The sequence below is a fragment of the Lithobates pipiens genome, unplaced genomic scaffold (assembly GCF_037356315.1).
Source record: "Lithobates pipiens isolate NorthernLeopardFrog02 unplaced genomic scaffold, aLitPip1_a1.2 Scaffold_16, whole genome shotgun sequence".
NCBI lineage: Eukaryota > Metazoa > Chordata > Amphibia > Anura > Ranidae > Lithobates > Lithobates pipiens.
In genome coordinates, this window is record NW_027507748.1 from 585020322 (window position 1) to 585087811 (window position 67490).

The 67490-nt window shown below is 43.7% G+C and overlaps 1 protein-coding gene across 11 annotated transcripts; it reads right to left on the bottom strand.

Annotated features, from left to right (window-relative positions):
• Positions 1-288: 288 nt before the first annotated feature.
• On the bottom strand, positions 289-48460 carry PCBP2 (poly(rC) binding protein 2). 11 transcript variants are annotated; one of them, XM_077483843.1, is made up of 13 exons: positions 48216-48460; positions 35113-35258; positions 29376-29432; positions 28538-28654; positions 23595-23726; positions 22097-22225; positions 21426-21500; positions 14372-14473; positions 13895-13936; positions 13478-13553; positions 9530-9585; positions 7660-7829; positions 289-675 (listed from the first exon to the last, which is right to left on the bottom strand). In XM_077483843.1, the coding sequence occupies exons 2-13, from the start codon at positions 35179-35181 to the stop codon at positions 639-641; spliced, it is 1062 nt and encodes a 353-aa protein (XP_077339969.1). In that variant the 5' UTR covers positions 35182-35258; positions 48216-48460; the 3' UTR covers positions 289-638. The 11 variants fall into 11 exon arrangements, 10 of the variants coding, with proteins under 10 accessions (XP_077339969.1, XP_077339968.1, XP_077339960.1 ...); XR_013274679.1 differs by lacking the exons at positions 35113-35258; positions 48216-48460 and adding an exon at positions 3436-3573 and having other exon boundaries at positions 9530-9588; positions 29376-29519; XM_077483842.1 differs by lacking the exons at positions 35113-35258; positions 48216-48460 and having other exon boundaries at positions 9530-9588; positions 29376-29519.
• Positions 48461-67490: the final 19030 nt, after the last annotated feature.

Consider the following 67490-nt stretch of genomic DNA (forward strand, 5'->3'; position numbering starts at 1 on the left):
ACAATCACACAATAACTCACGTTTTTGAACAAAGTTTAGATATTTGGGCACAACTTATGTGTTCGCATCTGCACAGGAGTACACAGGGTTGGTGCGCTCAACTTTTTCTTATTGCTTTTTACTTTACACTGTCTACTTTTTGATCACTTATGTCCATTACTTACAGATTCTTTTTAAGCAGTTTCTCAACATAACTACATTCTGGATACTAGAACAAGTATTTTGCCTGCTTACAGCCACCTTCTAGTCGAGCAGACATCTGTGCTGATAAAAGCAAAAGAAACCACAAAATTTCAGTCCGTCTTTATTTGTTTTCTGAAAAATTCCTGACGTTACAGAACTAAATTGAAATGCCTTTAATAACCCACTCTTTACATTGTGACTTAAATAAAAAAAATTAGGTAACAGGACAAACTTTTATAAAACTAAAATCTTTATCAGCAGGTTTTAACAGCAGAAGAGGAAAACCGAAATTGAGTTAAAAATGTCATTTCAATAAAAGAAAAAAAATTCATGAGTGGATGAGGAAAAAGCACGATGAAACTGAAAACTTGCAAACTAGTTAAAACCTGAAAAAAGGCTGTTTGCAGGGCTATGCAGACTGACATGAGCTAAACAGAGGAGATGCTGGAAGTTGCTTAACTGCTTCCCATGCCACCAGCTTCTGAAGAAAGCCTAAAAGAAAAATGAAAACATTATGAAGGCTGAAATCAAAACTTCCACAGTGTGTTCTGTTACATAAAGCCTATTATAAAGAACACAATTTAAGCAGCTTGGAAACAATCACATCTAGTTATGCCTGGTGAAAAATGGGAGACGTTTGGCAATGCAGTGTCTTACCCTTTGATTAGTAACTATTGGAAATGTCCATTTTGGCTGCCATATACAGAGATATAAGCAAAATCTAGTACTTAACCGCTTACTCAAATTACCCCTTGCAGTAGGGCTCTCCCTGTACTACAGTGGTTAAACACTCACCTTTGTCTAAGGTACCATTGAAAATAAGATTTTTGTACTTACCATAAAATTCTCATGAAGTCTTTAAAGAAGACACAGGAATTCTTAAACAGTTGGCTTATACTGCCACCTACAAGAGGCTGGGACACTTGCAATCAGATGTTAAGCCAACCCCTCATAACCCCACCTCCAACCATCATGCTTGGCTTTTGTACTGCTTGCTCACAAAACACATCAGAGCCAGGACCCATGTCTTCAAATGGACTTGAAAAGGATTTCACAGAAAGTCTTATTCTGTGTATAGTCCATTGAGGAATGCAGGAATACTTAAACAGTTAGGACGTTCAAAAGCAGTCCACTGAGGAGTAGACATTAGCCACTAGGATCCAACAGATGTGGAAGATCATACTAAAATGTAAACAAGAAATCAATGCCTTAAGACCAGATGAATAAGGGCTAACCAAATATGAATATTTCCACAACCAAAGGAGGGTACTTGAGGATCAACCTGATGGCACCACACCGCCACTGATGACCACAGGGGGGAGGCTACATGAAAATTGCTATGAGTGCCAATCTAAGTGAAAGACCTAAAGGATCTTCACCCTAGAAAAAAAAAAAAAAAGTCAGCAGTTACAAATACTGTAGCTGCTGACTTAATAAAAGAACCCTTACCTGACCAAGGATCCGCGTTTTTTGCCTCTCCAGCATGTTTAGTGTGGGAAAGCAGCGGTGACTCTTTGCAGCTTCACAACTGACTTCCCGCCTGTGTGAATGGTCCCATAGCCTGCAGGGACCCGTGTGTTCCAGCAGGATGTGGGTAATGGGCGGGGGCCCTTCCAACTTCCAAAAGTGGGTACCTATGAAAACCAGGTATCTGCTGCCCCATAAAAAATAATGAGTGCCAAAAGCAGAACTTCCCTTTTGGGTGAAGCATACATATTGCAGAGTATATTACCACCTAGGGACCTACAGGGATGAACAAACTTGTCTCCCACATGCAAAAGTGGTATCATCCCTTCAAGCAAAAGGCCAAAGACATAAGTGGACTTCTGGCTTTAAGATTTGCAGCCTAAGTGGGAGGTAGACTCTGGTCACCTACAATGTACTACTGTAGTAGTAGGATGGGGGTTCTTCAATCATATCCACAAATCTCCTGCATTGAGGCAGATGCACAGTTCAACCACCATTAGTATCTGAGAGACCCCTTCCCATAAAAAAAGGGAAATCCCTGTCTGCAGATTTTATTTTTTTTAAATCGGATGACATATTTAGGTCTTAGCCTTAGACCTATCAGTGGGAACTCTAAAAAGGCTAGATCAATTTGGTGCCATGCCTAAATTGTATGACTGGAGGGTCTACGCTCTACAAACCTTTGGTATTTTATGGAGTTTACTGTATTTGAGCAGAACAAGGACCTTGGCATGTAATAGGGACTTCAGGCACATTGGGCAGCACAGGGTTGGGTAAGGGATGTCAGTTCAAATCCAAACCCCAGCACTACCTGCCTGGAGTTGGCACATTCTTCCTGTGCAGGTTTTCTCCAAGTACTCTACTCTGGTTTCCTCCCACACTCCAAAGGCAGGTTAGTTGATTAATTGGCTCCTGTCTAAACAGGCCCCCTAGTAGGTGTATGTATGAATCCAAGTTAGGGTCCTTCCATTGTAAGCTCCTGGGAGCACAGGGACTGTTGTGAATGTACAATATATACGTAAAGCGCTGTGTAAAATTGTCAGCACTGTAATAATAAAATAAAAAAAAAGTTTAGCAATAAGGCCACCAGGGTTAAAACGACTGAGCTGTGGATGGGAGTCAAGAGCATAGAACCACAAAATACCTGAAGTGGACATAAGTGGCCTTGTGGACACGGGAGAGGTCTTGGCCACACCATGGCTATAGTAGATCCTGATGAGGGACTAGGGGTTCCAGGATCTAGGTTTTGGCTGTATCTTCTGGATACCAAGAAATCACCCATAGAAGCAGCAGAGCAATATGGGCTGAGCTCACTCAGTGCCTTTAAAGGACACACAAACCCAAGCAGCTGGTGTTTGTGAGGTTTCACAGAAGCGATGGATGGGGCAAGTGAAACTGCATTTAACCCCTTGGCACCGGCTTCTGCCAGCCCATTAAGGGTTAAGAATGCCAGGAGGAAGGGCAGTGACTGCCTGTCACAGTGGTCACATAATGGGGCACTTTGCATTAGCCGCCAGTCACTGTGCCAGGAGCGTGCTCTCGGCACATCTATTGCACACAAATATGCGGCCGCTCAGCACCAAGGCTCGGTCACTGAGAGGCTGCATATTTACATAAACTCTGTGCCAACAGGTTAATGGTACCCTAGACAAAACAAGAACCCTCTCAGTTCAGGGATGCCCCCAAAGCAAGAGTAACTTTGAAATTCCTTCAGAGTTCAGTTTTTATTAATTATTCTGCAGTGGAACTGTAGGCAAACCAAATACACATTTACTGCTTTCTTACCCAAAGGATGTGCAATTCGGCCAGCAATTCCTGCGACACATCTTGACAATCAGAAGATCGCTACATCCTTTAGAATACTGCCTCCTGGGTCAGCTCATTTGACAGAGCACAATGCTCTTTCACTGTCCAAGGAACAGGCTGGAGGCAGAGAGGTAACAAAGCTGAAATGCTGAACCAGTCAGACAAATCCTTTGTAAACGTGCATTTAAACTGTTGTGTCCTTTTACCTTGCATGACATTTTAGTGGTTTAAAAAAATAAAAAAAAAACAGTTTCTATGTATAGATTCCATCTATCCCTGTGCCTGGGGGCAGTGTACCACATTACATCTGCAGGCTCTTCTACATGCTTAGCAGTGCTCCCAATTATAGTCCATCGGTCTAGTCAGACTTAAGACTCCAAGGAGCTTGACAAGAACAGCATATTTTTGGTACCCTTTCATTACCTGGCCAACAGAAAGATAGCATGGACCCAAATATTTGACACCCATCCAACACCTAGTCTCAATACTCTTCAATCAAAATTAGTTTTCACTAAAAAGACCCTTTTAACTGGCTTTATGGTAGTTTTCATCAACTCCCCCTCAGATCTTGAGTACAGCATCTTCTAACAAAAATTCTAAGCAAAAACCTTGACAGAATGGTTATTAGTTGCCATCACTATGTTCATGCCTGAAATGTTAGTTGCTAGACTTTTCATACTGAAACTTGTTTAATGCTTTGGTCTAAATACAAGCTAGCAGAATTCTGACACTTCTCTACATACATGTTGCAGGTCATCAACTCAATATTTAAGCCAGTGTCAGAACAGCCAGGCAACTAGCATTTACGGGGACCCACACAACTTGTGCTAGACTAATACGTGGCAGAATGGCCCCCCTGGGGGAAAAAAAAAAAAAAAGTTATGTTCATTCCTTTAGCAGCCACCAGAGGCCCACTGCATGTGGCCGGCAGGCGCAATCGCATGCACGAATGCCAGCATGGGGATTTGTGGGGGTGGGGAGGAGGGGGTTGCAAATTTTGTTTGGGTACAGTGCAGCACGGCCCCGCAATTGTCAGTTAAAGCAACGCAGTGCCAAATTGTAAAAAGTGCTCTGGTCAAGGGGGTAAAATCTTTCCCGGGGCTGAAGTGGATAAAATGGTGTCTATAGCTACAATTTCACCTCAAAATGTCACCCATGACTTGAGATCTGTATTATATAGATTTCAGGTAACCCAGAAGGAAAAAATCCAGGGTGAATCCAAGAAGTAGGAACCATGGGTGGTCCTAGGGCTAAAAGGTGACACTAGGTGGTACTTGAAATGTTGTATACTTTTAGTAAATCTTTCAAGTTAAAATGGATTCAAAATATGCCATCAGTTATGAACACATTCTTTATGTTATTGTGTAGACAGAATGGATACAGGCATTGGTATTCACATGTACTCAATCCAAATCAGGCTTGTTCTTTTAACAGATCAATGGCATAAGTAAAATCACAGTGAAAAATGAGTGCATGGTAAGGTCAGACTAGGCTCGTCTAAAAAGACTGGATACTGTATGTATTATTGCAAGTGGTTAAACCGGAATATTCTCATCTTAGCACTGCTGGCAAGTAGACCCACAGTCCTACAATGCTTGAATTGTGCATATACCGAAAACCCTTATGCATACGGTTTATTTGGTGATTTGCAAGTATACAAAAGGATATAGCAGTTGACCGGTCCTTAGATGTGGTGGTTGCATTAGTTTTCATTGTTGGGCCAAGAATATTCCAAATACAGAAGACACCCATTTTAATAAGGAAAATCAGTGTCCTGTACACTGGCTGTGAGCTGGACCAGAAAGCAACCTTATTTTACTCATTAACTACCAATCTGACTATTCTCTCCCACCCTCCCGATGCAGCTGAGACAAAGGCAGATAAGTCTGAAGTGCTTAGTCAGAGTGGTAACCCTGGCTCTAGTAGGCGAGTGAAGCTATCCAGAGACAGGTGTATTACACAATTACCAAATAAAAAAATGCAGCCACTACATCCAGGGACAAGCCTGCTATAATACATGTGTTTCTTTAAGGATTTTTGCACCCTTGTATCAAGACACCTTTACATCACTGTAGTTGGTGCTCTTTGCACCATGTATTGAACCTATCAAAGTGCCTGAATGAACTTAATGCAACCACTCAATTTTACTGAAAACAGACTACACCAAGATTTAATGGTTGCCAGAGATTAAACCTGAAAAACATGGCGTACAGTGTAGTTAAGGAAAACCTGTAGTTTGAGGTTATAGAGCCAATATACTGCTCAAGATATAGCTCTGCACAAAATATACCTATATGTGAAGTAACTAGCAAAACTAGTGCTCCACCTAATGTGATTTTTCGAATCAAGCTGTGAACAGAAACCTTGTGAAAATCTGTTAGGGCCTTTGTGAATGCTTATGCTATTTTTTTTCTCATAAAAGCATTACTTTGCTTAATGAAACTGGCAAATTAAGTGCAAAATGCTATTGACTGTGTAACACCACCTGTGTCAACCAGACTGCTTGCTTTGATGAGATTAGGGAAAATGGTTATGGGTTAACTGTCTTTAGCCCTTGCACTGCAAACATGCCAGTTTCTAAGCATTTCCAACATGCAAATATTTTTCCTAAGGAAAGTTGTCAAGACAAACAAAGCCAGTATGGAGGCAAGATGTAAAATTATCTTTCTATATAAAAACAAAACTAAAACATTGTCAGCAAACCAATGTTGCTTTATTGAAATACAGTGAATGCTAATAGCCAACACTACTGGCAAGGTTTACAGATTCACAAAAAAGGCAAAAAAACTACCTTTTCAATTACTTATAAGCCTCAAATATTGCAAACTAATCCACCATCTAGGTGGTACAACTTATGCGTAGCATACTGAGACTTTGATGCAGCAGAATACACAGTCAAATTCAATAAAATAAAAATGTGTAGGTGTGAACAGTTTGAACTAGTCAAACAGACTATTCAATAAGGAGAGAAACGCTGCTTTTCCGATTTCGCTTTAGTATACAGCTGGGTAGCAGAGGCAGGAACAGCAGAGGATGAGGTAGAGGAGGCGGTGGACACAACATTTAGAGCCAGGAGCGGGACGGGTTTCATGTCAAGCAGATTGGAGACACAAGGGACAGTCGAGGGATTAGGGAGGCTGGAAGGTGTTTCCGAGGAAGAGGAGTTGGAGGCGGAGGAAGGTTCACCACCCCCGGCCGTGGAGGTGTTCACCAGAGAAGGGGCAGCGTTGGAAGAGGAAGGGGTGGAGGATTGAGAGATGCTGAGAAGGTCAGGGGTCGTGACGCTCTGGGAGGAGGAAGGTTTAGCAGTTTCTAGACTGTAACAGAGGAGAAAAGAAAAGGGAACAAAAACAAAAACGGGTGGGTGGGAGGGTAGGTACAAAACGAAGGAGTACAGGAGGATAACAATGGAAGCGGAGAGCAAGCAGAACTATATATCAAGCACAAAGTCTACCACTATAGTTACAAATGCCACCCAACTAGTGTCACTTCTGTTTTACAACTACCAAAAAGTGGTCAGACATTAAAATTAGTTTCCCTTCAAATATTACTCTTACAGTGCACCCTGCAGTAAAATACCACTAGAGTTTTGAAATGGCCCCCCACAAATATGTTGCACTGCTCAGTTTTTTTCAATGGCTGGTAAAGGTTTATTGCAGACTTCAGGGCTAACTAAGCTAGAAACCTCTTCTGAATACTCAGTTTTACAAAAAGGGCACAAAATCTAATATTGCCAAGTGTGAAGAAAAAACAAATCTGGTCAACCAACCATTTCCTTATAATCCCAATAACCACAGATAATGTTTTCCCTGTGGGCTCTCCATTTTTTGGTGTTGATTTGCCTTCCAGTATTCTCTTGGCATTTAAACCTGGGGTAGCCCCTTTGGAATGTACCATACATGCAAGGATAGATAACATAATGGAAATTTTACACTAAGAAAGAGCCAAGGCTTTCATGGAAGGCAAATCTAGATACTGTAGAACATATATATATATTTGTAGACATGCAAATAGTCCAGTCACTATATGGAGCATAAAAAACACAAGTACCCAAACAATCATGGTTTCCAGATCTTTATAATACAGAATTTTGCATCTGGAAGAACCATATAACAGATCTGGAAAACATGTAGTGACTGGGGAGGACACCTTGAAATAGCTAAACTTATCAAAATACTTGTTCTGTTAAGATCAAGGTCTTACCTGACATTGATAAGGTACTGGGCCAAACTAATGCTGGCGGTGGACCCAGTAATTGTAACCTGACGATCAGTGGAACCTTCAACAGGATTAGCAATCTTAATCTGTGCTCCAGACATCTGACGAATCTCATTTATTTTAGCTCCTTGACGTCCAATGATGCAACCGATCAGCTGTAACAGAAAAACCTCATATAAACAATTTATCCTTTTTAATTACCAACATCCAAGTTACATTCTAGGACAAATAGTGTTTAGATTTCAATAAAAGCCTAAATACCCATTTTGTTTGAATTTCGGGATGTCACCCGGGAGTCACGTGACCACTGAGCTGACTGCTCAGCTCCTCACACCGTAGCCCTGGACCGAAGTATCAGAGCATCTGGGAGACATGACTGGCCTGAAGCTACTTCAAAGATATTAACAAGCTTAGTTTCTAACAATGACAGAGCAGGATGAAGGCTTGAGAGACAGGCTGGCAGTGATTTTTTTTAAACATTTAAGTATTTTATTATGACAGGCAGGGAGGGAAGGGAGGGGAGGGGCAGAGGAGACAGCAGGATGACAGACAAGTAAACTGACTACAGCGTCAGCTCAGCAGCCATGATAAATCGTGGTCAGTTTACAGTGGGGAGGGCAGAAACTGGCAAGATCAGACAGGTATTTTACAGCTTCCAGAGGGGCAGGTTACACAGCACAAGCACTGTTTAACCTGCTATAAGGGAACAGATTTTTTTTTAATTTTATTTTTTTAGCGTTACTAACAATTTAACTGCTGGTTTTTGTCTAGGGGCAAGGAGAGCAGAGATATACTTAATCTGCCATTCTCTGCTGCTCCTGCACATGGACGGTTCCTGACCTAATCACAGCCATAGATCGGCTCTGGATGGGAGGATAGCAGGAACAGCCCACCACTGGATGCAGGGGAATTCTGTTTACTGGAGAATCAAAGGATTGAGTAATAACAGGGCTGGGACAAGGGGTGGACAGGAGAGGCAGCTGCACTGGGCACTGTGGTATAATGCAAGGTTCTGTAGCACCACAAGGAGATTGGGAGGCGGTGGAGGGAATGTGTGTTGGGTGGTAGGCTAATGAATTGTTCTAGGAGGGGAGATTTGTGTTGGGGGGGGGGGGGGGGTCTGTGCTAGGATGGGTGATTTGTGCTTGGAAATAGGATAACGGTGAGGGGGGATTTGTGCCAGCAGGGATTGATTTGGGGGTGTGTGTGGTGGATTTGTGCTTGGAGGGGAAATTTGAGATGTAGAGGAATTTGTCTTGGGGAAATTTTTCCGGGGGGGAAAGTAGTACGCTAGGAGCTTGTGTTATGAGAGGATTTGAGTTAACGATCCAGATTGGTGCTTTTGTCTGGGGGAGGGGATTTTTACCGACAATGCTTCTACATCTAGCGGGGGGGGGGGTCACAATTTGGCATGTTCACCCTGGGCTCCAAGTCTCTCTGACCTAGCACTGGGTAAGTATATCCTTTTGCTGCACCCTGTGACAAAACTAGCAGTTAACTCATGCAGTGTGAAGAACTGCTTTAAGGCAAATCTTCCCAAATAGACACAGATGGCAAAAAAAAAAAACTGACGATGGTTATAATCCTCCCTTACGCTATTCAAAATTATAAAAAAGTTTGCATATAGTTCTAGTATTGAAGACCCCACCAAGGGATTCCTATATGAGTAGGTCAAACTGACTAAAACATTTGTGGCCTTTGAATGGAATCTCATTAATCTAAGGCTTTACGAATATCTACTTTGGCATTAAAGTTATTTTCCTCAAACTAAATGGCACCAGTGTTTCTTACAACATGGTAGTAGTTCATAACTATACCCTGTTGACCTCAAGCCTGCACAAGTTTATAAACTTACATCATTTGGAATGGTGAGTTCGTGGGACGTTGTCTGAGCTGAAGCATCAATACCTCCTGCAAATAAAGTAAATTTAAGTATTAAAAATCGTAGCTAAAAACAACCTGGACAAAGATGCTCCTATGCTTCAAGCTTTTAAAGCAGAGCTTAGCTATGCATAAAGGATGGGGGTTATCTGCTTACTGGAGATACAAGATTAAAGTTCTCCCTTTGAGAAGGTCAAATCATGTTCACAAATTTTATCAATACAATTTATGCTGGACAAAAGGGCAAAGTGTAGCACCAATTCCCTGCCACAGTGAGGAACAGAAGGTGGATGGAAAAAAAAATCAGTTTTCCATTCAGCCCACTGGGAAGGAGAACAGTACGCCTTTTTGAAGAGAAACAATTTTTGCTCACAGTAATAATCCGGCTGGTTCGGAAAGGCCCAGCTGAGATTTGAGTCATCTATGGGCAGCCTCGGTTGTGCTAAAGTTGATCCGTCATTCAACTTCAGTACAACCAACACGTCTCTTTACCCTTCTATCACTGCCAGCAGCTATAGCCCGGCAGCAGTGATTGTGCTCTGCTGGCAGGGAAGGCTCCCAGCTGGCAGAATAGTGCTGCAGGAGGGATTCCCCCTAAATATTGACAGTTTATGGGGGCATTGAGCAAGTTTCTGCTATAGCATATGTAGTCTTGCTCCTCTCTCTAGCACACCTGTGCAACAACCAAAATCTCTTGCATCAGCCACAGGGAGCAATGTCACCCCCTCCATTAGGTGACAGTACTCAGGTCAAGTGACTGGCCTCTACACCGAAGCTCTGGATCACGAGTACAAATTATCCCCCTCACACAAATGTCCCCAAATCAATCCCTGCCAGGGAGTGCTGATAAGGAGAGGGGCTGGGCCCAAAACAGGCAAAGTTGTTCTTTAAAGTGTTGAGGTTTATAGCGGAGTTCCAGACATTTATTAAAAGTCAGCAGCTACAAAAAGTGTAGCTGCCAACTTAAAACACACTCACCTGTCCCACAATCCAGCCGCCCGGAGCCTTGGTTCTCTCCCCCGCATCACTAGTGTGGGCACCTGGCTATGGCAACTTGCAGCTTCACAGCTGGGTGTGCACTGTGCATCCTGAATGGCCAAGCAATCTTCTGGAACCTGTCCCAGAAGATTACAGGGAGGGAGGTTTGAGAGGGAACTTCCGCTCAAGTTGCCTAGGTGGCAGAAGTGGGTATGCAAGTGGGTTAGGAGTTAAATGTGCCAAATGTGTCATGTCAGGGGGGTTAGGAGTCCTTAAAGCAGAAGTTACACTTTTGGGTGGAACTCTGGTAAGGTAAGGGCTGAATGAGACAGTAGTATGCCCAAAAGGACTTGCACCAACTGTCAAATGAAGAAATGCTCAGGGACTGTAAGTGGTCAGAAAAACAAACAAGAGCACTTTTTCCCCTTCAGAGCTTTATAATCACAGGCTTCAAAGAGAACATTACATTTTGTCGCCCCGAAAGTAATTTCTCCATGATTTAAGACTATTTTGTTGGCTGAAACTAATATGCATGAGAAAAGAGAAGATTTTCCTTCAATACACAAGTTCAGCAAATTTTTACAAAATGCCATTTAAAGCTAAAATGTTACCTAGTCTTACAGTTGTGCATCTGGTAGCTACGATTAAGATTAAGCATTGAGAATGAAATGCATCAGCCATCACATCTTGTACCCTACTGCTGTATGAATTTGTTATTTATACAATAAAAGGAGTTTATATCGGAGTGTGGCTGTCCAGATTCTCCATTACTATATGCTGAGCCTGCACCTGCCGCTTCCACCCTGAAGAGTGTAACCTCTTACAGTTGTGTATGTTTATCTGCTGTATTGAAAGAGCTCTGTTTTTTACTGTACTAGATTCTCAAGGTGCATTCGGAGCTGTAGCAAAAACACAAACAGGGATGGAAAAACAAGCTGAATCTTCAGCTTTATGTAAAAATATGAAAAAAGAAAAGCATTACAAAAAGCATGGTAGCGTGCACAAGTCCCTAAAACCACATTAGTAACCTTCACTGCAATAAAACAGACATTCTGCATGTTATCGCAGTGCCCAAGACACCACCATGTCACCGTGCGGTGTCAAATGATTTAGTGCATGTCACAAAGTTGCAAAAAAAAACCCTGATGAAATGAGCAAGGAACCATTGCAGATCAACTACTCATGAACTGGCGATTCATTGAACAAGCTGACAGCACAAGCATACCAGATTTTCAGCAAACCTCTCACTTTATAAAAGTCATTCTTTCCATCTTAAAATCACGGAGGTATCTGCAGAAAAATTCTATAAAAATGGACTAGTGACACTAAAAGGTTCACTCAAACAAGCAGCTATGCCTAGAACTGTGCTGTTAAAACAAAGTTATTGCAAAAAAGCCACACTTGTACATAAAACCACCATTTTCTCACTATTTGGGCTTTGCTGCCCGTTTTGCAGTGCTATGCAGGTGCTTTACTGCTCCCTCCGATACAAAAGTCTACAAGTTTGACAACTTGCTGAAAACCACCACACTGGGTGGGATAACCCATCTCTGCAAACCAGGATGCCCTGTCAGCTTTGTTCTAAGACATTTTATGCGATGCATACTAGCAAATTGACTATTGCCTTGGAAGAGAATTTTTATTTTTATTTTTTTTAACTGCTGCGGTCTGCAAATTTACAGTAACTCCACTTTACACGCCTACCGAGCTAATTCTGACACTTCTCTCCTACATGGAAAAATTTTTTTTTTTTGCTAGAAAATTACTCAGAGTCCCCAAACATTGTTTTCGTAGCAGAGATCCTAGGGAACAAAATGCTGTTGCAACTTATTTGGCACGGTATTTGCGCACCAAATTTTCAAATGCTTTTTTAGGGGAAAAACTTTTTTTTTTTAAAGTAGTGTTAGACCTTTTTTTGCATAATGTGAAAGATTTTGTAACGCAGCGTAAATACCCAACACGTCACGTTTTAAATTTGCACACACTCGTGGAATGGTGCAATTCGGTACTTAAAACTCCCTATAGGCAACGCTTTAATATTTTTTGAAAAACAAGATTGTGCCAAGTAAATAGACACCCAAATAAAAAATTGTGCATGTCAGTGAAAAGTGTCAAACTTCAATAATTGGTCCAATTCTGGTGTGCACACGAAGAAAAAACTATGTGTTGCAGGAAGGAAAATAAAACATTTGGATTGCCCCCAACAGTCAGTCAATATTGATGGGGAAGAGCATCCCCCTGCTGAGCCAGGGCAGAGAGGGGTGAGAAGGCAGAGGAAAGCCATCCTGGTCAGAAGTACACAGTGATCACTATAATGGCAGCTAGCAATTGTATGTAAAATGCTACAGGCTGGTTGCACCCAAGCTGACTGATCAACTTTGCTACATTCAGCCTGCCCGTACATGGTTTGAATCTCAGCCAGTCCGTAGAACCGGTGGAGATACAAGCAGTTTATGGCTGGCCTGGAAGCTGATTGGTTTCTGTGCAGAGCTGCACCAGATTTTGCACTCCCCAGTTTTAGTAAGTCAACCTCACAAGCTGAAGAGGTGTGGTAATGAAAAGACATACAATCGGAAAGCGTAAAAATTCCATAATCTGAGGACAAATTTAAAGTATGAATTTTGCTACCATTTTAAATTGTTAAAAATATGAACATGCCGTCATTCACTTAACTATTCTGTGCCAGGAAATTTCTCTTCACAATTTGGATTAAAAACAAACCATCAAACCCTTTGCAATTTTAACAGTCAAATGTGTCTACTAAAGACTGGAAGTAGGAATTCAAAAGACACATGCATGAAATACTATATGCAAAGTATAGGTTTCCCTTAGAAGATAGCACAACTATACTGATCTTTGAGTGAAGCAGCTGACAGACTGGAAAGATTGCAAAGCTAGCAGTGAGGCTCAAAAAAAAAAAAAATGAAAAGCAAAGATTCCTTACCACTGAATCCGGTGTTGCCACTATGGGACATAGGGAAGTGAGATTGCTGCATTGCCAGTTGGTGTAACTTGGTCAGCTAAGGAAGAAAAAAAATGCAGTTCTAGAGAGATGCAAGGCAACTGAATATTAACTAAAAAAAGAAGATGTGAACAGATTGCTTAGCTCAGTGTTCAGCTAGAAGACCAAATATATGAGAAATATTAGCGCTGTGATTGAGTACACACTGCATAGAATTGCAGAAAACAGTGCTAATCACTGTTCTAAGAGTGTACAGCTAAAAACATACTTGCAGGTTCATTCTATTTAGAGCAAAAGCAGATAAGACAAGGAGGTGCACAGCTTAAAATGTGAATCTGATACTGAAATACCCAGAACTACAGCCCTCAGAGCATTGCAAAGAGGCAAAAGCACACTTACATCAGGCTGAGGAATGGCATACTGTCCTTGAATGGTGTAGGCCTATAAAAAGGAGCAAAAAGTAGTCCAATTAAACCCATGTGACAGCCAGCAAGACCAACGTGTGAAGGCAAGTGCTAACCAGACAAGAAATAAAAACAGTAAGCAAAGCAGATTTAGGAAGACCAATCAGCATTAGCAGTTAAGAGTGCAGCAAGACCATATTTAAAAGTGTTTCCTACTCATGAGTTGCAAAGTGAAAGCGTGGCTACAACAAATAAAATGTAGTGTAGAGTTTCTAGGCCCATGTAGGACTGCCAAAGCATTGAGAATTGCACATGATCTGTGATAAGAAAACATTGGCATCTCAAAATTTCTCGTATTTTCATACTTCATTTTTAATAAGCCTGCAACTATTCGTTTTAGAAGCAGCTTATAAAAAAAAGATTTTGAAAATTAAAATAAAAACGTCTAGTAGAGTAAATTATCAGGACCTACCCCATGGAGATCCACAGCATCTAGGGAGACTCCCCCTGTGTGGGACCTCCGCCCCTCCCACAGGTCAGTCTCACATGCGTGCCCTCCGGCCTGGCGCGACACCTGTTGAACAAAGCGAAAACGGGATTCAGTTATCTCTGATAAAAGTCACAGCCTCAGTCCTCAGACATCATAACCCCAGCCACCACATCCATTGGAAACATTGGAAAGGATGAGTCGGGTCATGGATCCAAAATGAGGCCACAAGTTTAAGCTATTCCTTAACTTCACTCATATCTATCTCCGTGTATGCTTATACTTAAAATGCATCTTAAACAGAACAGCAACAAGAATTTCAGACTGTTGATAAAGATATCTATGCCACAAGCAAATATCAGCATTTGAGAACTAGTTAGGACTTTAACACTGATCTCTGAAAAGTAAAAAACAAGTTATTCCACCAACAGTGCACTGTCTGGCATAAAATTTAAGTCACATGACCTTTATTCTAAGTCTAATCATAAGCATCAACCTAACACTAAAGCCTTAATCCTTCAGTTATTACAGGCCTGAAAAATTAGAACATGTAAAGGATTAGCAGCAACTTAAAAAAGGTTTCATAGGTATATTAACAGAACTGAATACCAATTTACCCTGACGATGGCACAAAAGGATGTGCGTATCTAACCCTAGTACTGCCTACGAGTAGTCTCAGTATCCTTTACAAATGCTCTGCAGCAAACACGTGCTAAATAGATGTTCTGTTACAGAATTGTGGCATGAAGTAACCATTTAATGCAGCCATAACCGCACTTGAATAGAGTACCCTCTTTCTTAAACAATATGGTGAACTTATGTGTCAGTCATTTTGGATCCATGATTACAACTCTTCAGTGAAAGGAAACAAAATTTTAATAAAAGAAGACTTCATAAGGCAGTCGCTTCCATCAGAGACACTTAACACTTTGTTCAAAAAAGGTGACAGATGCAAAGAATTTTACATACAACAGCTTGTTCAGAATTAGCTCTGGGAGGAAAGTAAACCCGACTAAAAGCCAACCCTCAAAATGTAACAATAGCTGTGGCACAAACACAAGCCATCAGCTTTATTGACCTTTGAAATTAGGAAACTTTCAGCTTGTGCACTGGCAAGGAACCTAAAATGTGTGACACCTACAAAATTATGGCATGCAAAAACCTAACATTTAGACCATTTTGGTAGCTGAAAATTTAAGCATGACACTTAAAACATTGCCTCACCATTGCCCTGCTTACAGTTTATATTGCAATATTATAGTTCAGCTTATTAAACACCGTAAAATGTTTTTCTATATGGTCACGGCTGCCAATCTCCTCTGTATACAAGGAGAGCAAATAGCTGAATCAGAGTAGCAACATCACCCACAGACATCCACAGCAAAAAAGTGATGAGCTGGGAGAAAAAAGGAGTGTACAAAAAGGGAGCTTTGCTCCAAAAAACATGAAGAAAAAACAAAAAACAAAAAAAACACTGCAATTCTAAAACATATACAGAGCACTAGATCAATGGCAAGGCAACATTTATAAGTTGTGCTGTTTAGCATCTATTTCAAGTATAGTTTCCCATTTATGCAAATGTGGGGGGGGGGGGGGGGGCAAAGCAAAAAGCTGTAAAAAACTGAATTACAAGTTGCACAGGTATAGTCCAAAAATTAAAAGGCCATGCTCTAATGTGCAAAAAAAAGTGCTTATATCTATGAATGATAAACAATTACTACGTTAGTGCAGCACTCCTCACCTTACCATTACTACACCAAAAAATATACAACCTACATACATAAATCCACAGTACAAAGTGAAGAAACACAAAACACAATGCAAATGTGAATTAAACTTCTCCACTTGTGCACTCACCTAGATTATGGCCTGCTAAGTGAATTGAAGGTCAAAACTAGCATGAAACATCCAGTTAAGCACTATTGCAAGCTCAAAAATACTGCACTTACGTGATCTAATAGTTCCAACCAGAATCAAGCAGCCTGTGTACATGTCACATTGGTCTGGCTTTCTAGCAGCGGCTCAGTCAATCTGAGAAGCACAATCTCACTGGTCACACCCATCAGATGTAGTGCATCCCTATCAGACCGCTGAGGAAGAGCCACTGCTTACAAAGTAGAAAAAAAGCCATGGAAGGAAACATGCATGCAGGCTTATAGCGATTCCAGTTGGGACTATTGGATCATGTTACTTGCAATTTAAATATATCAGTGCGCAGTATGAAGTTCTTCATTGTATTTTGAGCTTGCCATTGCCTGGGATGGACGCTGGAGAAATGGTGTCTAACTGGATAACTGTTCATGCTGGTTTTGATCTAAGTGATGTCCATCTAAGGCCTCTTTCACCTGACCGATCCATTCAGGTCCGCCTGTCAGTTTTTTTTTAGGCGGACCTAAACGGATGCTCCATGGACCTCTATGGAGCGGCGGATGTCAGCATTGATATGTCCACTGACATCCAACCAGCTCCGAAAAAGTGTGACGGATGGGGAAAAAAAAAAAAAAAATACTTTTGCATCTGTCTGCAGATCAAGTGACGGACTCTGCTGTCCGTCGTCATCCGATCTCCCATAGGGGAGAGCGGCGCTCTGACAGGTCCATCCCTGTGCAGCGACAGACCTGTCATCTGCTGGCTCAGCGGGGATCGACGGAGCGATACCCGCTGAGCAAGCGGATGTCCACAGGGTGGATCATCACTGATCCGCCCCATGTGAAAGGGCCCTAAGTGAGCACACAGCTGCACAGGTGGAGGGGTGTGGACATTACAGGTGATTTCAGAAGTCTGGTTGAAATCAGAAGTTTCAGTACACTTGTTTATATTGCACAAACTGGAAATACTGTGAGCACGAGAAATATATGCACATTGTGCACCATTTTATTTTTAGGTTGGTGTTGAGTTTTCTATGTTTCTTCAATTTGATTGCAGAGCGTATTGATGTACATTTATCTGTTCTCTGCATGCACAGCGTATTGATGTACCTACATGCCTGACAAACATGTTTACTTTTATTGTATTTTTATTTTAGCGTCTATAGTAAGGTGAAGAGCGCACTGCACTTATTCAGGAAAAAACAAAAAAATAAAACATTTATGGACAGGCATTGAAAAAGCAAATGTCTTGATAAGGCTAATTGGGTACCTAAATAGAAAATATTCCCCCCCTTTATCAGACCACTGTAAAACATGGTTGACAAATACAGGTTATGAATATTGGACTTACTAGGAGGCAGATTGATATCAGGACTCCTAGAGGTCGACCGATACATCGGCCGGCATTTGGCGTTTAATCAGCATCAGCCAATTGTGCCGATTAAAAAAAAAGGCAGATTTAAACTTCAGCAGGACTGGCAAATAACTTCTGTAATCGTAGTCAATGCAAGTTGCCTGAAGACTTCCTTGTCTCCTATCTGATCAGCCTGCCAAGTCTGAGAAAAGCTAAAGAGATGCAATATTTCTACTTCTAAATGGACTAAACTCTGTTTAGGCGTTTTCAGTTTAACCATTTAAAGACTAAATCTTTTCTGACTTGCTGCTTACAAGTAAAAATCCTGCATTTTCTGCTAGAAAATCACTTAGAACCCCCAAACATTAAGTTTTTTTTTTTAGTAGAGACCCTAGGAAATAAAATAGCGGTTGTTGCAATATTTTAGGTCATACGATATTTGCGCAGCGGTCTTTAGGTATTAAGCAGCAGAAGGAACTTTGATTTGTAAATATTGGAACTGGCCAATCTCTATATCCAAAAAGTATACAACAGTGCCTTTCACTGGGTTCCTATAGCAAGGATACATTTTCCCTAGGAAAAGCCAAAACTCCTCCCCAGTCATTACTGCACAATAGAAAATGTTCAAAGATAGGAAAACCTTTAAAAAATTGCATACAGTAAAACCTTGGATTGCAAGCATTTGTTCCAGAAACATGCTTGTAATCCAAAGCACTTGTATATCAAAGCAAATTTCCCCATAATGGAAACTCAAATGATTTATTCCACAACCATTTTTTCATAAGTCCTTCGGTTTAAAGTCCATATAAAAAAAAAAGGATTATAGCAATGTGACCAGGTTGAGCAACAAAGTCCATCCACAAGGGGATTAGAAGCAAACTCCAGCAAAAGCTACAGAGTATGAGAGAGAAGAGGCGCCTCTTAGTGTAGCAATATGATTACATTTACAACATTTAGCAACTCACATGGTTGATGCTTAAAAAGGGGCACATCTTAGTATGCAGGCATCCGGGGTAAAACCGTCCACAGACCATCCCCCACACCACCGGCTCTCACCGATGTCAGTCTACAATCGTGACTGGGAGTGGCGTGATTGACCAGCTTGTGGAGCACATCGTGGAAGAGATTAGGTCAATGGCAGTGAAGAGGATGGTCTATGTAGACAGTTTTACCCCTGATGCCTGCATACTTAGATGTGCCAGTTTTAATCAACCATACGAGTTTCTAAATGTTGTACCTTCATTAATTGTAAACATGTTGCGCTTTTATACTCAGTTATGACATGAGGATACTTGTATATCAAGACATCGCTTGCATATCAAGTCAAAATTTATTAAAAAGGTTTGCTTGTCTTGCAAAAATGCTCTCAAACCAAGGTTTTACTGTATAAACAAAATATTGGATAGCGGGAAGAGTTAATTTCTACCAGAATTTCTTATTCACGCGTCATAAAATAAAAAATCCTTCACCCCGCTTTTCTGAAAGTAGAGACCCTGCAGAATAAAATGGCAGTTCCAATTTTTTGCATCACACATTGGTGAAAAATGGCTTATCAAGGACAGTTTAGTGCATATAAAAACCACCCAGTTTTTATTATAAAAACATTAGGTTGTGCAGAGTACACAAGACTGCCAACATTTCATAAAAGCCCTTACAGGTCATCAGTTTAGAATTAATCTTGAATAGTGCTCCTAGAACTATTACCCTCATTCATGCATGGCAATATGCAACATAGACTTGCCAACCTCCCCCCCATGTGCATTTACATTTGTGGCTGTGCAAGCGTAAGCTCTTTTGAAAGTGAAGATTCTTCAATGACTGGCACAGATGAGGCAGTGCTGATTTTATTTGGTACAAGATGGTGCCAGTCAGTGCCCATTTGTGGGTAAAAACTGGGCTGTCATTTGCACATGTGGATGGCCATGGGTTACATATCTGGTCATCCACGTTGCCCCACTTCCCTGGTGGTCCTGGCGGCTATCCTGGTGGCCCAAGGGTAAGCGCCGATCAGCTCTCCTCTACTCGCGTCTGTCAGACGCGAGCGAGGAAAAGCCGATCAGCGTCTTTTCCTATGTACATTGTGATCGGACACGGCTGATCACGTGGTAAAGAGCTTCCACCGGAGGCTCTTTACCGAGATTGGCGTAGTGGTGTGTCAGACTGACACCGCACTACCGATCGCCGCGATGCGCGCCCCGAGTGCGAGGCGGCATGTTATCCCAAAGGACGTCATGATGCCCAGTCAGGATAACAGATCCACTTCCCAGACGTCAATCTATTGACCGGGTGGGAAGTGGTTAAACAATATTCACCAGTGCATAGGCAATGTAAGCAGCTCTAATAGTAGAAGGGGACCATCTGACCCGCAATGCCCTGATGACCATTTTTTGGATTTCCCCTCACCTACTTTCAGTGACCGTTGTCACTGATACAGATCGCGAATCTACCTTGTGGGGACACAAAATAACTAACACCTCACCTCATCAGGGGTTCCAATTCTCCCTTCTGAAAAAAGTTTAGACAGAATGTGTCAATTCTACAGATCAGAAGAAAGGTTTCTGGTACAGCACCCTAGCATGCAATAGTGTAATCTCCTTAAGTGCCGGTTCACACTAGTGCGATGCCAGACATCGCATGTAATTCGCAGCGCCACTGCTGTTCACATTACATGCGACTTCTGTGCGGTGTGATGTCAGCCACAGATAGTATGGCCAATATCGCATTCGGCCCAAACTCGCACAGGACCTTTTTTCTATTCGGACCAGAATCAGATCGCATGTGTTCACACATATGCAATCCGATTCATGCCCGAACTGTTACTTCGCAGTGTGATATGTGAGCCGAAATGTGTGTGGTGTTAACATTTGACACTCCCCAGCAGTTCGTATATGGAAGTGAGAACTGCCCTGCACGTCGGTGGCGATGCGGGAACCCGCAGTTGATTTGCAGGGTTCTTGCATCGCACTAGTGTGAACAGGCACTTAAGGTAAAGTTCACCTTCACAGGAAAAAAAATCTGTCAGGTGAACTTACACAGGAAGTACTGCATCCACAGCAGTAGCATATGTACATAACAGCCAGGCATTTGTATACCTTTAAACAGTTGGCTTTGTTTTATACAAGGATTAAGCCTGCAAAGCCACCTAGTCAATTTTATATGTACAGTAATATGCCAAACCAAACAGTCTTAATGACCGAATTTCGCATGTTTGTATAGTGTAGGGCCAGCATTAGTTGAGAGAACCTATAATTTAAACGAGGCAGTCACAAAGAACTACCCAAAAAAAAAAAAAAAAATGATATATCCATGTTTTTATCACATGAAAACATTGGGTGTCCACACATTTACAACAGAGTAAAGGCATTCATTCTAGGGCCAACAATATTACCTCTGAACTCATGACCAGTGAAAGGTTTCTGAAGTTTGCCGACGCAACTTTGGATACTGTAGTTTTCCCATTTTACAGGCACGCACAACATTAAACTTGACATTTTGTTATCAATTTACTTGATGCAAACTCATTTTATATTTTGGGTACCTATACTGTGCTTGTTGGCACTCAATTTTTTTAACAGAAAATAGATTTGATAACTAGAACTAAACTGCAATTTTATTCTTAACAGTCTGTCTTTATAAAATATGGGTGGGGGGGGAAGTTAAAGGTTTTTAGTAATGATATATCTGAATAAGTCTATCTTGACTGCTACAACATATACATTTTTTTTTATCACAGATCATGTGTAAATCACTAAAGGGTTTGGGGGGGGGGGGGGGGGGGCGACGACAGAAAACCCATGTTGAGGTCTACAAGACTTACCTGCCCACCTGCAAAAATAACCGGAGAACTGGAGGGTTTTGGCCGATATGGTATGGTTACCCCCTTTGGAGGAGACTAGAAAGCAAGATCGAATATACAGTCAGATACGTCAATTGGATTGCTTTTTGGACATTAAAATCACATTGTTTGACCAAAAAAAAAACTAGGATTTATAACTAAAGCAAAAAAAATTATATGAAACACCCACTTACAACTGTATATTAAAGTGGTTCTAAAGCCTAAAGTTTTTACCTTAATGCATGTAAAAGAACAGAACCCCCCCTTTTATAGTTACCCAAGCCCATTCAGGATCAAGCACTGCATGAGAGCCAAGGCTCGTCCGGCTCTGTCCCTCCTCTCCGGGCAGATTGTATCTCAAAGGCATGATATACAAATACTCAATTTAGATCATGTATGCAAGCGAATACCCATTAAAATACTATATTTTATATGTTTACAAGTTTGCATATGGTCTTATTTTTCAGTTTTAAACTATACAGTTTTAAAATAAACTGTAACTAGCAGTCTTTTAAGCACAACATGGTAAACTATGTTAGGTAGCAGAGACTCAATGCAATAAGGATGGAAAGTGCCCCCCAATGTGCAAGTCATAAGACAGCCCAGTGTAACCAATACTCATACACGTTATTGAATATCGACATTAATCTTACCTCCAGCATTACTACACAGATCTGTTTGACACAGTCTATGATGGACTGAGGAATACCGGCAATAGTGATTGCACGTTCTGTGGAGTTCGGCAGCATATCCCCTGCAACCTGGACCTGTGCCCCTGTACTCTGGAAAACAAACAGGATTTTTGGGGGCAGAAAGTCAAGCACATACCAAATTGTAATGAACGTTCAGACATCTGCAGCTACACATTTATAAACTGCCAACACTATCCAGTAAACACTGCAGCGATGCTCAGCTTTATTACAAAAAATATATAAAATCTGGGTCCTGTGTAATCTACTACAGTCATGTAGCCTTGCACATGGAGTGTAGAAGGTGGTTCCAGAGGAATTTGAGTAGTGACACTTTATACATTGAGCTGTGTCTCCAGAATAAGTTTGGGAAACTGCATTACAAAGAAAGCTTACAAAAAAAAAAAAAAAACCATAAGCAAAGGCTGTGCTGCCGCTATGCATTTAATTTAAAGTGAAAAGTAAACTCCGTCTTTTTTTTCAAAGCACTTTTAGCACCTGAAGTACTGAATGTGCTGCTTCTTTATCCTTTAATCTTTGGCCCAGGTTACATTTTAAGCTGGTGCCATGATCGCTGCCCAGATATGTTTCAGGATGACTGTTCTCTTGCAGCATCCTATGGAGTTACCCTTGAACACTGGACTCGCTACACTATCACTAGAAGACAGTAACGTAGCTTAGGATGGCAAGGAACTCCCGATTTTACCTCTTCCTCCCTTCTCCAAACTAATAGGCTCATGCGAGACTGCACTATCCACTTAAAGCGGAGGTCCACCCTAAAGTGGACCTTCCGCTCATCGGAACCCTCCCCCCCCTCCGGCGGCACAATTGGCACCTTTCAGGGGGGAGGGGGGTGCAGGTACCTGTACAGTACAGGTATCTGCACCCACTTCCGGGATAGCTCTCTGCTGTCCCCCCGCTGCCTGCTGGGAAAAACACAGATCCCAGAGGCAGCGGGTCCATCCTTATTGCGCAGCGCGACTCGCGCATGCGCAGTAGGGAACCGGGAAATTAAGCCGAAAGGCTCCACTTCCTGATTCCCATACCCAAGATGGCGGCGGCAGCACCCGAGAGACGATCGAGAGATCGGGTGCTGACATCGCAGGCGCGCTGGACAGGTAAGTGTCACTATTTTAAAAGTCAGCAGCTGCAGTATTTGTAGCTGCTGGCTTTAAAAAAAAAAAAAAAAAAAAAAAAACGCGGAGTCCCGGTGGACTCCCGCTTTAATGTTCCTCAGAATACCAGAAGTTTAGGGGGAAAATGGCTGAATAGAAGCCAGTAGCATATTGGTGAAATTTGCAAACTGCAAGTGCGGGGGTACGTTTTTTTTAAAATTTTTTTTTTTTTTTACTGGGGAATCTTTATTTTATGGTGCTTAATGTGCCAAGTTAAACAAAGCCAAGCGTTTACTACTACTTTAAACATCAGGTTGTATTGTACTTAATTCAATTTACATACTCACCTCCCTGATTTCCTTAATTTTACAACCTCCTTTGCCAATCAGTGATCCACACTGGCTTGCAGGAACCACTAGACGCAGCGTAACGGGTGGTTTGCTGGAGGCAGTGCTGTTTGTCATTGAGCTGCTGATATCCTATGGAACATGCAAGAGGCATTAAAGTCAAGGCATATTCTTTACTCTGTCTTTAGCAAATCATATAACCCATTTATTAGATCTCAATATTATTGCTCTGCAGTCAAAATTCTAGATCTCTCAAAATCACTGCAATTAGCATGCTCTCAATGGAAGCTCAAGGTTAATAGTTTCAGATTTCAAGCCATACAATCCCTCCAGTAACCCGATCAGACAATATTTCAATTTACATATACAAAAAAAATCCACTGTACAAAACATCCGATACTTAGGACATATAGCATCACACACTGACAGACCTCCAGTTCAATAACCCTAAAAGCTCTTGTGGGGAGCAAATTTGTGTTAAAATAAATTTGTGATTACAGTAGATATTGCACTGTCACTCAGGTTATCCTGTGAGGAAAATACAATAGCAACAGTTAGACATTTTGTGCCTGATCTGAAAGCTGTAATGGTGGCACCATAACACTGCAGCAGTTCTAGCGCTTGGTGTCACCACAGTTATAAACTTTATGGGTTCAAGGATGTTCACGTCAAGTCATTTGATCTTAACCCTTTTACGCCCAAGCCTATTTTTGATATTTGTTGCTTACAAGTTAATATTGGCTAGAAAATTACTTAGAACTCCCAAACTTTTTTTTAAGCAGAGACCCTAGTGAATAAAACCGTGATTGTTGCAATATTTTCGGCCACACAGTCACGTAGTGGTCTTTTAAAAAAAAATGCAGACTTATGATAGAAAAAAAAATAAAAATAAAAAAGACAGTAAAATAGGATTTTTACATCATACTTGGCTGTAAAACCCTTTTGAGAACATGGGACAGTCAGGCCAATATCCATTACCTGCTGGGTTACACTCCAATAGATGGACACTTAGACCAAAAAGGTCTTCAGACAGGAAGTGATCCCCTATATAACTGCTGCCATACAGGAAGTACTTTTGTTTTGTAGCAAGCACTAAATCCTCAAAAGAGGGGAGGGATCTGTGTCCCATGATGTACTCAAAATATTTGACAGGTAAGGGACGTAAAAATCCTATTTTTTTCATACATCATGTGACACAGGCAAATATTAATTGCTGGGACTTCCCAGAGCAATAGCGTAGAGGAGGCAAACACCCTGCCAAACAATAGCCATCAGAACTTATATGGCAGCCCGCAGTACTCTGCAGACGAAAGCCGAATCCTTGGCTGTTCGAACATATACTTGATAAAATTTTGTGAACATATGCACTGAAGACCAGGTAGCAGCCTTACAAATCTGAGCCACAGATACCTGATGGCAAAAAGCCCAGGAGGTTCCTACACCCCTGGTAGAATGATCTCTCACCCTAAAAAAGGGAGGAGCTTTGTTTCAGAATGAATGCCTGAATGACCAACTGACAGATCAAATTGGCAATTGAAGCTTTGGAGGCTGCCTGCCTTGGGTCTTTTTTTTCTGATCCTTGGATCTCCGCAAATCTAGACAGAAACCTTGACTGTCCGGACAACGTCCAAAGAATGCCATCTCTCTTCCGCCAAACAAGGTTGGAAAATATTAAAAAAATAACGCAAAATATCCAGATTCTATCCAAGGTAATGGCCATCAGGAAGGCTAGCTTGCGTGACAGCAAGTCTAATGGAAGTTCCTTAATAGGTTCAAATGGTTCTTTCTGTAACACAGACAGCACCAAGTTAATGTCCCAAGGACACAGATGACCTAATTTGGGGGGGGGGGGGGTTGAGGCAAGCGAGTTGCCCTTTGCATAAAAGGTTCGGATCAGTGAATGGGAAGCTAAAGGCCTTTGGAAGAATACTGATAGGTTTGAAACCTGACCGCTTTGAAACCTGACCGCTGATTGTACTCAAAGGCAATTTGATTTCCACAGCCGAATGTAGAAAAGAATTCTCCCAATCACAGTTCCAAGAATGCCATTTTCTGGCTTCACACCAATATAAAAGTCTTCCAGACCTTACGATAAATCTTCCTAGTGACAGCTTTTCTAGCATTTACTAGAGTAGACACCACAGGTGCCGAGATGCCACGGTCCTTTAACACCGTGGCTTCAATAGCTATGCAGTCAAACTTAGAGACTGTAAATTGGGGTGGAATATAGGACCTTGAAACAGATCGGGGTGACGTGTAATCGCTCATGGCCCATCCATCATCAGTCTCAATCTTTGGGATACAGGGCCTTCTGGGCCAGGCTGGTGCCACCGGAATGACTGGAACCCCCTCTCTGAATCCTGCGCAACAAATGTGGAAGGAGAGGGAAAGCGTAAACCTGGGAGTACTGGCTACATGGAACTATCAGAGCATCTTCTCCAATTGCCAGAGGATCTCTTGTTCGAGACACAAACTGCTGTAGCTTGTTGAACCTGGACCTCTGGCAATAAATGTTGGCTAATTTCCTGAACACCTCTGGGTGTAGGGACCCTTCCCCCAGGCAGATCTTCTGGGATAATCTGCCTTCCAGTTCTCTACTCCTGGGATCTGGACTGCTAATATCATTGGAACATGTCCCTCTGCCCAGGCTAGTATGTAGTTCACCTTCAGAGCTGAACGACTCCTGGTACCGTCTTGATAGATATTCATATTCTATACATACATTATATACACACCACTGCCTTGGCATTGTCAGACTGAACCCTGATGGAGCAGTCCTGAAGCTCCGTCCAGGACTGCATGGGCCAAACGTACTGCCCGTAATTCTAGGGCGTTGATGGGCAGGCTCTGCCCCTGACCATTTCCCCTGAGCTGTGAGCCCGTCTAGGGTCACTTCCCAGCCGGAGACTGGCATCTAGTCAGAACTCTCCAAGTTACAGGTAGAAAGTATTTTCCCTTTTGCAGATTCTGATCCTGCAACCACCAGTTTAGGCTTAAGCATGCCTGAGGAGATAAGCACATTGGATAATCCAGGGCTTTTCTTCCTCTGTTCCAAGCCGACAAGATGTCTTGTAAAGGCATGAAATGGAACAGGGCACTGCTGCGAAGGATACCATCCTCCCTAGAAGACTCATACAGAGCCAAAGGGAGGGTTGTCTGGTTCCCCTCATCTAACTCACCTGATCCTTCAGGGCACAGATCCTTAAGGGCGCCAAGAATATTCTTGCTTGGACCATGTTTAGGTAGAGCCACAATCGGAAAGTGATGTTCCTCTACTGCAAAACGCAAGAACCTCTGATAAGGCTGAATGATAGGTACGTGCAATTACGTGCCCTTTATATCGATGGAGGCTAAAAAGTCTCCCCTATGGAGTGAGGCTACTACTGAGTGGACAGAATCCATTCAAAAAGGACTGTATCAATAGATACTTGTTCAGGGACCTTAATTCCAAAACGGGCCTCGTGTCCCCATTTGGTTTCTGAACTGTCAAATTCAGGAAAACGCTACAATCACTCCTTGATGCACTAGCTGTAGTGCCTGAAAAACAATAAAAGTTTATTTTTGGAGGATCTGAGGGAAAGCTCCAGCTTGTAACTGAGATACTTGAAGTGACCCACTCATCCTGAATTTTGTTCCAAAAATCCGTAAAATGCAGCAGCCTTCCCCCCACCCAATGGAATAGGGGCGCTTTTACCCCCTCCTAAGCGGCCAAAGAACGGGTCAATAGTGCCCATGTTGTGGCGATGCCTTCACGTCAATGGTCAGGGCATTTTGGGAGCAAGTGTTCCTTTATCACCTCCCCGTGCCTATTGGCAGAAGTGCTGTGGGCTGGATGTGTAGTGCCCACAGCACTGATTTGTCCATTCCAGCCATTAGTGGTACTCAGCCATATCCATTCATGCCACATCAGTTATCTATGCCACTACAGTGCCTCACAAAAGTAATAGGTAGTCAAGTTAGATTTGAAACTTATGCCCCTAGAACACCTGATGTTGCTCCCTGCATGTTGGTCCTCTGTATGTGACCACGCTGTGGAAAAGTCTCACATGTGGCATCACTGTACTCAGGAGGAGTAGGAGAATCTATTTTGGGGTGTCATTTTTTCCATGTACATGCTATGTGTTAGAAACATTGTGTAATGGACAATGTCTTAAAAAAAAAAAAAAAAAAGCTCATTTACACATTTTCCAAAAACTTGTAGAAAAATACGACATGTTCAAAAGACACAGTATGCCTCAGATTATACATTGGGTTTTCTTTCCAAAATGGGGTCATTTTTGGTGTGTTTCCATTGGCCTGGTCCCTCATGGCCTTCAAAAAGAAGACACCGAAAGGACCAGCCTGACAGCACAGAGGAGATGATCAGATAAGATCTTTTCTGTCACCTAGACCAAAAAGAGCAACTAACCCTTGTGTTGATGCTGACCCACTTGCAATGAATCATTTATGTTTCCCGGAGCTGGGTTTAAGGCTAGGTTAACACGTCCTGCTGTGGTTTTGTTCACAGATTCAGGTGCAAATTTTTATTTGAAGTCGCACCTGAACTGGACCAAAACTCACACAACTCTTCAAAAATGGACTGCGGCCACCCCGGACATGTGTGAACAGCTCCACTGAAAGTAGTTCGTTCAGGTTGTGCAAATCGGATGCGATTCAAAACGCATCAGTTTGCATATATGTGAACTGAGCCTTAATGCAACATGGCCTTTATACAATACATATACACACTAATAATAAAATTATTATATATATATATACACACACACACATAAATACACGTGATGACAAACCTTGGCACCCCAGATGTTATGGAACTACATTTCCCATAATACTACACTGCAGAGTGCCAAAGCATCATGGGAAATGTTCCAAAACATCTGAGGTATCAAGGTTCGCCATCTCTGGTATATAAGCTTTTAGATACCCAGAAACTCAACGGTTACCTCTTCCAGTTTATCAATTATCATTGAAAAGGCTTTGAAGATGGCATTTGTTGGACCAGCTAAGGTGATAATTCTTTCTGGGCAATTGCCTTCTGAGATGTTAATACGAGCCCCACTCTACAGGAGAAAAAAAAAAAATTATAAAATGGAAAAAACAGTTGGCATGCATTGAAGTATTGGCACAGGAGGCAGTTGCATAACAGGAAGTCTTATTTGCATAATATACATCACTTGGTAATTGTCAAAAATCTCAAATGAAGGTGATATAAATGAACTTGATACAGTAAGCTGACAAGGTCCAAACAAACTATGGAATCCAAGCAGTGGCTCAAAAGGGCAACAGCTCATGTCCTTTGACATTCTAAGCTTCGGGTCATACATTTAGGAGAAAAAAAAAAGTTTTAGCACAGCATTATGGAGGAGGCAAAAAAAATAAAATAAGCCAAAAATTCAGCAGACTAGTGCCTTCATCCAGAATGTGGTCTTGTCCAGCTAATCACCTATCTAGGCTGCAAGAGCTGGCTAAACTGTAGCAAGCAATTACAGCTTCAGATTTAAAAACAAAACAAAAAAACTTAAACTGTTAAGTGACTGATCAGGTTTTAAAGTGTGTGTGTTAAAGGCAAGTGGAGAGAGATCCGACTTAGACAATTACTAATTGGCCAACTGCCTTACAAGTTCATAGCTAGACTACCATGTTACCTGCTCTTAATTTGCTACATTAGCAGGCCCCTGACGAGGATTAATACAACTCAGTTTCTGTCAAGATAGAGAAGCCATTACATTTACTATAATACACAAGAGTCAAAAACCATAACAAAAAGTAAAAAGTTCTTACCTCTTCACGCATCTTTTTAACAGACTCTCCTTTCTTTCCAATGATGCTACCGACTTCCTAAGAGGGGGGAAAAAAATAAAAAATAAAATATTGTCACTTTTGTTGAGAATCTTGCATCAAAACAATCTTAGTATATGACAAAAAAAAAACCCACGCCAACCTCCACCCTAAACATAATCCTGTTCATAACTCATAGTGGCCATGATGTTCACAAAGTTAACTTCAACCGTGTAATAGAGGTGCTCATCCTAACTGACAGTCTTGCACTGTAAAGGGATCCCCTTAAAAGCAACAATCCCTCCCACCACATATTCCCCTAAGAAACTTTGCATTGTTGCTTTAATGTATTTTAGGGCTGGTTCACACCACTTGCGTTACGGAAAACACGTTTCCAGTACCGCATGGAAATGTGCTGACCTCTAGTTGCACGCAGGTGCCATTAATTGCATCTCCGTGCCTCTAGCAACCCAGGGGTGTTTGCTTCTACCAAAATGCATGGTACCCCTCACTGTATCAAGTGGTTTAGAATGGGGAGAATTTTAAACATTTTGCGCATGCTTTTTTACTTGCCCCTGAAATGAATGAGCTACTAGAAAACACAAAAATGGCTCACTGAGAAGCACCTATATAGTGTGAATGAGCCCTTAAAATGCCAAGCTGGGATGGTTAGGTGCATATTATACCAATTAAGATGGACAGTACATGAAAATTAAATCCAACAGGTTGCACCCTAAACAGGTTGGGAAGACTAAGGTCCCTCTAAACTTTAATCGGATTTTGTATAATACCAAACCACTAAAGCAGAGAACATGTCACATGAGGCAGTTATGTATTCTATAAACAACCCTAAGCGGTTTCAGTTTTACACAAATTACCAGATAAGAGGTGAATTTCAGAGGGACGCATAAATACTCAGAAAATGAATTGTTACCACCTGTTAGAACAAACTTTCTGAAAACAGAACAAAAGAGCTTCAGGTAATTTTCCTGGAATTCCAGGAAATCTCCCAAAGAGCCGTGAATAAAAAAAATCAGGTCAAATTTTGCAAGATAGAGGGATCAGATGCCATGTAGAGAAATCAATCAGCCCTGATAAAGACTCCAGTCCACAATACGCATGCAAGCAAATCTGTAAGCCATTTCAAATGTGAAATCCATAAGTGCAGTTATCACAGGTGAATAGGAAAATGGAACAGCCATTTATAAAACATTTAGTTTTAAATAAGCAGATATACTGGATGTATATTAACCACTTGCCCACCAGGCCAAATTCTGACATCTCTCCTACAAGTAAAAAAAAAAAATCATAGTTTTTTGCTAGAAAAGTTATATAGAAGCCCCAAACTTTTTTTTTTTTTTAAGCAGAGACCCTCGCACGGTATTTGCTCAGCAATTTTTCAAATGCTTTTTTGGAAACACTGTCTCATGCTTAAGCCCCAGAGCATTTTGCAGCTAAATGACCAAGCCCCTTTTTGCGATTCGGCACTGCGTCACTTTAACTGACAATTACGCGGTTGTAAGACGTGGCTCCCAAACAAAATTGGCGTCCTTTTTTCCCCCACATAGAGTTTTCTTTTCGTGGTATTTGATCAACTCTGCGGTTTATTTTTTGCACTATAAACAAAAATAGAGAAACAATTTTGAAAAATTCAATATTTTTTAACTTTTTGTGGAAGAAGAAGGAGGAGGAATACGCGTTTATTGGTTTGAGCAAAAAGTTATACAATATAGGGGATAGTTTTATGGCATTTTAATTTATTTTTTACCATTAATGGCAGCAATCAGTGATTTTTATTATGACTGTGACATTATCGCAGACACGTCAGGCAATTTTGACACATTTTTGGGATCACTGGCATTAATACAGCAATCAGTGCAATTAAAAACGCAATGATTACTGTAAAAATGTCACTGACCCCCTGTAGGGGGGCGGGGCTTGGCTTGTGATATCACTGATCGTCTGTTCCCTGTTACAGGGAAAGACTATCAGTGACAGCCTCACTAGGAAGCATGAGGAGAGGTTTACACTTGCCTCTCCTCGTTCTTCAGCTCTGTGACCCGATCGAGGGACACCGGCCATGGACATCAGGACCGGGTCGCAAGTGTGCCGCCAGCGGCGCGCGACCCACAGCTGGCCACTTAAAGGGCAACGTACCTGTACATGCTTGTGAAGTTGGTCCCAATTTTTTTTTGCATAATGTGAAAGATGAAGTTGCACCGAGTAAATAGATACCAAACATGTCACTCTTCAAAATTGCACACGCTCGTGGAATGGTGCCAAACTTAGGTACTTTAAAAATTTAAGCAACGCTTAAAACATGTAACCAGTGAAAAACGTTAGTTACAGAAGAGGTCTAGGGCTAGAATTGCTCTCGCGCCAACATTTACGGGGACACCTCACGTGTAGTTTCAACAGTTTTCATATCGCCGGCTGAAAACGTCTATATCTGAATGATGCCTGTAGCTTCAGGCAGATATACCACAAAGCCCAGGACGTTCAGCCGTCAGCAAGTGGTTAAGACCTATTGTGTAACATCTATTTTTTATTATTATTTACACTTACTACTATTTATGTAACTACTATTTACACCTCTAGCTGGGAGAATGCTCTGTCTTATGAATATTTGTTCACTGAAGGAACTTGTGCAAGTAACATGTCTGTGTGAATGCCCATTAGCACAATGAATTCCACCAGGATAGAACTTCAAAGGAGTTCGTTCACTTACCAGCCATCCTAAGACACATACATTGAGATAGATTTCCCAGCTAGTCAGATATCTTTATGAAGCCAATACTAATGTATGATGTTGCTCTCTACATACTTTAATAAATGCATTTACATTTCAATTCGGATTCAGCAGTTAAAGTTTTAGCGAAACCCCAAGAGATTGGGTTTCCCCATCAGTGAACTTGCCATATTTATTAGACATACAAGCTTTTAGGAGCTTTTACAGGCATCATGCTCTTGGGCGGTCATTTCATTGGCCAGAATTTATACAGGCCATTGAAATGAATGCACAAGCATTTGACAAGTTTTACTATGAAGCATTTTTCCTGCCATAATTTGGCTCCTGGATATACTGGTGGCGTTTTATCCCCCCTGCCTCTAAAAGCCTATGACACTAAATTCTTCTAAAGGCCATAGTGTGCGTGGACACTAGAGCTGTACGATTCTGTACAAAATGAGAAATCAACTTTTGCCTAGAATAAAGATCGACATAACATCTTTCACATGCAAAAAAAAAAAATTGGGCTAACTTTATTGTTTAGTATTTTGGTTTATGAAAGTTTTTTCCCAAAAAAAATTGCATTTAAAGGACCACTGCATAAATAGTCTGACAAAATATTGCAACTACCGCCATTTTATTCTCTAGGGCAGTGATGGCGAACCTTGTTTTGAAACTACATTTCCCATGATGCTCATCTACTCTGCAGAGTGCATGAGCATCATGTGAAATGTAGTTCCAAAACATCTGGTGTGCCAAGGTACATCATTACGGCTCTAGGGTCTCTGCTAAAAAATGTATAATGTTTGGGGGTTCAAAGTAATTCTAGCAGAAAATACTGATTTTAACTTGTAAGCAACAAGTGTCGTGATGGTAAAGTATGAAAAAAAAAAAAAAAAAAAAAAAAACACGTTATACTTGCCTCATCTGTGCAGTTTTGCACAGAGCAGCCAAGATCCTCCACTTCGAGTCTCTTCACTGCTCCTGGCTCCTTCCTCCTATCAAGTGTCCCCACAGCTTGCTATGGGGGCACCCATATTCACAGCTCTGTATCCAGACAGAGCCTCGACCCAGTTACCTCTCTCCCCCTATTTACACCCGCAGGAGCCAATGGCACCGCTGTTGTGTCAGCCAATCCAGAGGACAGACCTGGATGGCCAAGACCTACGCGGATATCGCTTGACAGATTGGTCAAAGGCAAGTAATTAGGGGGTGCTGGCTGCTACACAGATTATCTTCAAGCATAGAATGCATGAAGATAAGAAACCCTTCTGCCTTTAATCTTTAAGGCTCCATGCACACTGGCTTAAAAAAACATTGCTTCAGGAGTGGTGTTCTGCTTGTAGAAGCAGCTCAATGTTATCCTATTACGTGTCCACCCACATTAGGATGTTTAAAGGCAGGAAAAAACCCTTCTGGTTTGTGTTTGATTGGAGCTCACTGGCAGAAGAAAAAAAAAAAAAAAAAAAAACCCTTCTAAAAGACTTTGTACAAAAAATGCTCTATAGAAGCGTTTTTTTAATTCCAACAGAAGAGACGTGTGTATCGAGCCCGAGTGGTTAAACTGACCTCATTTACAGAGCGAAGATCATTCCTTTGATCCAAGGCTGCATTCACACCTGAGCATTTCGTTTTCAGGCAGAAAGTCATGCAATTATGAGATTTTGCACAGGTCAAATAGGTCACCAATATAAAAAGCAGAAAAACTGCTGTAATCTGCCCAAAAAGCAGCTCATGTACTTTGACTTCAGGCTACAAAAACGCTCAGATGTGAACAGGGCCATTTAAATGAATGGGATTTTGCAAACTAAAAATGCTCAGGTGTGAATGCAGCCCAAAGTTCCCTTTCATCTCAGCAATATTGATAAACATTTGCCAGATTTTTTGTTTTGGCAGCTGTGAGTAAGCAGAGAATGGCTCTGCACTTGTTACATGAATGAATCGTGGAAAAGCCAGATTAAATCGTGACGGGGTCGAGATCGCAATTTAATGATTCGCACAGCGGACAGACAGAACATGGAGGCATTTTTAAAAAAGGGAGAAAAAAAAAAAACTGCTAAAAACAGCAGTAAAGATAACTCTCCCTGTGTGAATGAGGTCCCAAAAGTTTTTTTTTTGTTTTTTTAACAGTATACTTGCCTGCTCTGTGCAATTGTTTTGCACAAAGCAGCCTTGATTGACTTTTCCTGGACAGTGTTCATACAGAGCGTGGCTTGGCCCCGCCCCTCATGTCTGAGCCAATGAGACCTGGAGAGGAGCCACTGCTGTAATGCACTTTGTTGGATTTAGCATAGGCTCAAGTATAAGGGGAGCTGCATTCAGGTTATTTACCTTAAAGTGGTTGTAAACCCTTACAAACCACTTTGACCTACAGGTAAGCCTAGATTAAGGCTTACCTGTAGGTCCAAGCAATATCTCCTAAACCTATATGGTTTAGGAGATATTTGCCCGAAAACGGGCACCGCTGTCTACAGCGCATGCGCCGTAGACAGCGGCGCGCAGGCGCACTGAGCGTGGCATTTCCAAGAATGAAGCTGCCGCGCATGTCGACTCCCGTGCGCATGCGCGGGAGTGGCGGCTTCGCCGAATGACAGCGGCGGAGCTGCAAGACGCCACCAGCAAGATGGATGCGGCGGACTACAGGTGACAGCGGCGACTTCGCTGGCTCCTGTGTCAGGTAAGTGACACATAATGGGCTACTATGCGATGCATAGTAGTCCATTATGCTTTGCCTTTGCAGGGAATGAAAGAGGAAGTAAACCCATCAGGGTTTACTTCCTCTTTAATACATGGGAACAAAAAAAAAAAAAAAAAAACACATTATGCCTTTGGAACCACTTTACGGTTACTTCTAGGAAGCCAGGATCCTACAAATTGAAACAAACCGGAGAGGCCTAATTGTGGCTTTTAGAGCCAAAAAGTATCATAGAGAGTCTGAAAGGATGCATTTTATACATTAAAACCATAAATACTCACTTGTACCAGTAGTTTAGAAATTAGAATCATACTTGCCTTTCCATGCATCAGGAGTCTGATTGTGAGGGTAACATTCAGGCCTCCTTCAATAACACCGGTGTCCATAGTGAAACTAGTTCTGTTAGATCAGGGCAATAGTCAGAAGATGTAAAGGTAGTCTTTGGTCACAAGATAAGACAAGACTGGAAGAAAAACAAAAAAAAAAATTGACACTTGCAAGACACAGTAAGCTATGAATAACCATCATTGCACACGGTCATTACAATAACAGACAAATGGACTTGGCTCAATTTAATACAATTCAGGGCTCAAATTTCATTATAACCAATGAATCATAGGAATGCTAGATGTGCTGCATTAGCACTGAGTTTAAAGTCCAACTCTGATTTGAAGGGAATAGGTAAAAATCCTTGCTTCTGAGGGAGAGGAATGTTTTGTTTCTGTAAACCTGTGAAGGCAATTGTGCTCAGTTTACATGACAGGATGATTCCTGGCAGCACCACATGTAAGTGCTGTGGGTCTCAGATCCCACTGCTGTAGTCATGTCTCCACCTTTATTTTATTTTTTTTAATGAAGAAAATTGAATTAAAAAGACTTACGTGGCACAAAGACACAGAAAATGTACACCTAATAAACTCCTGTCCATACAAATCTGAGGGGTATACATCACTGGTCTTCAAAAGCTTAACCATGGTTATCAAAAATCTAGGCATCAACTACAGTGCAAGATTCTTCATATACACAGTCCCACCAAAGGCAAAAAGCAAATCAAGAGGGAAAGTTTGAGAATCCAGGGAGAAATGGGGAACAGGAAAAGAGGATGCCAAAGTTGTAGCTGGTACACTGTTAGGTCTGGACCAGAAACCAATGCACCAATCCACTGGTCCATCGCTGCTATAGAAGTTGATCAGAGTGTCAAACCTCTAGCTTCCACCCAGGGTGCCCATATTTTATAAAATTTTGTAGGGCAGTTTCCACCCATGTATCAGTTTGTAGATCACAGACAATGGCTTCATTTTGTGAAGCAGGAGAAGAGGGAGCAGACAAAAGAAATTTAGTGGAGTCATCTTTCGGAGAAGCTAAAAGTAGAATGTGAAGTCTCCAATCACAGTATGGAAAAAAAATAAAAACAAACACTCATTTTACAATATGTTGGAATGTTAGTTCCCTGGCTGTCATGCCAACGGCTTCAATACCATTTACCAGCAACAAGGTATTTCAGCAGTTCCACCTTCACTTCATCTTGTCAAATAGCTTGATTACCAGCATTTTAAGGTCAACAATGGCAGCCTACATATTCCTCACTAAAGATTGCCTCAATAACAATGCTGGCCATGTGCTCACATGGTTAAAAAAGTACACAAAATCATTTTCTCCCCCAACTACTTATTGCACCCATCCCCCTCTCCTAGGTCCAAGGATAGAAAAAGAATGTCATTCCATGTTGTGCTCATTCTACCTGCATTTTCCAATGCAGCTAAAGTTTTTGCCAACTGAAGCGTTGCCATATTAATGGCACTATGCCATAACACATGCCATAAGTGATTGTAAAGATATTATGTAGTCAGATCAGGATGGGTATGATAAGCCTAAAGTTACTCCAAAGCAGCTGCAGGTTCTTTTTTTTAACCTTACCTAAAACATCAATAGGCATGGCTGGTGTGTAATTGTTTTTCAAATTTAATATGACAGTTGTATTAAACAGAAGCGCATGAAAGGATTTACATAACATTTCTTAATTTGTGGATGAGGTTACCCACATACAAAGAAGTTAAACCCTTTAACCACTTGCCGACCGCCTAACGCCGATCTACGTCATCAGAATGGCACGGGCAGGCATAAGCACGTAGATGTACGTGTTTTGCCTCCCGCGGGTCGGGGGCCCGATCGGGCCCCCGCCCGGTGCCTGCGGCGGTCGGTTTTCGTTCGGGAGCGATCCCGGACGAGGGGACGGCCATTCATTCATGGCCACCCCCTCGCGATCGCTCCCGACGAATGGAAATCCCCGGTGACATCACTTCCTCTCCTGTAATGTAAACACAGGAGAGGAAGTGATGTATTCTCTCCTCCGTGTCGGTATTTTTCGTTCCGACACGGAGGAGAGCGGATCAGTGAGTTGCACCAACACATCCCACACACAGTAGAACATGCCAGGCACACTCACACCCCCCCTTTACCCCCCGATCACCCCCCCAATTACCCCTGCCCCCCAGTCACAGTGACACCAATGTCATTTTTTTTTTTTTTTTTTTTTTTTTGCATTGGTGTCATTTGTGACTGTAATAACTGTTAGGGCAGTTAGGGTTAGCCCCCTTTAGTTCTAATGTACCCCCCTAACCCCCCCAATAAAGGTTTAACCCCATGATCACCCCCCGTCGCCAGTGTCACTAAGGCTGGGTTCACATTGCAGCGGTTTATGAGAACGAATGTGATTCGCACCGCACTGCAGTGCAAATCACATCCGATCTCTGTGCGATTCGAGTTCAGCCATTCGCCGCACCCGCCGCACCCGCCACACCCGCCGCACCCGCCGCAAATTCGCACGGGACCCTTTTTTTGGCCCGCAGCAGAATCGGATCGCATGGGTGTTCACACCATGCGATCCGAGTTTGCAGATCGCACTGCGATATGCGAACTGATCTGGGGGTGTCAGTAACATTTCACTGACACTCCCAGCAGTTCGCATAGGGCAGTGTGAACTGCCGCCGGGAGGCATGCGATGCGGGAACCCGCCGCGGATTCGCGGCGTTTCCGCATCGCTCCAGTGTGAACCCAGCCTAATAAGCGATCATTTTTCTGATCGCCGTATTAGTGTCACAGGTGACGCTAGTTAGGCAGGTAGGTATTTAGGTTCGCCGCAGCTTTTTATAGCGCCAGGGACCCCCATATACTACCGCATAAAGCCCCCTGATTGCCCCCTAGTTAACCCTTTCACCAGTGATCACCATATAACTGTTACAGGTGACGCTGGTTGGTTAGTTATTTTTTTATAGTTTCAGGGCACCCGCCATTTATTACCTAGTCTCACTAGTGTACCCCTAAATTTAGGGGTGTCTACTTTCTAAAATGGGGTCATTTGGGGGGGGGGGTTTGTGCCATCTTGGCATTTTATGGCCTTCAAAACTGTAACGCCCTTAGAAAGCCTGAAGGCGGTGCTTGGTTTTTGGGGCCCCGTACGCGGCTAGGCTCCCAAAAAGTCCCACATATGTGGTATCCCCGTACTCAGGAGAAGCAGCAGAATTTATTTTGGGGTGTCATTTCACATATGCCCATGGCATGCGTGAGCAATATATCATTTAGTGACAACTTTGTGAAAAAAAAAAAAAGTTTGTAATTTTCCCGCAACTTGTGGCAAAATATAAAATATTCCATGGACTCAACATGCCTCTCAGCAAATAGCTTGGGGTGTCTACTTTCTAAAATGGGGTCATTTGTGGGGGTTTTGTGCCATCTTGGCATTTTATGGCCTTCAAAACTGTAATAGGTAGTGAGAAGTGAACTCAAAAAATTACGCCCTTAGAAAGCCTGAAGGCGGTGCTTGGTTTTCGGGGCCCCGTACGCGGCTAGGCTCCCAAAAAGTCCCACATATGTGGTATCCCCGTACTCAGGAGAAGCAGCAGAATTTATTTTGGGGTGTCATTTCACATATGCCCATGGCATGCATGAGCAATATATCATTTAGTGACAACTTTGTGAAAAAAAAAAAAAAAAAAAAAAGTTTGTAATTTTCCCGCAACTTGTGGCAAAATATAAAATATTCCATGGACTCAACATGCCTCTCAGCAAATAGCTTGGGGTGTCTACTTTCTAAAATGGGGTCATTTGTGGGGGTTTTGTGCCATCTTGGCATTTTATGGCCTTCAAAACTGTAATAGGTAGTGAGGCGTGAAATCAAAAATTTACGCCCTTAGAAAGCCTGAAGGCGGTGCTTGGTTTTCGGGGCCCTGTACGCGGCTAGGCTCCCAAAAAGTCCCACATATGTGGTATCCCCGTACTCAGGAGAAGCAGCAGAATTTATTTTGGGGTGTCATTTCACATACGCCCATAGCATGTGTGAGCAATATATCATTTAGTGACAACTTTGTGTAAAAAAAAAAAAAAAATTTTTTTTTTGTCATTATTCAATCGCTTGAGGCAAAAAAATAAAATATTCAATGGGCTCAACATGCCTCTTATCAATTTCCTTAGGGGGTCTACTTTCCAAAATGGGGTCATTTGGGGGGGTTTTGTACTGCCCTGTCATTTTAGCACCTCAAGAAATGAGATAGGCAGTCGTAAACTAAAAGCTGCGTAAATTCCAGAAAACGTACCTTAGTTTGTAGATGTGACAACTTTTGCGCAAACCAATAAATATACAATTATTGACTTTTTTTTTACCAAAGACATGTGGCTGAATACATTTTGTCCTAAATGTATGACTAAAATTGAGTTTATTGGATTTTTCTAATAACAAAAAGTAGAAAATATCATTTTTTTTCAAAATTTGCGGTCTTTTTACGTTTATATCGCAAAAAATAAAAATCGCAGAGGCAATCAAATACCATCAAAAGAAAGCTCTATTTGTGGGAAGAAAAGGACGCAAATTTTGTTTGGGTACAACATTGCATGACCGCGCAATTACCAGTTAAAGCAGCGCAGTGCCAAAGTGTAAAAAGACCTCTGGTCATTTACCAGCAAAATGGTCCGGTCTGAAAGTGGTTAAGAGCATTTGATCTCTGACTATGCAGGCACACCACATGTAGCGCACAGATTTCAGACTATCCTCTTGAAAGAAAAATCACACCACTTTTTAACGCCAGCACTGGAAGCTGCCCAGCATCTAAGCCACTACAACATTACTGAATACAGTCACTTGAGAACAGTGCCTGAGTAAAATGTCAGTCACAAGATCTGTTCAGTACAAAAAGATCAGAGGACAAGGGTTGCTAGAGGGTAAAGCCCTCAATGCCCCATCAATTAGAACTAGCACTGGATGAAATGAGCCACATCTACATGAAAGAAAACCAGTCATAGCACTAAACAAGCTATAAACCTACAATACAAATTAATGCCTACACATTAGAAGTCTAGCTAGAATCCCTGGAGGCCAAAATTTCAAGAGATCTGTGGCATTCCCATTTTAAAGTGGTTTTTGTGGTTGAAGGTTTTTTTACCTTCATGGATTCTATGCATGAAGGTAAAAAAATAAATAAAAAATTGTGCGTTTGCATTTGGGGAATAATTAAGAACAGGACACCTGCAGTAGATTGCGCACCCAGTGCAATTTGAACACAGTATTGAGAATGCACACAGGACACCACATTCTGACGTGCATGAGCCCTAAAACAAAGATGGCAAAAAAGCATTAAGGTGAGAAAGAAAATTTAACAAGTTAAAGTGTTACTAAACCCAGTAATATGAAAATATTTCATCTGGGCCCCGTCTATAAATCTTTTTACATCAACCACTTCAATACCGGGCACTTAAACACCTTCCTGCCTGGACCAATTTTCAGCTCTGTCGCACTTTGAATGACAATTGCGCGGTCATGCTACACTGTACCCAAATGAAATTTTTATCATTTTGTTCCTACCCACAAATAGAGCTTTCTTTTGGTGGTATTTGATCACCTACGGTTTTTATTTTTTGCTAAAAAAATAAAATACCAAAAATTTTGAAAAAAATATATGTTTTTTTTTTGTTTCAGTTTCAAAACTTTGTAAATAAGTAAGTTTTCTCCTTCACTGATGGGCACTGATAAGGCTACACTGATGGGCACTGATAAGGCGGCACCAATGAAGTGGCACTGATGGGCGGCACAAATTGGCATGGATGGGTATGGATAAGCGCCACAGACGGGCACTGATAGGCAGCATTGTATTATACTGTACTAATGAATGCCAGTGCCAAACAATCCATGCCAATCAGTGATGCCCATTATGGGCACTGACTGGCATCCATTGTGGTCTAGGGTGACATACCGATCACCGGTTCTTCCTATTTACACTGTGATCAGCCGTGATTGGACACGGCTGATCACGTGGTAAAGAGTCTCCGTCGGAGACTCTTTACCGAGATCATAGTTGCAGGGTGGCAGACTGACACCCCGCAACCATCGACACAATGCACACCACCGGGTTTTCATTTCCGGTCAGGATTTTGAAACCACTATGCCGCAGTGTTATCGGGCAGGCGGCAAGTGGTTAAAATACTGCCACTAGATACCTTTTAGAATAGATGATCTGTATAGCAGTGTTACATGATAAACTCCAGTTTATCCAGTGCTGAGAGATCAGGAAGGAGGAGATTTTCACTACAGGCTGTAAACATGCCCACATGTAATGTAGATATCATGTGACCTGGCTATCTGAGAACAAGCATGTTCTCTCCAGCATAAGACACAACTGAGCATGTGCAGGTCAGCTACTCTGCCTGTGTTAACTGGCCTTGCCCAGATGGACAGTGCAGGAATGGGATGATCTATACATACAGGATAAAACAGCCTTTTTACACAAAGCAGAGGATTAACCCTTTAAATTCCACAATGGGTATAATAAGCATGCTATGCAGCATATACAGACCGATTTTACTGTTGAGTTTAGTAACGTGAAAGGGATTGTAAAATCTTGTTAAAAAAAAAAAAATCAGGTTATACTTTCCCCCTCTGTGCAGTGGTTTTGCACAGAGAAGCCCAGATCCTCTTGTTCATCTCTCCTATCAAGTGCCCCCTCAGACAGCAGCTCTCTATGGGGGCGCCAAAGCTCCATGTACTCATTCATACAGAGCCAGACCTGGCACCACCCCCTCTCTGACTGCCACAGGAGCCAACGGCACTGCTGCTGTGTCTCAGCCAATCAGGAGTGTCCAGGACAGCTTAGACACTTGTGGACATTGCTGGAGAGAGAAATGGCTCAAGTAACTGGGTGCTGCAGAGTCTGCTACACAGGTTTATGTTAATGCATTAAGTACATTAAGATAAAAGGCAGAATTTTTTTTTTTTACAACTCCTTTAACCCAATTCTCAGCACAGAATGTTCACAATTACTAGAAAGTAGCAAATTGCATTCCACTACTGACAAGAGAAACAGAGCAAGCTTTGTTTGCTGCTGCATAGCAGTACAATTAGGAGGCACAAAATACAAAAATCAGATCCAATTAAAATAACTTTTTAGCAGAGTGAAAGTTTTAGGCTCCATGCACACTGGATGTTAAAATAACGTTATAAAAACACCAGCAGCTTTGCAGTGAGTCTTTCAAAGTTTTTGCAATAACGTTTCATGTTTTAGAATCAGGCAGAGAGGCCCCACGCCCTCTGTCTCCTGATTGGCTGACTGACGCAGGAGCCAATGACACCGCTTATGTGTCTCAGCCAATCAGGAGGAGCGTCTCAGATGGCTAAGGCACTCGTGGACATCGCTGGAGAACGATGGGCACAGGTATGTTTTAGGGGGTGCTGGAGGGTGGCTGCTGCACAGGTTCTCATCTTTACGCATTAAAACCTTCTGCCTTTAACACCACTTTAAGTTAACATGCTCTGGTGTGAATTGGCCCTTAAAGTAGTAATAAAAAATATTTTCTTCTATATTTGTAAACGCATCAGTATTTACAAATGTAGTACATTTAAAGTGTTAGTCAAGTCCTGGAAGAAACCTCCCCCCGCAAGTTAATGGCATAATGTGCTAGTATGCATCACATACTAGTACATTATGAAAGACTTACCTGTAAAACTGATCTCACAGTGGAACGCCGTCACCACTGATAGGTCTTCCATCTTTACCTGGTCTTCCTTTGGGGTTCGTGGGTCCTAGCCATTTGAATGGCCATGGTGCAATGACCTCACTCCTGCGCATGTGCACAGGTGCGGCACAGTGCTCGATAGCACATTCAGTATGCCCTCAACTCAGCGTGCAGTACACATTCGCTATCAACATCCCCAGCTACAACACGCGAACACCTCCCAAACGGTGCACATTTAGGGAATATTCATTCTACCTACAGGTAAGCTTTATAAATTTACCTGTAGGTAAAAGTGAAGCTTACTCCTGCTTTAATACCCCTCCAAAAACACTAAGGCTACAAGCACAGCCTCTGGGTCCATATATGCCACTTTCCTAAACTTAGTCACCTCTACATTCAAAATCCCAAGATCATGTGTCCCAAATAGACAAAGTGCCCCTGAGCAAGCTGCTTTTAATAAGGTGCAGCAAGGGCATCTTACTCTCCATCAGCTTGTGCCAATTGGTTCAAGCAGCTTATCCACATCAGCCATTATTCCCAGGGGTTTGCATGAAAGGATGACACCAGAAAGACTCCGTAGGACCCTACAAGCCAAGGAGCCCCTCCTACAATCAAAGTACAGACGAGCATTTGGGGGAAGTAAAAGGAATTCTTGCCCACAGCATCTTATATAGTAAACAAAAAAAAAAAAGAAGTTTAATACCGCTACAAAAGTACCCACCATATCTTTCACACAAATAGAACCGCCCAATATCCTGGAAACCAAAATCTGGTCACAAGTTATATGTAATACTGAATTTTCAGCCACAGCCATGATTTGACCCGAACTTAAAGAATGCGCCTCTGCCAGCATGCACTATAAAGCAGCATGATCCCGGCACTGTGCCTTGTGGCACATATGGAGGTTGAGAGTCACAAAAAAAAAAAAAACTTAAGCAAAAAAATTCTATAGGTGAAAGTATAAACGAAGGATTCAACAAAACTTATAACTGGTTATCCATTTTAACAGGCAGCATAGGGATGTAAAATTAATTACATCCTAGCAATTAGGACCAGTTTAGAAGCTGCTCTGGAAATAGCCTGTGACAACTTAAGCCTGGACACGAGCCAAAACTGCAGGCGCCACCTATTACCCTTGAACTGCAAGACCATGTGCAGACCGACATCAACATGACAATGTCAGGAGGATAATCTGTGCAAGTTTGAGGAGGCAATCACAGAAGTTGGGGGGGTCAGCTGGGCATAGCGCCAATTGCCCAAACTCAAATGAATGTTAAAGGTGAACTTTGGGAAACCAGAAAAGTCCTACCTTGCAGTGAGCTGCCCCCACACTGCAAGGGATAACTGTTTGTTTACTTGCCTGATCCAGTGGCAGACAGTACTGACCCTCGGTACCCTTACTTCTAATGCAGGGCTATGGACACTGCATCAATCTTGACAGAGGAACTTAGATCATGGAAATGCAGGGGAGAAAAAGCTGAGGGGACCAGTCTAGCAGTACAGAGGCGCCTGTGGGAGCAGAGATCAGGTAAGCAATACTGCTTTAAAGCGGTAGTAAACCCGCAAATTTTATTTATTTTTTTTAAACCTGCAAAGCAAAAGGCATAATGAGCTAGTATGCACCGCATACTAGCTCATTATGAAATACTTACCTTAGAACGAGGCCCCGACATCTGGCCCGATCCACGCCGAGGGAGCTGACACGCTCCCTCTGCTTCTCTTCTGGGTATCGCGGCTCCGTCGTTGTGAGTGGCCGGAGCCGCGATATCGTCACTCCCGCGCATGCGCGCGGGAGATTTCAGTCCGGCCGGACGAGCGCTGCCGGATTTTCACGGCGAGAACCCCCTTGTGCGCATGCGCCGCTGCAGTCAGCGGCGCATACCGAGGGGAATATCTCCTAAACCGTACAGGTTTAGGAGATATTTTTTTTACCTACAGGTAAGCCTTATTATAGGCTTTCCTGTAGGTAAAAGTTAAAAAATTGACCATACAACCACTTTAAGCTTCAGTCACAAAAACAGGTGCATTTTCTGCATTAATGCAGGTACTTGCTGACAGATCTAGCAGAAGAGTCTGTGTAAAATGTGCAAAAAGTCCTACTTTCGTAAGCAGCTAAATTCAGTGCACATTTTTGTTTGTAGACAGCTGTGAGCAGCCCCCATTGATTCCTATAGTTTCTGTTTTTAGATACATCCAAAACGATACAATGTGTTTTGGATACCCCTTGAAAGAATGTTAACCTTCAGAAACACGTTCAGGGTGAAACCCGTACTATTTTTTTATTTTTAAAAAGGTGAACTTCTCCTTTAAAGTAAAAGACAAAAAACTTTAAATCCAGGTCTAAGTCATAATGTACCCCTAGGTAATAGATACTAGCACACATTATGACACTCGTCAAATGGAGCCCTCTAGCGCTGCAGAGTCACCATTCCCAGGAACTTCCATCTTTGTCCAGTTATACTTCCAGGTACGGTCTCTTTGGCTGCTTGATTGACCTGTCTGATGTCACATCACCATGGCACACAGCCACATAAATGTGGTCTGATCTATGCGGCTCAGATCACATTACCCGCTGACAGGCAGGGGTTGGGCATTTATGACAGAAGAGAACACTAGGGTCTCTTGTTCCACAACCCTTGCCTGTCAGCATTTTTTGGAAAAAATTAGTTCAAACTAATGCACAGCCTCACTGAGAGGGGTTTTAGGTTTTCCGGCATTCAGCTTTAAATTCCCTATCGGTATTATCTTCACATTCATCAAAAGACATGTGACTGAAGTAAACAGGGGGGCTCCAACATATCTGCATACGCAGACTTGATACAGGTGTGGATACAGATCCAGGTGAATAAAAAAAATACACACAGCATGTACAGGACATACAACAGCCATGTGGACCACATTATCACACTGAAGGACATGGGTGCGACCAGAGCCAGGAGCTCTATTTTGCAGACTCCAAGATCAGTGTACAACACTCATCTGGACCCAAATTGTTGCACACCACCACCCCCCCATCACAAGGAGAATGTGACAGATGACCTTGAAGGGCCAGTTGCTGTGGACACAATTTACTGATGTTTATTCTCAGGATTGTGTTGAAAGAAAGATCCTAAGGCTCCGTTCACACTTGCGTGACCCCAGAGATGCACAATTTCCAGTGCGACTCATGTCCAGGGAGTATAAAGTTCAAACAAAGTAGGGCAAGAACTGATCTGAACGGGGTCCAACGAATAGAATAGGCTGTGACTTATGTCCAAAGTTACATGACAAATCGCATAAGTGTGATTGGAGCCTAAAATGTTCCATGAAGACCTGTGTAAACAGATAAAACTCCTTCATTGTCAGTGTTGCAGTATATGTGTGTATATATGCATAAAGATACATAAACATGTATGCACACAAAATCTTGGATTTTTGTTTCACGTTCTGTACTCCTTGCTGTATTTGGCAATGTTCACACTTGTGCAGGTCAGGAACGTGTGCATAATTGCCCGTTTATCCCACCAGCAAGCAAAACCTGCTGCTCTGTAGCAGATGTGTTGGGTGCCATTAAGGCTGTATAAAAACCAAACATTTCAGCTCATCAATTCCTAGATTTGATGCTTGCATTAATTTTTAGGCTCTCCCCCGTTATTTTCACCAGCATGTCTGTTTTTCAGAGGAAATTCATGTAAGTGTAGCAGTTAGAAGGTAATACATTTCTGTAACAGCTTAAAGAGGAGCTCTAGGCTTCTTCAGAAAAAAATAAAACTCAGTACCTACAAATACTGTAGATGCAGAGTTTTCATTTTAGGACGCTTACCTGTCTAGGCATCCTCCCCCAAGCCGATTTTTCAATTAGCACCAACATCTTGACTAAGGCAAACCCGTAGCAAAGTGATTTGACTTCAGAGCCAGTTTCCTACTGGTCCCATCCTACCATAGAGGGGACCAGCCCAGATGTGTGATCCTACCATAGACGGGACCAGCCCAGATGTGTGATCCTACCATAGACGGGACCAGCCCAGATGTGTGATCCTACCATAGACGGGACCAGCCCAGATGTGTGATCCTACCATAGACGGGACCAGCCCAGATGTGTGATCCTACCATAGACGGGACCAGCCCAGATGTGTGATCCTACCATAGACGGGACCAGCCCAGATGTGTGATCCTACCATAGACGGGACCAGCCCAGATGTGTGATCCTACCATAGACGGGACCAGCCCAGATGTGTGATCCTACCATAGACGGGACCAGCCCAGATGTGTGATCCTACCATAGACGGGACCAGCCCAGATGTGTGATCCTACCATAGACGGGACCAGCCCAGATGCGTGAGCCTACCATAGACTGGACCAGCCCAGGTGCGTGAGCCTACCTACAATGGATAGGGCCAGCCCAGGTGTGTGTGCGATCCTACCTACAATGGATAGGGCCAGCCCAGGTGTGTGTGCGATCCTACCTACAATGGATAGGGCCAGCCCAGGTGTGTGTGCGATCCTACCTACAATGGATAGGGCCAGCCCAGGTGTGTGTGCGATCCTACCTACAATGGATAGGGCCAGCCCAGGTGTGTGTGCGCGATCCTACCTACAATGGATAGGGCCAGCCCAGGTGTGTGTGCGCGATCCTACCTACAATGGATAGGGCCAGCCCAGGTGTGTGTGCGCGATCCTACCTACAATGGATAGGGCCAGCCCAGGTGTGTGTGTGCGATCCTACCTACAATGGATAGGGCCAGCCCAGGTGTGTGTGCGCGATCCTACCTACAATGGATAGGGCCAGCCCAGGTGTGTGTGCGCGATCCTACCTACAATGGATAGGGCCAGCCCAGGTGTGTGTGCGATCCTACCTACAATGGATAGGGCCAGCCCAGGTGTGTGCGATCCTACCTACAATAGACAGGACCAGCCCAGGTGCGTGAGCCTACCTACAATGGATAGGGCCAGCCCAGGTGCGTGAGCCTACCTACAATGGATAGGGCCAGCCCAGGTGTGTGATCTTACACACACAGGTCGCACAATGTGACAGCCATGTGGATCCTGTACATAACACACCCCCCAGGTGTGGCGGCCAGGTCCTCGGATAATGGGTGTGCCCAGAGCCATGTGTTGTGTGGATCTGTACACAGCACTCATCCAGGCCCCCCAAGAGGAGGCGGCGACCTTGCACTGTACTCCGGGCTGTGTGCGAGAGGAGAGGCCTTGTTTACATGCCCCCGACCCTCCCCTAGGAGCAGGCAGGTCCCGGCGTGTGACCTCCATTGGCAGGCCCGAGTCCGGTCACGTGGTGTGGCCCTGTTCTGTGAAGGGTTAAGGTGGAGCGGCCATGGAGGGGGGAGTAGTGCGGTCCCCTCACATGGCCGGCCTGAGGCCTATGAGCCCCGTCGCTGTCCTGACAACAAAGCCGGGAAGGGAGTGGATAGAGAGCGATGCTTACCTTCACGCTGGACGAGGTGGAGAGAGGGCAAGAGCGGGACGGAGACCGGGGAGGGAAGGGAGAAGGGGGGGAGGAAAAACAAGGGAGGAATGGGGAGGAAGGAACGATCCGGAGGCGAAGGGGGCCCCGGGGAGGGAGGGAAGGAGAGAGCCGGGCGGGCGAGGAATGGCGACGGCGGGAGGGGCTGGCGGGAGCTGCGGCTTCTGCTGCTGCCTCTGCTGCTCTGGGAGGGGGGAGGGAAGGAGGCGCGCGCTGCTATCAACCCGCCCTCACCGGAAGTCAGCGTTTCTCGCCGCCAGCCGCCAGGGGACGCTCCAGGGGAAGCCATTTATGAACTTGGCGTGAATATAAATATCAGACAAGAAAAAGGAAAACCGCTGAAGCTATGAGTCACAAACATAATGTTGAGCTGGCGGTTTGGTATGCTCGGGGTAGGGAAAAAACACAAACAAACACACAAACGTCTCAAAGCCCAACATCAATGCGGCGGGTCATGTGTATTGTTAATACTGCGTGCAGGGGCGCCATGTTTCTACACCCTTCTAAGGAGTCGCCTGGTGTACGGCGTGCTCCTGCGTGATATCTGCGAGTACCAAGATGGAGACCTCGGCGCGTGACGTTCTTTTTATTAGGCGCTTTCTTTCGCTAATTATTGGAAATGAGGCGACTGTCCTTCTATTATGTCAAATGTTTATGCTCACGGTGGCTGTAAAAGGCAGCAAAGACTCTTCTGTCTAGGAAACAATGACGGCGGGTTACTAAGATGGCTGGTGGGAAGAGCTTAGGCAAGCTGGGTTGTCTTGAGTGAAACAAAATGGCCGCGGGAGCACTTCCGGCGTCAGCTGATGGTCATTGTCCTACGCTGCAAGATGGTTGATAGCTCGTTGATGTTTTTAAAGTAAACTAGTAGGCTTATTTTTTTGGGGGGGGGGGGGCAGTACTAACCTTCCCTACTGAATGTAACTTTCCTGGCACTCCTCTTCACTCTTGATATACTTTGTTACTGACATAGGACAAGCATAGAGATCACAACTCTAATTATGGGTTGGTTCACCATTTACCAAAACTAAAGGGTGCCTGCATAGAAAAACTCTCCAGCTTTGACCAAAGTTAAATAACGAACGATCAATATAGCTAGCTATTAGTATGGGACATTTACATACTTCCTGAGGCCTGACTGAAAAACTCCAAGAGATTGCATCATCTTGTTTCAGGGTTGCCAAAATATGGAATATTTACTGACAGAGCACTTCCTTTTTTTTTTTTACTGACGTTAGGCCATGCCCACGGTGCTCACTGTTGTTTCTCAAGCCCACCTGAGAAACGATCCGGCAGTGCGGCCAACTGCTCCTATAGGCAATCAAAGAGTAGATACCCTTTGATCGCCTCTATGGCCTTGGAGGACCGGAGCGGTACTTCATTTCCTGTCCAGGCTGATATTAAATAATTTTTTGTGGTTTCCCTGAGTCATGGCTGAAGCCATCAGCCATAACCCCAGTATTGTTTTCTCCAGCCAGCGGCTGGCCTTCTCGTTGACGGTGCTCCACGTTGCTCATGACCCACTAGAACGCTTTCAGAAGTGCCCCTCTCGCCAGTGTTTCTCAGGCTTACCGTTTTCACCAGCGCACTCAAGAAACGATCCAATAGTGCGACTGGTGTTCTGTCAAAAGAGCCAACCCATTAAAATCTCTAATTACATAATTTCCAGTGACTCTCCAGCAGCAGCATCTGCAGATTTAGACGACTTGGCTATTTTCACAGAACACCAACAGCGTATACACTACAGTACATGACTGCTTTGACAGGACACTGGCTAAGGAGCAAAAAAGTTGTTCCTGCCATGGAGGCAGCCATGTTGGTTACTAGTGAGCGGACTAACAATGTCCATTTTATTATATCGTGTACTGTGGTGTATACATTGCCGGTGTTCTGTGAAAACAGCCAAGTCATTGAAATCTGCATTTACTGCTGCTGTAGAGTCACCGGAAATTACATGGTTGGAGATTTTGGCAAGTTGGCTGTTTTCACACAATACCGGCTGGTCACATGGGCAATAAAAGTCTAGATTGTCTTTGATTGCCTCTATGGCCTTGGAGGACCAGAGTGATGTCATGACAGTGTGGATGTAAACTTTTTTTTTTTTTTTTTTTTTAAACAAAAGATCAAAATGATTATTTATCTTTTTCTGATCCTTTGCTTTTAAAGGTAAAGACAAGATTTGGGGTCTTTTTGACCCCAGATCTCTCCATAAAGAGGACCTGTCATTCTTATTTTTATTACAAGGGATGTTTAAATTTCTTGTAATAGGAATAAAAGTCATCAAAAAACAAAAAAAAATCGAAAAGCACAGTAAAAAAAAAAGTAAAAGATTTTTTTTTTTAAAGCGCCCCCATGTATATGTAAACTGTCTTCACAGCACAAGTGAGGTATCATCATTAATGTTAGAGCGAGAGCAATAATTCTAGACCTCCTCTGTAACTCTAAACGGGTAACATGTAAAGGCGCTTAACCCGTCGCCTATGGAGATTTTGAGGTACCTTAATTTGTCACCATTTCACAAGTGTGTTTTTTAAAATTTATTGAAGTGTATTTTTTCCCCCAAAAAATGCACTTGCAAAACCATTGTGCAAATACCGTGTGTAGCGGGGTCTCTTTAAGAACTATAAAACTACTGTTCCCAGAACCCCGCTGGTTCCCAGGATGCTTTGAGTTATGCCCCAGAGACTTATGGGGGAGGAAATATAAGGAGGGGGAGAGGCCTAGTTCGCTCTCTTTGGACACCCCCCTCTCTCCTAGCAAGAGGAGGTCTGTGCTGAACTGCTGAAAGCACAAGGCCTGAAGCCTAGGCCAGGGGTGTCCAAACTTTTTTCAAAGAGGGCCAGATTTGATGAAGTGAACATGCCTGAGGGCCGACCATTTTGCCTGACATTCTTTGAACCATTGAAAATTCGGTCTAAGTGTGTCCATCCGAGCACTAATACACGGCCCAACAAGAATTCTCTTGCCTTTGTCACGCTCGTTCCCAACACACAGATGAATGCTCTGCACTTTAGGGGGTACCGTTAATTCTTAATGGTACCCCACACATTGGAAAATGTAGGGTGCTTTTGGTGCAGTGCAATTAAAAAAAAAAAAAAAGCTCGGGAACTTCTTTCCCTGTATTTGTGAGTAGGGAAGTCCATTGAAATTAATGGGCTGCCCTACACACAGTACGCAGCCACACAGATGTTGCATTTATGGGCTTAAAACAGGTGGTGAGGAGGCAACATAATGCCTCTTTACCGCCATTCAAATGCCTCTGAAAAGAGATCTGTGCATGGATTGCTTTTCAGAGGAGCAGCAGTCCTGGCTAATATCACACACAAGCCCTACAAAAGCAGTTTTGATGGTATAAGAATGGGGGGGGGGGGTCCGGATTAAACGTAACATACACACAGATACATGCACACACTTGCAGACAAATGCACGCCGCACACACATACAGACACATGCATACACATACATACAGACATACATGCACACACATACAGACATACATACACATGTGCACACACACATACGTACACACACACACACACATACAGACATACATACAGACACATGCATACACATACTTACAGACACATACAGACATACATACAGACACATGCGCACACACACACATACATACAGACATACATACAGACACATGTGCACACACAGATACAGACATACATGCACAAACCTACAGATATACAGACATACATGCACACACATACAGATATACAGACACATGTGCACACACACATACATACAGACATACACATACATGCACACACACAGACATACATACAGACACATGTGCACACACACATACATACAGACATAAATGCACACACATACAGACATACATACAGACACATGTGCACACACACATACAGACACATGTGCACACACACACATACATCCAGACACATGTGCACACACACACATACATCCAGACACATGTGCACACACACATACACATACAGACACATGTGCACACACATACAGACACATGTGCGCACACACACATACAGACACATGTGTGCACACACACAGATACAGACACATGTGCATACACACACATACAGACACATGTGCACACACACACACACATGAATAAAGCCCTTTTTAACACTAATGTAGCTTGTAGCATAGTACAGTACCTTTGCAGCTTCCTCATTCAGCCGGGTACTGCACTGTAGGGGGAAGCAGAGAGCACAGCACACTCCTCTGCACTTTACTTTCACTTTTGAAGCTCACGGAGCTTCTCACAGTGCCGGGGATCGGGCTCATCTGACAGCCCTGCTCCCGTGGCACACTAAATTGAGAAAGACCAGGCGGGCCGTTCAAAACCGAACCGCGGGCCGCAATTGGCCCGCGGGCCGGACTTTGGACATGCCTGGCCTAGGCCTTGTGCTCTTTTCCAAAGAGCTCTCTGCCAGCTTAGTTGCACCTGAGAGACATTTTCTCATCTTTGCTGCAGTACACCAGAAGGATTGAAGACTGGGAGGTCGGTGGATTCCTGTTCCTAGACGAAAAGGCAGAGAAACCGGACTTGGACTTGTCCGAGTGGTGAGAGCTGTTTAAAGACAGATGCTTTATCTTTATTATTCGTTTGGATTACAAAGTTGTTCTTCAAGTGCACCACCGAAAGATTGCTAGCGAATATTGTTTTACTGGACTTCCATTTAGATCAGTCAGGCCTGACTGCATAGGTAGATAGTGCTGTATGTTAGTTTACCCATGCGGGGAAGTAGCTGAAAAAGGGCAGCGTTAGAGTTGCATAGCAATACTTTATTATGCTGATTACTCTGTTCATCTTTATTACTGGTTACTGCAGGGACCTGCTTATGTGTTGCAATCCAAATGTTTGATTCATGTTATTCCTTTTATAAAACACACCAAGTAAAGTCAGTTATATACTTTCAAAGATTGTCTATGAGCTTGAGTTATCCACCCACGCACACACACATATTTTAAAGTATAAGTGATTTAATGTGTATTGCTAGTTACTAACTGTGCCAAAGTGGGTAGAGCAGATTGCCGGGGGGTTGGCGGAGCTGTGCTCAGGACCCAAACCAAACTTGCGGCCCTCTTAAGTGAGGGTATCGCTATACGTGCGACATAAAAAATTTGCAATAATCACCATTTTATTCCCTAGGGTCTCTGCTAAAGAAAAATGTATAATGTTTGGGGGTTCTAAGTAATTTTCCAGCAAAAAAATACTAATTTAAACTTTTTTGTCAGAAAAAGCCTGGTCGGCAAGTGGTTAAAGGCTAAAAATTCACCTTTACGGAAATATAAATGCACATATTTTTGCAGGAAAAAAAAATGTGCAGTTATTTATTCCCCAGAAGCCTGAAAAGCATTCTAAATGTGATCGGTGTATGGTGGGTGCAACGTTAGGCTGGCCATACACCATACAATTTTCTTATTCAATTTCCTTTAGATTTACCTTTAATTGTGTAGTACAAGGGCCTGCCTGATTGCACACAAATTAAAAGTGTTTAGGTTTGACCTCATATTATATGGTTTTGGTAAATCTAAAGAAAATCTATAGAAGAAAATTGTATAATGTATGGCCAGCCTTAGGCTCCTGCAGACACATCCTCCAGCTTTCTGCCTTATCTCCATATGCGCTGATCAGAGCACTCATAGTTCATTGGGTACTACAAGCCATCTGCCACAATTGAAGATGGGGTTTGTAGTTTATTCAATCACAGATCCCTGTGAATAAATGACAATTCTATGTGGGGCTTCAATTTTAAATGTGATAGCAAGGGAGAGGAACCCCCACCAGCTGTCATGGGGAAGGGGGGTGAGAGTTGGAGTGCTTAGCATTAGCAACATGTTATACCCTAAATACAGGTGTAACGTATTTCTAAATGTGAACTTAACCTTTAACCACTTGAAGACCAGGCCTTTCTTGGCACTTATTGTTTACAAGTTTAAATTCCGTATTTTTTGCAAAAAAATTACTTATAACTAGTGATGGACGAACTTCCGACGGGACGTTTCGCAAACGCGGACCGCGAACTTGGCCGATAGTTCACGGGCCCCATTGACTTCAATGGGAGGCAAACTTTGCAAACCTACAGGTCAAATTTGCAGCCACAAAATAATTACTAGCTGTGCAAACATAGTCCCACCACATGGCCAATGACATAACACATGTATGAGGTGAATCTGGGATCGACAACTACAAGCATTCTTTTTTTATATGTGAAATTGTGACAATTCAGGACTGTGGAGAGCATGAAGGCAATGGAGGAGAGGGAAGGTCAGGGTAGGCAAAGAAGAGGGTGCAGGAGATGACCACCAGCAGCGTGACATACAGCAATGACACCAGCACCGTGATAGCCCCTGTACACACGGTCGGAGATTCTGCCAACCAAATCCGTCGGATTTAGTCCGACGGATTGTGTCCGAAACTGTTGCATACACATGGTCGGACTAAGTTGTCGAAAAATCCGATCTTTCAGAACGTGATGACGTAATTTCGTTATGATGGGACTACATTCAGGCTAGTAGCCAATAGCTTTGATGTAGGAATTTGATCTGAGCATGCGTGGCACTTGGTCCAATCAAAATTCGCTACACATGATCGGAGTATGTCCGATCAAACCAGTTGGTCGGAAAATATTTCCAACATGTTGGAAAATTGGCTCGGACGGAATCAGTCCGATGCATACCACACACAGTCGGATTATCCGACGACGCGGTCCGATAGGACACATTCCGACGGATTCTCCGACCGTGTGTACAAGGGCATATAGAGCACTGACATCAGCAGCGTGACATACAGCAATGACACCTGCACCGTGATAGAGTGATCTGACACCAGCACGTGATAGAGAGCACTGACATCAGCAGCGTGACATAAAGCACTGACACCAGCACCGTGATATACAGCACTGACATCAGCAGCGTGACATACAGCAATGACACCTGCACTGTGATAGAGTGATCTGACACCAGCACCGTGATAAAGAGCACTGACATCAGCCGCCTGACATACAACAATGACACCTGCATCATGATAGAGTGATCTGACACCAGCACCGTGATAGAAAGCACTGACATCAGCAGTGTGATATACAGCACTGACACCAGCACCATGATATACAGCACTGACACCAGCACCGTGATATACAGCACTGACATCAGCAGCGTGACATACAGCAATGACACCTGCACCGTGATAGAGTGATCTGACACCAGCACCGTGATAGAGAGCACTGACATCAGCAGCGTGACATACAGCAATGACACCTGCACCGTAATAGAGTGATCTGACACCAGCACCGTGATAGAGAGCACTGACATCAGCAGCGTGACATACAGCAATGACACCTGCACCATGATAGAGTGATCTGACACCAGCACCGTGATAGCCCCTGTACACACGGTCGGAGATTCTGCCAACCAAATCCGTCGGATTTAGTCCGACGGATTGTGTCCGAAACTGTTGCATACACACGGTCGGACTAAGTTGTCGAAAAATCCGATCTTTCAGAACGTGATGACGTAATTTCGCACTGACACCAGCACCGTGATATACAGCACTGACATCAGCAGCGTGACATACAGCAATGACACCTGCACTGTGATAGTGATCTGACACCAGCACCGTGATAGAGAGCACTGACATCAGCCGCCTGACATACAGCAATGACACCTGCACCATGATAGAGTGATCTGACACCAGCACCGTGATAGAGAGCACTGACACCAGCACCGTGATAGAGAGCACTGACACCAGCACCGTGATAGAGAGCACTGACACCAGCACCGTGATATACAGCACTGACACCAGCACCGTGATATACAGCACTGACACCAGCACCGTGATATACAGCACTGACACCAGCACCGTGATATACAGCACTGACACCAGCACCGTGATATACAGCACTGACACCAGCACCGTGATATACAGCACTGACACCAGCACCGTGATATACAGCACTGACACCAGCACCGTGATATACAGCACTGACACCAGCACCGTGATATACAGCACTGACACCAGCAGCGTGATATACAGCACTGACATCAGCAGCGTGACATACAGCAATGACACCTGCACCGTGATAGAGTGATCTGACATCAGCAGCGTGACATACAGCAATGACACCTGCACCGTGATAGAGTGATCTCACACCAGCACCGTGATAGAGTGATCTCACACCAGCACCGTGATAGAGAGCACTTTCATCAGCAGCGTGACATACAGCAATGACACCTGCACCATGATAGAGTGATCTGACACCAGCACCGTGATAGAGAGCACTGACATCAGCAGTGTGACATAAAGCACTGACATCAGCAGCGTGACATACAGCAATGACACCTGCACCGTGATAGTGATCTGACACCAGCACCATGATAGAGAGCACTGACATCAGCAGCGTGACATAAAGCGCTGACACCAGCACTGTGATATACAGCACTGACACCAGCACCATGATAGAGAGCACTGACATTAGCAGCGTGACATACAGCAATGACAGCTGCACCGTGATAGAGTGATCTGACATCAGCAGCGTGACATACAGCAATGACAGCTGCACCGTGATAGAGTGATCTGGCACCAGCACCGTGATAGAGAACACTGACATCAGCAGCGTGACATAAAGCACTGACACCAGTACCGTGATATACAGCACTGACACCTGCACCGTAAGCAGCCCCATGAGGAAGTCAGCATAGCACAGGGATGGTGGGAGCCCCTCATAATGAGCATAGCACAGGGATGGTGGGAGCCCCTCATAATATGCACAGCAGAGGAACAGCCCCAGGTGGAAGTCAGCACAGGGATGGTGGGAGCCCCTCATAATGAGCATAGCACAGGGATGGTGGGAGCCCCTCATAATATGCACAGCAGAGGTACAGCCCCATAATAAGCAGCCCCAGGAGGATGTCAGCATAGCACAGGGATGGTGGGAGCCCCTAATAATAAGCAGCCCCAGGAGGAAGTCAGCACAGCACAGGGATGGTGGGAGCCCCTCATAATGAGCATAGCACAGGGATGGTAGGAGCCCCTCATAATGAGCATAGCACAGGGATGGTGGGAGCCCCTCATAATATGCACAGCAGAGGTACAGCCCCAGGAGGAAGTCAGCACAGCACAGGGATGGTGGGAGCCCCTCATAATAAGCGGCCCCAGGAGGATGTTAGCATAGCACAGGGATGGTGGGAGCCCCTCATAATAAGCAGCCCCAGGAGGAAGTCAGCACAGCACAGGGATGGTGGGAGCCCCTCATAATGAGCATAGCACAGGGATGGTGGGAGCCCCTCATAATATGCACAGCAGAGGTACAGCCCCAGGAGGAAGTCAGCACAGCACAGGGATGGTGGGAGCCCCTCATAATATGCACAGCAGAGGTACAGCCCCAGGAGGAAGTCAGCACAGCACAGGGATGGTGGGAGCCCCTCATAATAAGCAGCCCCAGGAGGAAGTCAGCACAGCACAGGGATGGTGGGAGCCCCTCATAATAAGCAGCCCCAGTAGAAATATGACACTGCTCAACCTCTTCAAACAGGAGGGTATGGGCATATAGTACGGTGTGCTTTTTTTGGACAAGGAAGTGAGCCAAATGAAGAAAGAAGGTCTGTGTGCTCGATTAAAAAAATCGTTTATAGACATATACATGGTCTACTGGTCACATGTGTTGAATTCCTCCGAGATCCATGCTTCATTCATTTCTAGAAATGTGAGGTAGTTAACACTGTCGTGAGCTAGGCGAGTACGCTTATCGGTCACGATCCCCCCTGCTGTGCTAAATGTCCTTTCGGACAGGACACTGGATGAGGGGCAAGCCAACAGTTCGATTGCAAATTGGGCAAGCTCTGGCCAGAGGTCAAGCCTGCCCACCCAGTAGTCCAGGGGTTCATCACTCCTCAGAGCGTCCACATCAGCCATTAACCCGATGTAGTCGGACACCTGATGGTCTAGGCGTTCCCTGATGCTGGATCCGGATGACACCTGTCGATGGGTCGGCTGAAAGAATGACCTCATATCCGAAGTCACCAACACATCTTCAAACCGGCCTCTTCTTGCAGGCGCTGTTGGATTGGTACCCGCAACTCCTTCTCTGGGAGTGGGAATTGCTCCTCTGCCAGCGCACGCAAAAGCAGAATGCAGCATTTCTCGAAGCAAGGCCTGGAAGTGCTCCATTCTGACAGCCCTCTGTGATGGCGGTAACATTTCCGCCATTTTGTGTTTGTACCGGGGGTCTAAGTACGTTGCCACCCAGTACTGGTCCTTGACCCTTATGCTTTTTATACGGGGGTCCCTATTAAAACACTGGAGCATGAAGGCCCCCATTTGCACTAAACTGGAAGCGGTGTGGTGGCCTGGCTCCTGCTCATCATCCAGGATAATGTCGTCCTCTTCATTCTCCTCTCCCCATCCACGCACAACAACAGGGATCCCAGAAAGGTTTAAAGCATGCTCTTCTTGCTCCTCCTCATCCGCCCCGGCACCATCCTCCTCTGACTCCTCTTCAGACTCCTGTTGTTCACTTGTCTCAGATAGAGTAGCCCCCCCTGGGAATTCATCCAGCATTGCGACTTCCTCATCTTCCCGCTCCTCCACAGCTTGATCAATGACACGACACAATGCACGCTCCATAAAGAAGGCATAAGGTACCATGTCACTGATGGCGCCATGGCTGCGACTGACCAGTTTGGTGATCTCCTCAAATGGCCGTAGAAGTCTGCATGCGTCGCGCATGAGCAGCCACTGGCGCGGTGAAAAAAAACCCAGCTCCCCAGAACCTGTTCTGCCGCAGATTTCATACAGGTAGATGTTAACTGCACGTTTCTGCTGGAGCAGCCTATCAAGCATATAGAAGGTTGAGTTCCATTGCGTCGGGCAATCACAAATAAGACGTCTGACCAGCAGATTGTGTCGCCGCTGAATGTCAGCAAGGCGAGCCATGGCCGTGTAAGATCTTCTGAAATGGGCCGAGATTTTCCTTGCCTGCCGCAAGATGTCCTGGACCCCAGGGTATTTGACAACGAATCGCTGCACGACCAAGTTTAAGACGTGTGCCATGCATGCATGGCACGTGCATAATTATGCCCTGTTTCAATGCACTAAGCAGATTGGCACCGTTGTCACACACCACTTTACCAACTGTCAAATTGAGCGGTTTTAGCCACTGATCTGCCTATGAACGCAAAGCTGAAAGGAGTGCCGGGCCAGTGTGGCTCTTGGCTTCCAGGCACAACAGACGCAGCACGGCATGGCAACGTGTCACCTGGCATGTCGAATAGGTTCTGGGGAGCTTGGGTGGCGCAGCGGAAGAGACGCTAGCAGCGGAAAAGGAGGCATCAGCCGAGGAGGAGAGGGAGGAGGATGGAGTAGGAGGAGGAGGAGAAGAAGAGCCAGGCCTGCATGCAATCCGTGGCGGTAAAACCAAATCTACATGGGTGCCACGGGTTACATGCTTGACGGCCGTCAGAAGGTTCACCCAGTGGGCAGTAAAAGTGATATACCTTCCCTGCCCGTGTTTGCTAGACCACGTGTCTGTGGTCAGATGTTTCTTGGCACTGACACTGTGTGCCAGAGATACATTCACTTGCCACTGAACATGGCCATATAGCTCTGGGATGCCCTTCTCTGAGAAATACTTCCTTCCTGGGACTTTCCATTGTGGTGTTCCAATGGCCACAAATTTGCGAAAGGCCTCCGAGTTCACCAGTTTATATGGCAGTAGTTGGCGGGCTATCAGTTCTGACAAGCCAGCTGTCAACCGTTGGGCAAGAGGGTTATCCGGCATCATTTTTTTACGCTCGAACATTAGACCCACGGAAGCCTGCCTTTTTGCAGAAAAACGTGAGCTTGGCGTGATGGAAGGTGGAGTGGAGGACAATTGTGAGTATAGAGGAGAAGTAGAAGACGAGGCTGGACGGTGAGAGTCTGAAATGTGGCTTTGTGTGTTCCGTTGCCCCCACTGGGCTCGGTGATGGCTGCTCATGTGCCTTCTTAAGGCGGTCGTCCCTAGGTGAGTGTTGGGCTTACCGCGACTAATGCGTTGACTGCAAAGATTGCAGATGGCAACACTATTGTCAGCAGCGGACACGTTAAAAAAAGCCCACACTGCGGAGCCATGTGCCGGCGTCCTGGGAGCGCCAGATGTGACCGTACATGGTCGATGACTCGCTCCTGATACATTAGCAGTCTGCTTTGTCCCTCCTGTGCAATGTAAGTTAATTCTGCTTCTCCTCCCTATCTGCTGGTCCATATCTCCCTCTGAACTCCCCTCCTCTTCCTTTCTTGTGGGCACCCACGTGACATCACTAGACACGTCATCATCAACGTCACCTTCCCCACCGCTATAAATAGAGATCTCGGAGTAGGCAGCCACACCGGGGACCAACCTCCTCCTTGGGCTGATCTGGGTACTGTCATCAGACTGCTGAGTGGCGGTTCTTGCTACCTCCTCTTCCTGATCCAATGCCAAGAGTGGCTGCGCATCAGAAATATCTTGATATGGATCGGAAAATAATTCCTGTGACTCAAGCGGAAGGTATGTGGTGGTGGTGGTGTTGTTGGTGGTAGTGTCTTTGGGGGTGCACATAGCAGAGAGTGAAGAAGAGGGTGCAGATCGAGAGGATGAGGAGGGTGCAGAAGAGTAAGGCTGAGTGAGCCACTCAACCAAGTCTGGTGCGTCCTTTAACCACTTTCAGACCGGACCAATTTGCTGGTCAAAGACCAGACCACTTTGCGATTCGGCACTGCGTCGCTTTAACTGACAATTGCGCGGTCATGCGACGTGGCTCCCAAACAAAATTGACGTCCTTTTTTTCCCACAAATAGAGCTTTCTTTTGGTGGTATTTGATCACCCCTGCGGTTTTTATTTTTTGCGCTATAAACAAAAATAGAGCGACAATTTTGAAAAAAACGCATTATTTTTTACTTTTTGTTATAATAAATATCCCCCAAAAATATATAAAAAAAACATTTTTTCCCTCAGTTTAGGCCGATACGTATTCTTCTACATATTTTTGGTAAAAAAATCGATCGCAATAAGCGATTATTGATTGGTTTGCGCAAAAGTTATAGCGCTTACAAAATAGGGATAGTTTTATAGCATTTTTATTAATAATTTTTTATTATTTTTTTTTTTTACTAGTAATGGCGGCGATCAGCGATTTTTATTGTGACTGCGACATTGTGGGGGACCCATCTGACATTTTTGACACATTTTTGGGACCATTGCCATTTATACAGTAATCACTGCTATATAAATGCAGTGATTCCTGTGTAAATGACACTGGCAGTGAAGGGGTTAACCAGTGGGTGGCAGTGTAGGGGTTAAGTGTTCCTAGGGGTGTGTTACTAACTGTGGGGGGGTTGGGCTTTCATTTAGTGAACACTGATCTCTGCTCCAATCACATGGAGCAGAGATCAGCGTCACTAGTTGCTAGGCAGAATGGAGAAATGTTGTTTACAACGGTACTTCTCCATTCGGCCGCTCCGTGAGACGATCGCGGGGATGCCCGCGGCGATCGAGTCCGCGGGTCCCGCGACCGGACTCACGGGGGTCTCGACCAGCGCGGGAGCGCGCCGCCGGCGGCGCGCTCTCGATAGCAGGGCGGCAAATTTAAAGGGACGTACATGTACGCCCATTTTCCTGCCCGTGCCATTCTGTCGACGTACATCGTCGTGCGCTGGTCGGCAAGTGGTTAAAGTAATTGAACGCACCTTCTGCAACTTCCCACTTTGGCTCAAGCCTGTTGCTCCTGCCCTACCCCTACCACCCCTGTGGAAGCGCCTGCCTCTTCCTCTGCCTATCATTTTTTAAATGACCCTGTGACAAAACTCTCAATCCCTATACTGATAAAGGACTGTTGCAGTATAGGGCAGCAGTCAGCAGTAGTGCACCTCAACCCTATATATTGGGGACCTATACCAGTCCTTAAGGAATAGCAGACTGTACCTCACTCAACCCTATGTACTGTAGTACCCTATACCTTACCAGTCCTTATAAGGACCTTTGTGGAACTAGTAGTTTGTGAATGATTAGCAGACTGTACCTCAGTCCCTATACTGATAAAGGACTGCTGCAGTATAGGGCAGCAGTCAGCAGTAGTGCACCTCAACCCTATATATTGTGGACCTATACCAGTCCTTAAGGAATAGCAGACTTTACCTCACTCAACCCTATGTACTGTAGTACCCTATACCTTACCAGTCCTTATAAGGACCTTTGTGGAACTAGTAGGTTGTGAATGATTAGCAGACTGTACCTCAGTCCCTATACTGATAAAGGACTGCTGCAGCAGAAGGGCAGTAGTGCACCTCAACCCTATATATTGTGGACCTATACCAGTCCTAAAGGAATAGCAGACTGTACCTCACTCAACCCTATGTACTGTAGTACCCTATACCTTACCAGTCCTTATAAGGACCTTTGTGGAACTAGTAGGTTGTGAATGATTAGCAGACTGTACCTCAGTCCCTATACTGATAAAGGACTGCTGCAGTATAGGGCAGCAGTCAGCAGTAGTGCACCTCAACCCTATATATTTTGGACCTATACCAGTCCTTAAGGAATAGCAGACTGTACCTTACTCAACCCTATGTACTTTAGTACCCTATACCTTACCAGTCCTTATAAGGACCTTTGTGGAACTAGTAGGTTGTGAATGATTATATTATATTATACATGTACAAGCCTATTACCATACCAGTCCTGAAAAGAACCTTTGTGGACCTAATAGTAACAGATACTGATTAAACTGACTGTCCCTCACTGCCACACACAGCTTCCTGCCTGTCCCTATTTAAACTGACAAAACACAGGCTGCTGGAACAATAACTTGAATAGCACTCAAAACTATATCCTGTACTACTTTACCATACCAGTTCTGAAAAGGACTTTTGTGGACCTAATAGTAACAGCTAATGGTTAAACTGACTGCCCCTGCTGCACACAGTGTCCTGTCCCTCTCTCTACACTGACAAAAGACAGGCTGCTGCAACAATCACTAGCACAGCAGTGCCTCAAACCTATATCCTGAACTACACCTAACACCTATACCATACCACTCCTGAAAAGAACTTTTGTGGACCTAATAGCTAGCGATTTGGGTCACTGCAGTCTCTCCCTGCTCCACACAGCAATCTCTCCCTATAGTGACATACGAAAGAATGTAAAATGGCCGCTGGATGGGGTCTATTTATAAGTTAGGGGGAATGTCCAAGTGTCCATGTGCTGTAATGTCTCAATTGGCTGTCCTTTACCCCATGATGGATGTGTCATCATAGGTTAAAGTTCTTTTACACAGTAAACACGGAAGTCCGCCGGGCGAACTGCGGCAATAGTCCGCCGATTGGGCGGACCGCGAGCAGCCGAAATTCGCCGCAAAACGACCGCTGGGCGAACCGTTCGGCCATCCCTACTTATAACCTCTAAACATTATATGTAGTAATACCTTGGTTTGCGAGTAACGCAGTATACAAGCATTTTGAAAGACTAGCAACATTTTTTAATTTTGTTTTTACTTGATCTGCAAGCAGTAGTTTGAATGTAAAAACAAAATAGTTACACTCACAATGTTAACCACTGCAATACAGGGCAATTTCCCCCTTCCTGCCCAGGCCAATTTTCAGCTTTCAGCGCTGTCGCATTTTAAACAATTGTGCGGTCATACAACACTGTACCCAAACAAAAGTTTTAACATTTTGTTCCCACAAATAGAGCTTTCTTTGGTGGTATATGATCACCACTGTGGTTTTTATTTTTTGCTAAACAAATAAAAAAAATACAGAAATTGTTGAAAAAGAAAACGTTTTTCTTTGTTTCTGTTATAACATTTTGTAAATAAGTAAGTTTACTCCTTCACTAATGGGCACTGATATGCTGCACTGATGGACACTATTGAGGTGGCACTAATATGCAGCCGTGATGGGCACTGACAGGTGGCACTGATGGGCATTGATAGGTGGCACCGATAGGTGACACGGCACTGAAAGGCCACCCTGATGGCCACTTATAGGTGGCACTGATAGATGGCATTGATAATCAATCAGCGCAGACCCCCCAGTCAGGAGAGAACCTGATCAGCTCTCCTCTACTCGCGTCTGTCAGGGAGAGTTGAGGAAAGCCGATACACGGAACTTCCTATTGACACTGTGATTGGACACGGCTGATCACATGGTAAAGAGCCTATGACAGTGATCGCGAACCATGGCACCCCAGATGTTTTTGAACTACATTTCCCATGATGCTCAACCACACTGCAGAGTGCATCACCCGGAAGTGATATCAACAGTTCCTGAGTGTCTCCAGGAAGCACTGGAAGCCACCCTCACCCCCGAACCTCTGGCCACAGCACTGTATACTGTACACCAGTGAATTTACTATACATATACACAGTGGCTTTACATGGATAAGCACCAGACTCCTTAACATTGTGAGTGTAATTCTTTTGTTTTTGCGTTAAAACTGTGATCGATCTTTTTTTGTTTTTTTTTGTTCAACACACAACACAGAGGTACAGTACAGTATTCCTACTACAGTACTGTGCAGTATTAATATGAGCTTTTGCTCATATTTTTATAATTTGTATAAAAATAATTGGTTGTAGAACGAATCATCTGAGTTTCCATTATTTCTTATGGGAAAATTAGTTTTGAGATAAGAGTGCTTTGGATTACATGCATGCTTCTGGAACGAATTATGCTCGCAAACCAAGGTATTACTATATATATGTTTTTTAGCAGACACCCTAGGCCTAGGGAATAAAATGGCAATTGTTGCAATTTTTTATGTTACATGGTATTTGCGCAGCTTTTTTTTTAAATGCAGTTTTTTTTGAAAAAAATACACTAATGAATTTAATAAAGAACCCACAGTATATACCTTAATTTTTTCTAAAATATGAAAGATGATGTTACGCAGAGTAAATAGATACCTAACATGCTTTAAAATGACGCACGCTCGTGGAATGGCAACAAATTACGGTACTTACAAATCTCCATAGGTGACGCTTTAAAAATTTTTACAAGTTACCCATTTAGAGTAACAGAGGAGGCCTTGCGCTAGAATGATTGCTCTCATTCTAATGCTTGTGGTGGTACCTCGCATGTGTGGTGTGAACACCGCTATGTTGTTTACTTCCACCCTGGTCATGACGTCACTCTGGTCCTCCAAGGCCTTAGAGGCGATCAAAGATGATCTAGACCAGTGATGGTGAACCTTGGCACCCCAGATGTTTTGGAACTACATTTCCCATGATGGTCATGCACTCTGCAGTGTAGTTGAGCATCATGGGAAATGTAGTTCCAAAACATCTGGGGTGCCAAGGTTCGCCATCACTAATATAGACTTTTATCTCCTCTGTGACCAGCTGGTCGCATCGTCGGATCGTTTCTCTAGTGCCCTGGTGGAAACGGTAAGCCAGAGAAATACCGGCAGGAGGGGGTGCTTCTGAAAGTGTTCCAGCGGATCATGAGCCACCTGGAGCACTGTCATGAGAAAGCCAGCCACCGGCTGAAGAAAAAGATACCGGAGTTATGGGTGATAGCCTAAGCTAGTGATGGCAAACCATGGCACCTGTTTTGGAACTACATTTCCCATGATGCTCAATGACTCTGCGGTGTAGTTGAGCATCATGGGAAATGTAGTTCAAAAACATCTGGGGTGCCAAGGTTCGCCATCACTGGTCTAAGCTATAGCTCTGGTAAACCACTTGCAAACTGCAATGTATATATATGTATTGCAGTCAGCAAGTGATTAAACAGTACAAACAATATGTACACATTAACAATATTAGCACCATTCATACCAACTAATCTACCTGGCTTTACAAAATAAATATTCATCTGTCCTGGAAGATTCCTGGAAATTCCATTAACAGGTACATATCTGTTTTTCCCCAACTTGAGTCCAAAGTTTTTAATCCACTTGTCCATGTATTAACATGACTTAATACTGCTAGCATACAAAATTATGTTTTCTATAGAGTGGGACAAATTTTTATATTTTTGAGCTGCCTCGTTCTTCCAACCAACATTCCGTCCTAGACCCTCCATCTGTAGAGGAAATAAGGCCTTGTTCACATACTTAAGTGTACGCCCATGTGAGGGCTGTCTTTGCCCACACGGGATGTGCAGGGGATTTGTACATACCCGTGCAGGTTGGCCCATTCATGTCTATTGCGGCGCAGTGGCCAAACAGACACAGATGATGCTCTTAATTTGACATCCGTGTGGATGCGTCTCCTCAAGCTCACACTGCGTTAATAAAGTCATTCTAATTAAACGTGTTGGGGCGGAGGATAGTAAGGTGCACAGGATGCGGCGCCAATGATCTATGCAGGGAAGTCTGCAGAGATCTCTGAAATGGGGAGAGTGTGTTAGCAAAGACTGGCATGAGCTGAAAGACAGTAAAAGGGAGCCAGTTTGATATGCTTCTGTTTGCTGGTCAAAAAATGTACGTGGGCCTAGTTTTCGAATTAGATCATGGCTATGGAGACCTTGGTAGTGAAAGATGGTCCTGATTCAGAGAAGAAATGTGGACATGCCTTTGCATGCCTCCCACATTTGTGTTATAGGAATGAGGGAGACTTACTAGCAAAAGTATGTAGGCTTAAATCAGGAAGTTCATAGGAGGAGCAAAGAGTTCAAGGCAGGATCATCCAAGGAATTGTTTAGGGAGCTGTCTAGCATTCCAGATGGCTCAGCAAGAAGATTTACTGTCAGACACAGCAGAGGTTCTGTGTTCAAATCCAGTCTTTAAAATATGCCTTTACTAGTTGGCCTTCATACTGGTCGCTAGCCATTTTATTTGTAACAGGGTTATTGTTCAACATAGGTATTACTCTGATCTTCATTCTATACCAAATTGCGTTTTTATGGTACTACAGTACATTGCAATTATTTGCCTTCCTGTATGTAAGCATTCTGAAAATATTTTGAATAAAAAGTTCTTTGACAAAACATTCTTTGTATGGATTCACCTTTTAGGCCCCTTTTGCATGATAGACCCACTCTCATTCGCTTGTCCATTTTTCAGGTGGATCTGAGCAGGCCACCCATTGACTTGTATGGGCAGGTGGATATCCGCTGACACCCACCTGCCATCCAATTCGACAAGATCCGCTGAAAACAGACGGATGGTGGTACATTCGCTATCTGTCCAGTGGATGGGATCGGATGAAAATGGACATGCTGTTTGTTTTTATCTGATCTTCCCATAGAGATCAGCGGGGCTCGGACAGGTCTGTCTCCT

Excerpts from the sequence above, each read along its gene's own strand:
- PCBP2 (XM_077483833.1), bottom strand. Across the intron at positions 23,727-28,537 it reads TAATTGATAAACTGGAAGAG|GATATCAGCAGCTCAATGAC; the intron begins GTAACCGTTGAG and ends CATGTTCCATAG. Across the intron at positions 9,589-13,477 it reads TGGCAACACCGGATTCAGTG|CAGGAGGTATTGATGCTTCA; the intron begins GTAAGGAATCTT and ends TTACTTTATTTG.